The sequence below is a fragment of the Malaya genurostris genome, chromosome 3 (genome assembly GCF_030247185.1).
Source record: "Malaya genurostris strain Urasoe2022 chromosome 3, Malgen_1.1, whole genome shotgun sequence".
NCBI lineage: Eukaryota > Metazoa > Arthropoda > Insecta > Diptera > Culicidae > Malaya > Malaya genurostris.
In genome coordinates, this window is record NC_080572.1 from 198,599,501 (window position 1) to 198,671,589 (window position 72,089).

The 72,089-nt window shown below is 36.9% G+C and overlaps 3 protein-coding genes across 6 annotated transcripts; 1 reads left to right on the forward strand and 2 right to left on the reverse strand.

Annotated features, from left to right (window-relative positions):
- Positions 1-2,095: 2,095 nt before the first annotated feature.
- On the reverse strand, positions 2,096-37,147 carry LOC131435186 (uncharacterized). 4 transcript variants are annotated; one of them, XM_058602818.1, is made up of 7 exons: positions 36,346-37,147; positions 14,339-14,711; positions 14,088-14,281; positions 11,681-11,847; positions 11,548-11,610; positions 3,274-5,286; positions 2,096-3,207 (listed from the first exon to the last, which is right to left on the reverse strand). In XM_058602818.1, the coding sequence occupies exons 2-7, from the start codon at positions 14,668-14,670 to the stop codon at positions 2,791-2,793; spliced, it is 3,186 nt and encodes a 1,061-aa protein (XP_058458801.1). In that variant the 5' UTR covers positions 14,671-14,711; positions 36,346-37,147; the 3' UTR covers positions 2,096-2,790. The 4 variants fall into 4 exon arrangements, with proteins under 4 accessions (XP_058458801.1, XP_058458800.1, XP_058458799.1 ...); XM_058602817.1 differs by having other exon boundaries at positions 2,096-5,286; positions 14,088-14,278; XM_058602816.1 differs by having other exon boundaries at positions 2,096-5,286.
- Positions 37,148-44,372: 7,225 nt separating this feature from the next.
- On the reverse strand, positions 44,373-55,757 carry LOC131434093 (gamma-soluble NSF attachment protein-like). Its single transcript, XM_058600739.1, has 6 exons — positions 55,307-55,757; positions 55,105-55,172; positions 54,702-55,012; positions 54,364-54,639; positions 54,046-54,240; positions 44,373-53,984 (listed from the first exon to the last, which is right to left on the reverse strand). Exons 1-6 carry the CDS (start codon positions 55,357-55,359, stop codon positions 53,937-53,939), a joined length of 951 nt encoding a protein of 316 aa, XP_058456722.1. The 5' UTR covers positions 55,360-55,757; the 3' UTR covers positions 44,373-53,936.
- A 13,847-nt stretch (positions 55,758-69,604) lies between these two features.
- LOC131438371 (pleiotropic regulator 1) lies at positions 69,605-71,315 on the forward strand. The gene is made up of 3 exons (XM_058608370.1): positions 69,605-69,876; positions 69,932-70,068; positions 70,127-71,315. The coding sequence occupies exons 1-3, from the start codon at positions 69,764-69,766 to the stop codon at positions 71,248-71,250; spliced, it is 1,374 nt and encodes a 457-aa protein (XP_058464353.1). The 5' UTR covers positions 69,605-69,763; the 3' UTR covers positions 71,251-71,315.
- The last annotated feature ends 774 nt before the right edge of the window (positions 71,316-72,089 follow it).

The window sequence follows — 72,089 nt, forward strand, 5'->3', positions numbered from 1 at the left end:
GTGGTTTCAACAAGATGGCGCTACATGCCACACAGCTCGCGATTCTATGGCCATTTTGAGGGAAAACTTCGGAGAACAATTCATCTCAAGAAATGGACCGGTAAGTTGGCCACCAAGATCATGCGATTTGACGCCTTTAGACTATTTTTTGTGGGGCTACGTCAAGTCTAAAGTCTACAGAAATAAGCCAGTAACTATTCCAGCTTTGGAAGACAACATTTCCGAAGAAATTCGGGCTATTCCGGCCGAAATGCTCGAAAAAGTTGCCCAAAATTGGACTTTCCGAATGAACCACCTAAGACGTAGCCGCGGTCAACATTTAAATGAAATTATCTTCAAAAAGTAAATGTCATGTACCAATCTAACGTTTAAAATAAAGAACCGATGAGATTTTGCAAATTTTATGCGTTTTATTGTTTAAAAAAGTTCTCAAGCTCTTAAAAAATCACCCTTTATATTAACCAACTAAGTAACCATCATGTCCTTTGAATTTTTTGTGTGTGCCTAAAGAGCAGATTGGTGGCAACTGCTTTATAAACACATGAAAAGCCATTATAGGGCTTAGTGGTTTCTTGGGCTAGTCGCTTCTCAGCTATCGAATCAAATTATTTACAAACAAACAGCACTATAATTTAATAGAGTCGTTTTTTTGAGTGACTATGTTTGCTAATTAACTATGAACAGCGACGATTTTATTGAGTAAGTTTGCTTGTGAAGAATGTATAAATGAAATACACATTTCTGGCCAGTTTGGTCACGTCACGTTCACGTTTTTCGTCCTGAAGTCGGCGGTGGAATCGCTGAATCCACTAAGATATATGAAGCTCTTTTTCGAATGTATGTACTGAGTCTACTGAACTTCAGTGGTGATGATCCTATTACCAGAAATCAGGGGACACACTGTTATGATTCCAGCTGAACTATCAAAGGCGATTTCAATCTGCTTGGTTACGTTTGTCTTCTTGCCAATCAGTGATAGTATTGATACCAAATAGTGAGTATATATTTGAAAGAGAAGTGAGATAATTTACAAATGCTTTATACGTTATTCTCACTGAATTTAAGCAAAACTGATGGATACACTTCATATTTTTGCTACAAGTGTGATACTTCACACGTAAACAAACCCGAATATTCAGAAAGTTACTCGCACACAAATGCAAATGCGGTGCCAGGTTTGGTTAGGTTTTTCTTGTTGTCAGATTATCGATTTTTCTCTCCGCCAATCACTATTCAGTGGTTCAGATAACGGGTATCTCATTAATATATTGTAATGGATCTTGTATTCTGTTAACATACTAATGTAAACAGAATTTATGTTGTTGTTTATCGAAATTAGAAGAATCAGAAGTTTTGAGAGAGAATGGGTTTTTAATTCTTATTTAAGTAGTGTGGAATTCAAAATAAATGGCACAACAGGCAAGCACGGGGGGTTTCAAAAGATGGGAAAGGCGCAAAAATTTGAATGAAATGTGCGTCACTACAATATTGACACTGTAAAACAAATTCTGAGAACGAAGTGTCAAGTTATTTGCACTTTTCTATGATAAGTATTTTATTGTTCATGGAACTTAAACCCCAAACCAAAGACCCCCCCCCCCCCCCCCCGCGCACGGGCCTGGAATTTTTTTATTTGTTCAAAATTGCATCACTGATGTGTGACTGAGAGGACTGAAGGTCTTAGGCAGATTTGAGATGTACTTGTAGCATCATGCGAAAATCGAGAGCTCGATCGATCGATAAACTGACGAATCTCACAAAGAAATCTATCGTCATCTGTTATTATGGCGTCTTTTGTCATTTCTCAAGCAACACTATTGTTCCTATATATTCTGGTACGTTTGGCTTCTTGCCATTACAAAAAAACATGGTGCGGTATGCCATGAATAAAGCTCTGGTAGTGCTCGAAAACATGAACCCGCCAGAGCTGCATCTAATAGACACATGGATCATTGTCCAGCGAAAGCTGAAGATGACACGAAAGACAGTCATTCAATGCGATGCCTTTCAATGCAAACAAAAGGCTTGACAAATAGCGACAATTTACAAGGAATCCAGGGATCAAGTTCAAATCACTGTGATGGGCGGTCACGAGTTCAGTTATTTTGTGCAAAAGTGCAACACAATTTTTATTTTTCCATGATTGTCATTAGTAGATAGACATTGTCGTTAGTAGATCAGAGAGATTCATCTTCACTGGAATTAGCTTTCGTAATCGTAGTAATTAAGTCAACAAGTGTCAGTCGTTTAGTTACTTTAGTGTCAGTCGCGTACGGTAAATTAAAATTTATTGTTTTAGAATTTAAGGCGTCATGAACCATCTATAATCTAAATGGCATGGAACATAAATTGAACAAGTTGATGAAACTCTGATGAGAAGGGTACTGTATCTAGATCTATTGGTTTCCGTTAGCTAAGTTTGTTTCCGTCGGCGCTTTATTTGAGCTGTGGTTTGATGCGGACTCCACAGTTAAAGTCATTCGTAAATGAGAAATGCAGTCAAATTTCAGGACGGCTTCTGCCTAACATAGCACTAATTGTCTAATGTTTATTGAACACGATACATCCAATAATTATAGTTTTAAGGTTCGTTTCACCCGGATTGCCAAAATAACGGGGGATTTCGAATAACACAATTACAAGAAACGGGAAGAAATACTCCCTGTAACAGATCCGTAATCTTTCCCGAAATATATACGCGCAATCAACAGTCGCGAACACATTGAGCTACTACAGAATGTCCGATGCTGTGTGCTTTCAAACAGGTTCTACTCACACATACACTTCATCTCACAATCGACGCCGATCGCTAACATCTGAGTCATCGTTCTCATCATTGCTACTACTTTCGTCCCCGTTTTTTGATCGAATCCGTTGGTTGGCTTCCATATCTCGGAGACCGATAACCCCGCCAACGCTTCCACTCGTGCTGCACGCGGCGGCAGTTAACGCGCCACTGTGTCGTCCGTCCGGATATAAAAGGCCAGCTTCACTGCCGCTGAGATTCTGAATTATTGAACTTATATTGGTCCCCAGGCTTTGTCGTTTGATTGGGGTGATGTTGAGATTTTTAGGAGACTTTGATTTGTGCTGCGACGACTGCTGCTGCGGTATCTGTGGCATAGGATGCTGATGTTGATAGCTCAGGTGTTCCCGTGTCCCAGGCGGGAATTGGCTCGGGATGTAGGCGAACTGGGCGGACATGTCCTGCTGGGTCATGTAGGGTAGTGTTAACGGAGTGGCTTCATTGTATTTACTGGATTCCTTGATTACCTCATACTGTGAATCGGGTGCCAGGAAAATATCCTGCAAATTTTTTGTTGATCTTCGATGGGCTTCTTGGCTTTGCTCGTTCGATGAATACGGATAAGATGCAATGAAGTTTGAACTGTTTGGTTCCGAAGCAAAATCAGTTGCCGTGTTGTTCGAATTGGAACCACTACCGGTGGCGTTCAAATTGTTACTAGGTTCCTGCTGTGGATATGTTATCGTAGGAAAGTTTGTACTAGGAGTGGCGGGAGACAAATCGGTATAGTCTGTCTTCTCGCCTGATTCCACCGAACACATACTTTGACGGGAGATATCCTTGTGCATTAGAGACGGGCGTGGCATCACTGCTGGTTTTTCAAACTTTTCTGGAATTACCTGTGGGAATGGCAGCCGGCTACGCACTGATGGTTCTCGTTTTCCAAATCGTTGTGCGATGTAGTCATCTGCTTGTTCTTTGCTGAACTCCTCCTGCTCTGGTACTTGCTTGTTTTTCTCCTTCATATGTTTACGTCTTTGGTTAGTATCTTCGTAGTAATTATCATTTTTTACAGACATATTACAACAGCTACTCACGTCGGCAAAGTACACTTCCGATTCGGTCGGTTCCATGTTTTTGTTGTTCATTGCATCTGCTTCGAGGGCTTCCACCGTCTGAAATCCCGTGTTCTCGACACCCGTTTTCATTCTTCTGGGTTTTCCATGCAACACGTTAGGTTGACTGCTACAACTAGGTTCATTGTTTGGAAGTGAGGGTTCATTATATTCATTTTCCGATGTTTCGACCGAGTTGTGTTGCCCTTGCAGCGTGTCTGGATTGAATACATTTTGCACATTTACTCTAGCAGTCGGTTGATTTGGCCCAATACTTTTTGCACCAGCTTCCACGCGTTTTTTTGCTTTCCTTAGGGGAAGAGTGTTCGAAAAACGATCCCTGGGACCATCGCTATCCGAAGGAGTGTTCTCATAATTATCCTTGGGCGGTTTGAATGTTTGACGCTTTCCTGGATTCCGGAATACATTCTGTTGAGAATTATTACCGAACTGTTGGATGGAATGGTTCTCGGAAGTCACCGGATGCTGATGACATTCCAATATAGCTATATTGGTGGGTGGAACATTCTGCTCTATCATAGGCTGACACTGAGCTGGATGGATATACTGATAGCGACCTCTACGGGCAGGGCTGTTGGGATCACTGTAGGGAGGCGGTGGACCCCATATTCCGTATTGTTGCTCTATCACGTTATATCGCGGTTGATTGGATGCGATTGACGTCGGATCTTGTCCCGCCGTCCTGTTAGAAAATCCATATTGGGAATCTGGACTGTGTGGAGACATCCGTTGAGAGTCACTGCGTTGCCATGGCATTCTAGGCCAACTCCACCCGGGCATTCTCCTCCCGTTTTGGTTAAGTCTGCCGCCACCTGTATTTTCCTCTCCACCGGGATTAGGCGAATAAAAATTTCCTGCCTGTCCCGGAGTCCAAAATCTCTGATCGCCTTCCCAAGGATAGGCTGATGGCATCACGTTTCGATGAGCATGACACTGCTCACAGCATCGACAGTTTCCATTACGGGGTCCTCCTAGCATCGGACCGGATGGCAGCACTGTAGGCCCCTGCTGTCCCGAGTATAACGATCGACATCTTAATTCTAGTTGCTCCCAGTACATTTTCTTTCTTTCGTGACTCAGTAGTTGATACACGAGCATACAGCTAAACACTGCCACTAGTACACCGGCTACGGAGAGTCCAAATACTGCCCGTAGACAAGAGTACAGTGCTCCATGAACAACTCCACAGTCGGAGGTTGAGTCGAAAACGAATCGAACATTATCGTCGATTCCTTCCGCTTGCTTCTCAGCTGTCACCGAGTAACACGTGCAAGTGCGTGTCTTCTGAGTGTACTCGCACTCGCGTAATACTTGAAGACGGCTCATGTGCAGTACGGTTGTGGTAACAGTCACGAGGGCACAGGTTAGAGCCGATGCTAGTCCACAGGCTCCCGAAAGTTTGATCTGCAAAAAAGAGGAAAATTTCCCATTACTAATGTTATACTCATGAAAGAATTATGATGCACAGATGGAGAATTTACTTAAGGATAACATGATTTGGTTATAAATCAATCTCAGGTGATATAGAAATGCAACGATAATATTTTTTTTTCAATTATAAAGGTTTTAACCTTAAGTTAATTCGTCTATTTTTGCCAAAAAAGCTTCCTCACCCTATGTGCGGGGTTGGGGATCGAACCTAGGTGTCTTGCGTGAAAGGCCCATCAGTCTTACCCATCAGTCTATACCCGTCCCCTGTAACGATAGATTGTAATTTCCGAGATGGAATTACTAAGCAAAAAGATTTTATTCCTGCTGCAAAATAGTTCGCAGGAAGAGTACTCAGTAATTTCATAGAAATCCAAGCAAATATTTTCAAAGTTGATTTTACTTATGCAAAAACTAACGTAAAGTTTCTCAAAGGTAGTTAGAATAGCTGCGAAATTCACTATCATGCTCGTTTCGCCTCAATTTCTCTTAATTTTAAGCTTTACTTCGAAGACTGACTATATCACGTTGAAAAAATAGAGTGTGACTAAATTAAAGGTTTAGGTCTGGGTGATTTTTCAGACCACATTACTATAAAAAAATGATATCATGCCTCTAAAATAAACGTCTCGTTTCTGATTTGCTACCCACATTGTCTCAAGACGGACTGAGTAATGAATTCTTACTCGACTGCTCGTGTCTGAGTGCTCGATCAATCCGATTGACAGTGGCATTATAAATATCATTGCATTCTCGCTTACTTTATGAATTTGGTTGGTTGATTCCCAGTAAATTTCAACAGTCTATGCTGCAATTCTAGGAAGAACTTATTATCTACTAATCCTATATATCCGAAGAACTACACGGAAAGACCATTTTTGCGAAAAAAAATAGTTGATTTTCTGATTTTAGTTAGTTATTTTTTGAGACAACTAAAAAAATCTTACTTTTGCTAATTTAGATTTTTTAATTCTTATTCCCTTAGTAATAATAAAATAATTGTTGAAATGGCTATTTTTTTAGTTGAATTCACCAATTAAACGTGCTGTCATTTCTTAGCTAAGACAAACTTTATTTCCATTCAACGAATTTTTTAGTTGAATTAAAGAAATAAAACGTTGTTTTCAACCAACATAAATGTTTGAATTGGTTTCTGCAATTTGCAGCTACACCCAAACCTCCATTTACGTAACTTATATATGTATATATGTATTGATATACGTACGCATTTGTGTAAATATTTGTATTTCTTAATACATATAAATATTGGTGAAGTAAAAGCGATCATTTATATGTATAAATATATACACATATACGCACACGAGTGAGTGTGTAACCATACATACATACATATATAAGGTTCGTAAATGGAGGTTTGGGTGCATATGGTGCACTGTCGCCGAAAAAACGGTAACACCGTAATGAATTAGCCACTAGATGGCACACTACTATCGAAAAAATTTTTAGTCGCGGTTGTCTTTTCTATATTGGCAGGTATAAATACGATGTTGTGTTGAAGAAAAAGACACAAACGAAACATAAACTTCTTTTTGAAAACTTTTCTTCTAAATTGCTGTTTTCTTCATTCGACTTCGCGAAAGTTTTCAGTGAGAGAACTTTAAGCACTCGGAAAACAAAACCCAAATACAAGGTTGGAAGATACAAAATATCATTTGACATAAACAATTAGAGTGCAACATTCAAAACTCACTTCACTGTTCCGCGTAAAAACATTATTACGCACAGTCGCTTCAAATGCGCACAAATTCTGAATAAATACACTTTCCACTAAGAATTTTCGTCATTTTTACATATCGGTTTAGAAATTTGTATATGGATATATCGTAGCACATGCGAATAACATCAAAACAAGCAAGCAAGCAGTTCCAACAAGACTGTCCTTTTTAGCTTTTTAATGGATTGTTTTGCTTTGTCACTTCTCATGAGTTTTTGGCTAATAAACTTGTTAATAAAACCAATTTCATTTTTGTTTTCTTAGGGCCGTCCTTCAGCAATGATGGTGATAGAGAATAGAATTTTTTTCTGATTTTAAAAACATAATTAGTTGTCAATGAGAATTTCGTGTTGGATTGAAATATTGTTAGTTTGTTATTGTTAGTAACAGATTCTCTAAAAATAAGAGTTTTTTTCAGCAAAGTAAATTCTCAATTTTAACTAATTTCATAGTTATTTTGGAAATTTTATCGTTAAAATCAACTAATTCAAAAACAGTAATACGAATTAGGCGCAGAGCTAATTTCGGTCGTTCCGTGATAAAAATTTTTTTTTGTATATTCAGATAATCAAATTTTTTATTTCAAATTCAAATAGAAAGTAGAGAAGATGAAGAACGTATTCACAATTCAGTTCGTTTTACTCACTCAATTTCGACAGATTTCCGAAGTAATTCGGATTTTCTGCTGAATTCCACATAGAGTTCTGGGTGGAAATTTTCCGCCCACTTTGATTCGGAATTTATTCCGAGCTGATAATGTTAGTCGGAATGCACCTTCAGGAAAATAGTAAATAGGAAAATAGTAAAAGCGATCATTTATATGTATAAATATATACACATATACGCACACGAGTGAGTGTGTAACCATACATACATACATATATAAGGTTCGTAAATGGAGGTTTGGGTGCATATGGTGCACTGTCGCCGAAAAAACGGTAACACCGTAATGAATTAGCCACTAGATGGCACACTACTATCGAAAAAATTTTTAGTCGCGGTTGTCTTTTCTATATTGGCAGGTATAAATACGATGTTGTGTTGAAGAAAAAGACACAAACGAAACATAAACTTCTTTTTGAAAACTTTTCTTCTAAATTGCTGTTTTCTTCATTCGACTTCACGAAAGTTTTCAGTGAGAGAACTTTAAGCACTCGGAAAACAAAACCCAAATACAAGGTTGGAAGATACAAAATATCATTTGACATAAACAATTAGAGTGCAACATTCAAAACTCACTTCACTGTTCCGCGTAAAAACATTATTACGCACAGTCGCTTCAAATGCGCACAAATTCTGAATAAATACACTTTCCACTAAGAATTTTCGTCATTTTTACATATCGGTTTAGAAATTTGTATATGGATATATCGTAGCACATGCGAATAACATCAAAACAAGCAAGCAAGCAGTTCCAACAAGACTGTCCTTCTTAGCTTTTTAATGGATTGTTTTGCTTTGTCACTTCTCATGAGTTTTTGGCTAATAAACTTGTTAATAAAACCAATTTCATTTTTGTTTTCTTAGGGCCGTCCTTCAGCAATGATGGTGATAGAGAATAGAATTTTTTTTCTGATTTTAAAAACATAATTAGTTGTCAGTGAGAATTTCGTGTTGGATTGAAATATTGTTAGTTTGTTATTGTTAGTAACACATTCTCTAAAAATAAGAGTTTTTTTCAGCAAAGTAAATTCTCAATTTTAACTAATTTCATAGTTATTTTGGAAATTTTATTGTTAAAATCAACTAATTCAAAAACAGTAATACGAATTAGGCGCAGAGCTAATTTCGGTCGTTCCGTGATAAAAAATTTTTTTTGTATATTCAGATAATCAAATTTTTTATTTCAAATTCAAATAGAAAGTAGAGAAGATGAAGAACGTATTCACAATTCAGTTCGCTTTACTCACTCAATTTCGACAGATTTCCGAAGTAATTCGGATTTTCTGCTGAATTCCACATAGAGTTCTGGGTGGAAATTTTCCGCCCACTTTGATTCGGAATTTATTCCGAGCTGATAATGTTAGTCGGAATGCACCTTCAGGAAAATAGTAATACTTCACTTCACTCAAGCAGCAATTTTTTAAACGTTAAGCATTTTTAATTACATTGAGCGAGAATACCCTACTCGCAGATAAAACAGTGCAGAAATAGGGTAACAGAGGAATTTTGGCCCACTTTAGGATTTATTTTATTTTGGGCCACTTCGTAAAAATATCCACCAAATGTTGTAATATCTTTGAAAACCCCTTCCTCAATAGGTGATTTATTGTGATTAGCTTCAATTTGATGCAACATGGATTACTTAACTTCGGTTAAATCCATAAAGTTTGTTAGGTGGGTCAAAATATATGAAGTGGCCAGAATACCTCTGTTACCCTATCTATTCATTATATTTAACTGTCATTAATTACCACTTAAATTTAATTTTCAACATGAATCGTTTCTGATGAATTAGAGAAGATTTTTGCATTGTTTTCGTTTTCAGCTAACTGACAGCCCACGGAATCAGTGTCAGTATCAGTATAACCTGAATTGTTATGGAAAATTTAACAGATATACAGGGTAGCGCAAAGAAACCTGTTACATTTTGTTCTGGAACTAAACAAGGGAGGGAGAAACCGATCACGACATCGGAAAGTAGAAGAACGAAGATTTGTTTTCGTCTAGTAGTTTTCAGAAGAAAATAAATCTTCATGCTTCTACTTTCCGATGCCGTGCTCGGTTTCTCCCTCTCTTGTTTGATTCCAGTGTAATTTTTTAGCGCACCAGTCTCTATAAGACCAAAAAGTTACAGTTTGGTGTGGTGTTTGTGCGGATATTGTAATTTTTCGCTATTTTCCAAGACGATGATTCTCCATCATGAAAACTGTTAATGGCGATAGTTATCGAGCCATGATAAATGATTTTGTGATGCCCATTATTTGTGAAAATGGTTTATATGGCTACTGGTTTCAACAGTACGGTGCAACATGCCATACAGCTCGGCTACTAACAATCGATTTGTTACGACCATTGCTCCCCGGACGAGTCATATCGAAAAACGGTGATTTTGACTGGCCTCCGAGATCACCCGATTTGACGGCACCGGACTCTGATAAGTCAAGAGCCACATACGACGTGAAATCGCCGCCATATCGACCAATACATTGACCAAAACGAAGGAAAACGCCGAAAAAAGGGCACATATTGTACTCAAGGCCAAAGATGACCATTTCCGCAATATTATTTTCAAAAAATAGCTGTAAAATTCCATATCTCCTAGAACCATATAAATTATAATCGAAATGAAAATTTCAAAACATACATTTTTATCAATTGCGTTTAGTCAACAGTTTTAACTTTGATGAAAAATTAATATCTACCAAAAAAATTCTATCTGAATACCTTCCAACTTTTTAGCTCAAAATTGCATATGACCGGAATAAAAGTATGAATATGAATTGTATGTTGATATTTTACAACCTAAAATATCGATGGCGCGCACGTTTTCAATAAGTGCAATGATCAACTTCAACATAAATATCGAATAACATATAGACTATTATTATATTTTAGTTCTGATCATTGGATGCCAATCAATGGTCATGAATCTTGAATGAAAAAACATCAACAAATTGCAATTTGACGCAAACGTATATATTCTGTTTTATTGTGACTGAAATGCACTGAATCAAATGAAATGTTCATTACAGAGAACTTCTTTGGCAACCCTCAATAAGTCGCACAAGCACCCTCTTTTACGCTTTTCAGGTTACATAGCAGTTATAATGCACGTTTCTATGTCTTCAGCTTGTTCAATGAACTTGTTTCATACAAGTTACTGTTATTGAAGTGTAATAACGTGTGTTACTTGGGTCAGCTAACAGTTTTCACTGGATGTATTTACTAAAATTCCAGCTCGGCAAACTTCAGAAAAATTTCGTTGAAACACTGCAATAATAGTTTTGTTTGTATGGTTCATAACCATCCGTCTCACTTCTCTCCGGAATAGAAACGTCAGTTGTGATCTATCATGTACCTTATGATAAAAAAAGAACCGAAATTTTCATTTTAAAATTCCCGCGCTTGTTTAAAAATCAATTTAAAAATGAATAAAAGTTTACCGATTGGACAAGCGCGGGAATTTTAGAATGAAAATTTCGGTTCTTTTTTGATCATAAGGTACATGATAGACCACAACTGACGCTTCTATTCCGGAGAGAAGTGAGACGGATGGTTGAAATAATACAGTGTGAGCTTAAACCAGGGCGTGCACAGTATCGTGCACGTGTTTCACACTATTTAATCGGGTTGCCTTCTGAAATATGTTCCCATTTATATCAAAGTATCTAATTTGGCATAGTATCTCCACAATAAGAAAAAGGATTTCTCTGGCTATCCTTTTAACAAATTTTCATTCTTCTCGGTTTGTTTATCGTTTGATAGTATGGAAAACGAAATTGAATATAATAAATTTCTGCTTAGTTTTGTTCAAACGCTAATCATATTTGGTTACTTACCAGATAGCTATATCTGTTTCGCCGTCTCGCCAGGCTCATTATACATATACCAGTGACCATTAGCTGTAAAAACAAAACACATTGAATGATTAAAAGTGCATAAATTGTAAGGCGGAATAATAATGGATCATACCAGTGTGGCGGGAACGAAGGTTGGCACGGTTTCGAAGTATCCCACGGTACTAGTGTATGACCGTAGTAGAAAATAAATTCCCAAAAACAGAACACCTAACAGGCACGATATACCTCCACATATCAGACACCAAATTACGTATTTTCGTACTCCGGGCGTTGTCGTTGCTGAAAATAAAATGGAACCAAAATGTACCGATGAGAATTGATGTAAATATATTTCATTTTTTCAATATATTGACCAGCTGTCGTGGATGGGGGGCGCGGTGGATCCACTGGTGGAGGTGCCCAGGTGCAGCTGGGCACGCTGTACTGCACAACTTGCATGAAGGGATACCCGTGCATTTTAATCTTTAGTTTATGGTACTGTCTAATATTCGTAACGCCTAACCAGTAATTCCAGTACTCTTAACACCATATCGATTCACGCACATAACATCTTATTCGTATTTCACATTGATACTGTACACAACATCCGATAAGCGTTTGTATATTCTAATTCCTATGACTAGCTTGTACTATCTAATTACGGTTTTGTCATATTTTTATTGTCTTTCTACAGTAATAAATCCAGCGATAAGTTTGGGAGAAAATCATACGCGATTGAAGTCACGCAAAAAAATATTCGATTAACGAATGATAATCGTTCATCCACCGACGCTTATTATACAACCATGTCGAAAACATTCCTAAAACGCGCAACTATCGGCTGATGTAAATGCCTCTCACGTTAAATCAAGATTCACATTCGATACAACTGCTATGCACTGCCGGAAACTATTTCACTGTTGAAACCTTCAATTCCAATTCACAGATCACAGGAAAATTTCCCTCAGTTTTTCGCCATAAACAGCAACTTCCTACAAGGCATTTCGAGCAGGGTTATTTTGACAAGCAGAATCTTCTCGGGTGGTGGCAAACGGATACCACAGTGTGATGGCATTTCTCCACCCACTGAAGCTATTTTCTTAATTTTGTTTTTAGGCAGCCAGGACACTTGTGACTAGCTGGAAGTGCGCAAACGCGTACCAACTCACATTAAGCGCCAAGGGTCCCCCGTTATCCTGTACGGTGATAACAGGATTGCTCTCGCTTTGGATGCTGCATTCTGAAGTATTTGAAAGTAACGTTACAAAAACTATGGGATCGATTTTTTGAAAAGAAAAAGGCGGGTGGGTAATGTCAGAGACATAACTGGATGTCGTGAATACGAAAACAACTGACATGTTCCTTAACACTTCCGAATATCAATTAGTTGATCAATTGTATGAATTATGCAAGCATTCCACTTTTCCACATTTTTCGCAAAAGCAAAGAAGGCTTCACTTGATCTAGATTACTGTGAATTTCACACAGCGAAAAGTGCAAAAATCAAATCAAATCAAAGTGCAAAAATCAAAGTTCTAGATTTGCACTAAACTGAGGATATTTTCCTTCGATTTGCGAGCAAGAAATCCTAATAGTTCTTCAGAAAACTTTTAGAGCCATTAGAACGGCTGATTTCGTGTAATGTTCTCCACCGTTGCTTTTTCACCAATGCAAATGACTGACAGCTGTGACGTAATCGCTCGTGTCGGAAGCGAAACTAGCTTTGCAAACGGCACAAAATACATCTGCTCGCATTGGCGATAGAATCCAAACTGATTCAATTTTTGTTAGGAGCATTCTTTTACGTGATTTCGTTTGTAGCTTTTTCACTAATGGGCAGTCCTAACGGCTATAAAAATAGCCGCATACAGAATTTTAATGTCGATTATTTCATTCCGGATTTGCATAACTTATTGAAAGAAACTATCAATATGCTGTAGGGATTCGTTTCTAGCATTCAGAAGGAACCTCACTACGATATTCACCTCTTTTTGGAACATTTTTCTCGAACGATTTTTTGTACAGCAGCAGATATTTTGTTCTCTTCCTCAGAACGCGTTTTGATTGGCTGGTGTTGACATGGGTCAAATGAGACAGGTTTTTCAATAGTGTACTATTGAAATACTTCAATGGTTTTGCTATACACGTTTAAGTTGAAAAATTTCGATTCTATTGGTAGTTAGATTATATAAATCCTTCCACAGATCACTGAGCTATGAGCTTTCAAAATACGAGAAAGGCAAACGCGCCTTATGAATTATCCTCTTTGATACTCGTTTATACCAAACATTTCAGAAAAGTTTAATTTTGAACTATTTGAGATTATGTCACACAACTAAAAATTTTATCATAAAATTGTGATCATATTTCCGATGGCATGTAGCAAAAATATGTTTATTGGTTAGATACAACAAGAGATATTCACGATCAAAAACTTATCACTCTCTTAGAGGGTAAATTTTGAAAAGGCACCCCATAGTAAAGTAAGTCGTATTCACGACAAAATTTCGAAATAAACGCTAGCCCTTTTGTTTACTCACCACTTTCAACACGCTGAAACGTTCGAGTTCGTGGAGCAGGTCTCGGCGGAAGTGGAGGTCCCCGGTCATCTTCGGATATTTCCTCTTCTAGTTTGTTCGTGTGATCACTGTATACCTCGATGTGGTTTGTATACTTCCGTTCGGTTTCAAACCTTGCAGGGGAGTTCAGTCTCGAATTTGTTGCATTGGATCTGCTGGTTAAATATTATCCTTAGAACGGACGATTACTTTCAACTAGGAGCATTACTTACAGTGCTATTTTCTTAGTGTCTATATTAACATCTAATACACTGGGAGTATTTTCGTCACAAGATCCCGGAATGCTGGAACTCTGCATTGGATGATGTTTGGTGTTATCACAGGAACTGGAGCTGGACGGCATATAGCGGTGATGATGCTGCAGCACCGCTATGCTATTATCGCTGTTGTAATCGTCCACCTCTGCACTGGTTATGTTGTAGGCCGGATCATGACGCTGGTGATAATGATCGATGACCCGGTGATGCTGCTGGGGTGAATCGAAGTTCGACTGGACCGTCATTTCCTCAGTTTCCTCGGGTTGGGTTTTCGTTGGAAGCAACATCCATTCATTGAACCAATCGAACTACCCTCCCAATGGGATGTCTGTAATAGAATTGAAAAATGACAAGACATTATTATACGGACTCACACAGATACAGGAAATGACTTGGCAAGGGGACGAAACCAGGGCGAAGAATCAGAAAATTTCTTTTCTGCTCAGACCGTTCTGTTGAACTGCTATTTGAAAGAAAATAAGCGCCCAACAATTTCAAATCTCCAGCACGATCACGGTCTGTACCTGACTCTACAAAAGATAAAAAAAATTGAATGCTTCTTTGTTTGTTCAGAACTTGTGAAGTTACAAATTCCAGCTAAGCGCACCCGCTGTATAACCAGGTAGATTCAGGTACATTTTCGAAGATTCTACATCTGAAATTGATTACGTGAGAAGACGGCACCGTTTCAAATTACAAAGGAGTCGTAAAAATAGGATAATATATTGCAGTTTTTATTGGTTGTCTCTCGCATGGTTGGTATTTGTTGGTTTTGGGATGACACTTTTTCTGTTACCTGTGGCTATCGTAGACACGAGCACTTTAAGTGGAATCGGAGTAAAGTTTCAAAACTTCAAGTGGAAAAATGTTATACGTAATACATGTTGCTGAAATACTATTAGTAATTGTTCTACACATCAATTATGACATTAATCCGTAATAGATTAGAATGGATTCTCAAAAATGATTGTTGGATTTGTTTTGTATTTGTTTTTGATAGGGTTAAGTAATGTGCTCAGTAGGGTGGGACAAGGTTGTATGAGAAAAAGATGAAAAGGCTTATTTTCTAGTTCCACCAAACTTTTCGTTTTCCTTTTGGGTCCCATAAGCACCATGCAAAGTCTTAGCTCGATCGGAGAAACTATATTTTCGCGCCCGAGGTTTAAAGTTTGTATGGGATTTAGTATGGAGAAATTCACTTTTAACAAAAAAAAACGGCTGGAGATCAACCTATGAACTCTAAAAATCATTGCATGTGATATTTTCATAGAAAATTTAACGAGAAAGAAAACTTTAGAAGACCGCAAAACAATCCGATGTTTGTAGAAAAAGTTATTAAAGGAAACCCGGCACAATGTTCGAACAATGGCTGTTTCTTTAATATAACATATCTAGCACCACTGCTGCTAGTGAAATTAATAAGATGTGACTTCCTTTTAATGTGCTATAACGGTTGATCCGAGTTGTTTGATGTCTTCACGATAGTTACTCAGTAGAGTATAGAGATTATTTTTAAGTGACACACCATGCTACAAATCTTACTGTAAAGACACAAAAAGTCATGTAAATTGTGTTTTTGTTTGCATAAAATAGTACCATCTATATCTTCTAAACTATAAGAGATAGAGATTTTATATATTCGGCAAAGTTATTGGATTTGAGTTTATCTAAAATGTTGTAGAAGATTCCAAAAACCTATTTTTTTCAAATTAAAAAGTTAGACTTTTTCGTGTCTTTACAGTGAGTTTTGAAACATGGCTTGTAACTTTGAAATAATTTTTATACTCAGCTGAGAAACTTTTGTGAAGACATCAAACAACTCAAACAACCGTTATAGCATAACAAAAGAAAGCAAAGTCATATTACCACCACTAGCAGCAGTGGCGCTAGATATATTAAGGAATGAGTCATTGTTCGAACCTTGAGTCGGTTTTCCTTTAATAACTTTTTTTACAAATGTCGGATTGTTTTTCTGTCTTCTAAAGTTTTCCTCCTCGAAAAATTTTCTACGAAAATAACACCTGCACTGATTTTTAGAGTTCATAGGTTGATCTTCAGTCGATTTTTTGTTAAAAATGAATTTCTCCATACTAAATCCCCTACAAACTTTAAACCTCGGGCGCGAAAATATAGTTTCTCCAATCGAGCTAAGACTTTGCATGGTGCTTATGGGACCCAAAAGAAACACGAAAAGTTTGGTGGACCTGATATCAATATTTTGTCCCACCCTAGTGCTCAGTTATATTACTGAAAGCAAGTTAAAACATGGTTTGGAAAAATGTGTGGCATAATAAAATCTTGAAATAAATAAATAAAACTTTATATTTAATAAGATAAGACAACAAATCTAAAGATCTAAAGATTTCAGTTTGAGTTATAAGCGTTAGAGACCGCCCTTGTTGTAAAACTCTATTATTTGTCAGGACCAACTGATGTTGTTCGATGCATGTTACTTCAAGAATCCGAAGAAACCTTTAAGTCTTCTCCCATGAAAATTAATCATTGTCCGAAAATTCGTTACTTGAGGGAAGTATTTCTTTCAAAGATCGTAATTCCAATTTTCTACTCGGATATCACTTTGAACCCTCTTCCTAACGTGATGCACAGTGGGAAAAAACCAAGGAAACCCGTAAAGAAATCGGGAACCATGGAAAAAGGCAACAAACTAGAGTGTTTTTTTGTGTAAAAAAATCCAAGAAATTCAATGGAATGGTTTTTAATGGCCGCACGAATCGCCGTTCTGCTCGTTTTACCCCAAATGCCTAGCAGTTCTAGTGTTTTCTGTAGTATTTGTTCTGTAACTTGAAAAGAAATCGAGTGCGGTCTACTGAAATAGCTTGATTTTATGTAAAAATATCTGGAGAATCGAATGGAAGAGTGTACACTGGCCGTACGAAACGTTTTGGTAGCTATTTAACCCCTCTTCCTCCATTTCATGATATCTTATTGTGAATCGTCCTTAAATTTAGCTTATCTTATAGAATAAAGTCTGTAGAACCGAATGGAAGAACCTACGCTGGCCGCACGAAACGTTCTGGTGACTATTTTATCCCATTTCTCCATTTCATGATATCTTATTGTAAATCGTCCTTAAATTTAAATTTAAACTATTTTTCGAAAAAATAGTGTAAAAACAGAATTGGGTGGATGAAATTCTTTTCTTACAGTAATCACAGTTGTAAGCAGCTAGAATCGACCTGACTTGGTTCATTTTCAATTTTGCTGCCATATTTCTAGCATCATATTATGGAGAGAGGAGAGTTGGCATCACTGGGAGTACGATGCGGTGTCCTGGTGCTGCTCTCAAAAAAGTATAATTTCAGTGTGTTGTTTGATACGTATAGTTAAAAATTAGGTTGAAATAGTTATTTTGAGTGATAGTGTAGGTGTGGCAAGTGTGTGTTTAGTAGTGAGAGTGCTATTTATTGAATAATATTGATCCGCGAAACTAAAGATGCTCAAGCAGCGGAAACTGAGAATTTACCGCCCGTAAACTCAACGATGTTAACCTGTTAACCGATCGAAGCGCCGTCTGCATGTGATTGTCGGTGTTGTCGGATGTCTGTGGAATGTGTGAAAGTTTACAAGTCGTTCGTGTCATTCAGACTGAAGGTCTCGGGTTGGTCTGCAGCGGACCCATTCGCGAGTGTTTTTTTATTCTTTCAGTGGTCGTGTTTCATCTCGCGCTGCTGACAGCAACAAATGACAAAATATAAAGAAAAAATATGATTTTTTCGACATTGTTAGATCCTACCCGCTCCACCGTCCGAATGGTAAAATAATCTTCCAATAACCGAGCTTCTGTAAATACTGATTGTCGTGAAAACTCACTGTCAAACAGTTATTAAAATTTTCAGTAAGTGTCTTTTTATTTACCAAACGAAAAAATATCTTGAAGGGTTCGTCGGTCGAATGGAATGAGGTACAAGTGCACCAGTTTTTAAAACATTAGAACTACTCAAAGCTTTTTGTTTACTTATAGGCAGAAAATAATTTCATATCACTATGTCCACTTGCTGCCGATACATTTCGTTCGAGAGTTATTTGTAGTGGACTTGACGGGTTGTGCAATGCTCCAAAAGGCGCTCATAATTACGGGAAATGATGTTACATTTTTTCTAGACATTTTTTTATATTTTTTCATGGATACATAGTGCACCATAGTCACGACTGGTTCGAATTTTCTTCACCCGTTTCTAAGAAAAATATTCAAATCCAAAAAAACCTTATCGTAAGCTTAAAAATGTATGTTGTTTTATGAAATCCGAAAATCTATTCAAATTCAGAATTTTAACCAGAAGTAAACAAACACAAAAAAATACCGAACCATTCGTTAGATCCATCTGGTTTACAGTTTACAGTAGTTGTTTTAAAAATTCAGCAATAACCGAACGAGCGGCATTCAATTCAATTACCGAACAAACGTACAGCTGTTGAAAATTCGATAAAAAATTACCGAATTCTGCGAAATTTTCTAAGTGTGCTTGATTATGGTATGTGAATAATTTGATCGTCTAGCAACGGCAATGACAAAACGGCTAAATGTCTAAAAAAAAATCCGAAATTAAAAATAGTTGTTCTATAGAAATTTTAAAACGAACACAAATCGAATCGTCACTATTTCAACAAAAAAAATCGTTACGGAAAATCCACAGTTGGTTATTTTTACAATATTTTTCTCTGCGTGTACGAAGTTCCATCCAAATCGAAGAAAGTCGGTCCTGATTTTACCACCTTTTCGGCTATTAATATGTGGGATTTCTCATATGATTTTTCATGTCATTATAATTCCGAATATAAATTTTGTCACCTAATTACTTTTCCGCTGTTTGAGAGAAACACGTTTTTCACAGAAATACAACGGATTTATTTTGTTCGATTCCTTGAAATTTACAGGGTTTTTCATGCACGCACCCATCCTCCGCATGACAAGGGAATTGGGTTTTCATCTTTCTGTCGTTATCATAAATTTGAATTTTAAAATATCGAAACGTTTTTATACGAGATTTAAATATTGCAACAACACAAGCAATGATACGCGCATATGCGAACGAAGTCAAGCGATCCCTTCAGTGCCGTGCTGGTAGTGATCAGAAGTACAGTTATTTATCGTCGAGAACAACCGGTGGCGAAGGTGATCGTTGAACCAGGCCATATCAGCCATTGATGGTCACAATCCCATCAACATTCTGTCCGTTTTGATGGGAGACAAAAGTGACACACTTTCCTGTCCACATGTTCGACGAGATTCCTGGTATGCGATGTCTGGGTGTTTATCGAAAAAAAAATTTTACATTATGCTCGCTAGGGTTGATGCACCAGCAGCCATGTTTATAGCAATAGTAGCGCTACATAAGGTGTATTGTGCGATGAAATGCATGTAGAATTATTCTTTTCCATTAAATATGGATTTCTGTTTTACTCACAACACATCAATAGTATCTGCAAATTGCCCTATGAATGAAATGTGCTACATATAAATAATTGATAATAACGCAATTACTGCGGCAAATGTTTCTCAGCGGTTTTCAGAAAACTACATCCTCAATTTCCAACAATAGTTAACTCTCAATTATTCCTCAAAGTAAACGACAAGAGTTTTCTCTAGACGACGGCTGCATTGATTGTCCCGAAGAATTATTCACCATGTGTTAATTTTATCCCCGCCTCTCCAGCTAGCACTGCTCTCTAATATGTTCTCGTTGACGACAGAATGACGGCTATATCATAGTCATGGTCTACTGATCGAAGAAAGTTTAACGCCACGTTAAACGTAAAGCACAACCCTCTGTTACGTCGGAGCACGGTATGTAATAAATGTAACATGGTTCGAATATGGTAGACTCACACCCTGAGTGGAATCACTACTGAGCAATGCCAGACTGCAGGATTCAAAACATTTGTTGGTTCCTGTGATATTACGATCGCTGCGCAAAGCAAACTTGTTTTTGCGGTTAAACATAGCACACCTTTCGATGTGTTTTCTCTTTTAGGGAGAAGGTGGTGTGTAGGACGAGTAAGTATCGTTGATATTTGGAACAAGTAGTTGATTCTAGAAGGGTCACGGACGGGTACAAATTTTCTCCTTCCATCCAGGGAGGAGCATGTTTTGAAGAAATACATTCCATGTTGCAACACGCAATGTTTCCATATTGCACAGCTCGTTGAATTACCCTGTAGTGGTGTCCAGAGTTCTGATCAATTGCAATTATAGTGTTATTATTTCGTATGTTCCGAACGACAATTTAATATTAATATTATTAATTAATATTAACGACAATTTAATATCATTTCTACAAATGATTTAACACAATTCTGATACATTCCATGTTCCATTTTGCATAAACTTATGCCTCTGCATCAAATGCTGCGTATGTTAAAAACATATACCTACGTCATTCTTGTAAAATTCAGTTGCGTTACATGTGGATTCACGTCACCTGTAAAATTCCTACCTTTTTGCAGTTTTTTGACGCTGAATCTATGTAATTTTACGGCTATGTGTAATGTGTAACAATGCAATTTTCTGTTATTTGTTGTTTACATTTAAATCAATGTAAAAGCCGTCAATTTGAAATATCCTGCGGAATTTAGTAAAATAAATTACGAAAAGTACTTAAATTTTTCAAAATCCTGTGTAAATTTCTAATTTGCTATACGTTGGATACAATGAGCTCACTACTGCCAGTTAGTCGACTATTCGCCGCGATCTTTCAAAACGTTTAACTATACACAGATAAAAATATTTTGTGAATTTACATCTATTTTCATGCACATGTTTGGAGCAGGTAATTAAACATAAAATTTCTTTACAATTCTGTACGTTTCAATACAATTTAATCGCAAAATAAGCGTTAATTGAAAGATACAGTTATATTTATTGAAAATTCAATGCAATTCAATTTAGTTTTGCATCGATGAAGGTTTTCAATCAAAATTTCGATTCAACCCATGTCTATTCCATGTTACTATTGATTTACATCTCGTGTAAATTTCATTATTTCTTTCTGTGTACGTAGCAGAACGATAACAAAGTTCTCCTACCTGTTATATAAATATTCCAAATACAACAATTTGATTACTTCTCGCACGATTCCACTATGTGTAAAATACAACTCACAATTCACACGTGAATTCACTTTATCCATTTTACCCAAAAGCAAAAAAATTGCGTGAAGAGAATGTAGCATCCTAAATAGTGTCGATCGCGATGACATCTGCAAGTATTCGCTACACTGAATGAGCCAATTTTACACACAATTCATATGCGAGCCTGTATATCTGGTTTCTGTGGTTGAGTACTTAACAATATCTAATTCCGGAAGTCGGATTCGGATAAAAATTTAATACGGCACTATAAGACCTTTCATTCTATGTTTGTGAAAATCAGTTCAGCCATCTCTGAGAGAAGTGCGTGAGTTATATTTTGTGTTAATTATTTCCGGTTTAGCCGAAGGCAGTTGGCCTTCAACTAACATGATTTATACATTGAAATAGTTTTTAGCTCAATTTAAATTGAGTCAATTTTTCTACATCGTCGCTCTTATAAACGGCTTGAAAGTTTAAGCACTCAGCACCCTATAATTCAGAAACCGGAAGTAGAATCCTAAGAAAATTTTGAATACGTTCCTTGTACTGTATAATCTTTCATTTGAATCTAAGTTTGTGGAAACCGGCCGTCTCTGAGATCAAAGTAAGTTTTTAAAGTTGACCAAATTTACCGGTACTCCCGAAACCAGTATAACTAATGGCGTTTTCGTTTTTAATTTGCACTACACCGGTGTAGTGCTACACGGAGGCATGAATAAACGAACAAAACATGACGAAAACATAAACAGTAACCATTGACTACAATAAACACACCAAACTGTTGATGAGTGCTTTACCAGCAGTATCGATGCAGAAAAAGTGTAGCACTGGTGTAGTGCAATTGGCAAAAACGAACGGTTTCAGTGCAACCTTACCTACACCGGTGTAGTGCAATTTAAAAACGAAAACGACAAAATTGTGATTACTTGGTCATCTGTTAGCAATGTCTACAAATTAGAAAAAAATTAAATTAATTTAAATTGTCGTTTCTGAAAAAAACATTAAACTGATTTTTTTACAATAATCACCCTGTAATTCCGGAACTGGAAGTCGGAGCAAGAAGAAATTCAGGAACTTTCTATGGAGTCTTAAAATCTTTCATTTGAATCTAAGCTTGTGAATTTCGGTTCAGTCATCTGTGAGAAAAGTTATTCAGTTTTTTTCTCGAAGTAAGTTCAATTTTTAAATTTTTAGACTACTATTTCCGGAACAGGAAACTAAGACCCGTTATAACTGCTCGTGGCATGGTACTTTCTGAAAAAGTACACCTAAAATTTTGCTTCGTAAAACAAAGGTTTCTATTCCGCTGGAAAACTAGGGATGTAAATCTTTAGTTTGCAACAAAATTTGCGACACGAAATTCATATGGAAACGTGTTGGTGAAAGGAAACTGAAACCGAAATATTTTTCTGAAAAATTGAAGAGTTTTCAATTAGGATTTCCACTTTACGTTGACATTATTCAAACGCTCGCAAAGAGTCTTTCTCCTAAGTTACTGATTAGGCAGCATGTGATGCAGTTTTCTACAATTGTACGATTTACCTGAGCAAAGTGCAAAAATGACTGTTTTTCTCTACTTTTAGTGCTCTTTTTAAATAAAAACTAAACTCGCACATTCTAGAGTCGGAATACATGTTGTATTTTTTGTTACGTTTACTTTTCTACAAATTGTTTTTTCTCACGACACTAAACCACGATAATAGGAGTAATTAATAACGCATTACACATAGGATTCAAAAAGAAAGGGTATGTTACCAAACGATGTGATGTGATGTTGAATAAACCTATTTTAATTCAACTAGTGGTGTTAAGATGCCTTTCTCATATAACTCATGTTTTCATTGTAAAGGGTGATTTTTGCTGGTATCTTTTTGCCAACAATGTTTTTTACTGATCACGCGTGAATCGTATCTTGTGTCACTGTCAAACTTGTTCATGAGTCGTCGCTTGGTCTATAATTTAATCATGAATGTGCGCTGGCTAAGTTGAAGGAATATTCATTTTTTATCGAAAAATCGTGTTCAGCAACGAAGCTCATTTCTGGTTGAATGGATACGTCAACAAGCAAATTTGCCGTATCAAATTCTAATCATGAATCGTCGTTTGGTCTATACCTTATGATAAAAAAAGAACCGGAATTTTCATTTTGAAAATTCCCGCGCTTGTCCAATCGGTAAACTTTTATTCTCTCAACGTTGGCAACACTTTTATACACATTCTGTCAAATTTTGACGGATATCGTACGATTAATTTTTGTTTGGGGTCTGTACAAAGAAGTTAAAAAATTTTCGTGTGGCGATTATTATAATGGATGAAAATTTAGAACAACGTGCGTGCATCAAATTTTGTGTTGCAAATGGATGTAAGTGTTCCGAAACGTTGAAAATGTTAGAAAAGGCCTTTGGTGAATCGTGTCTAGGAAGAACACAGGCATACGAGTGGTATAAACGCTTCAAAGGTGGTCGTACAAGCTTATCATGATGAGATCCCTGGCCGCCCAACAACATCTGTTACTGAAGAAAACATTGAATTGGCGAAGCAAATCGTGTTGAAAAATCGTTCTGTACCGATTAGAGAGATTGCTGTGTTGTTGGGCATCTCTTATGGATCAGCCGAACACATTTTAACTGATGTTTTGGGTTTGAAACGCGTCGCTTCTCGGCTGGTGCCAAAAAAGCTGAATTTCATTCAAAAACAGCGTCGTGTTGATGTGGCCAAAAAGATGATTTCCAACGCAGATAGTGACCCCACATTCATCGAATGCATCATAACTGGTGATTAGGTGTGGATCTATGAATATGACGTCGAAACCGCACAACAATCGACCGAATGGCGCTTCGAAGGCGAGCCGTTGTTCTAAATTTTCATCCATTATAAAAATCGCCACACGAAAATTTTTCAACTTCTTTGTATAGACGCCAAACAAAAACTAATTCGTCCGTCCCACGACAAAAGGGCCTAACTGCAAAAGACAGTTTCTCTTTGTTTACTTTTTCTTTCACGTTTTACCGAACTCATTTTATATTTGACGCTTTACTCTTCGCAAAACTTCCAAGGTAAAACTACAATCTTTCGATTTATATTGGAAACTTTAGAGAATTTGCAATAATGGCTTCGTAATAACCGAAAGAGAAAGTAAACAAAGAGAGGCTCTCATTTGCAGTTAGGCCCTTTTGTCGTGGGACTATAGAATTGTACGATATGCGTCAAAATTTGACAGAATGTGTATAAAAGTGTTGCCAACGTTGAGAGAATAAAAGTTTACCGATTGGACAAGCGCGGGAATTTTAAAATGAAAATTCCGGTTCTTTTTTGATCATAAGGTAATTTAATTATGGCGCTGGCAAAGTTGGAGGAAAATCGAAAATTGTGTTCAGCAACGAAATTTTGAACATACTTCACCCTGTTGTTCCGGAACCGGAAATCAGACCTGAACAGAATTCAAAAGAAGTCTGTTTTTATAATATAATAGACCCTTTTATTTGAGTTATCGAGTTTTCACCACTTTTTCCGGTACTTCTGATATTTTTTTTATTTTTAAAATTTTTGGTTGTTGTTCAAAGTGAAAACTACGATTTTTCACGAAAAAATCCGCCATTTTGTAGCTGTTAAACCTCCCCACAGTAACAAACAACAAAAACGAAAACGTTGGGGTTTGGTTTTTTATATGTAGAAAGTGTGTGCAAAATATGAGAAAAATTGGTGCAGTAGTTTTTGAATGACGATGGACACGGACTTTCAAAACCTGCCTTCGAGGAAAACGCGTTTAAAGTTTATTGTCTATAAAATCAATGGAAACAATTTATTACTCAATGGAACACGTAGGCTCTAACAATCTCAAAAAGCCGTATTTTTTCTTTTATAATTTATTATGATGAAACATTTCAAGAATGTTTTGTAGAGTTTTGAAGTCAATCGAAGTAGAAATCTTGGGCCTGTGAGCCGAGCTCTTGCTTTTTCGCAGAATGAGATAGCCATAGATAAAGGACTATAACTTCCAGAGTTTCATTCCAATATGCATGAAAATTTCACAGAAAATTCTTGAAATGTTTTACTATAAGAAAATATAAAGGAAATAATTAATGATTTTTCAAAAGTGCTAGACCCTACCCGCCCCTTAAATAATATTCATAAATTTTATATGGGGCCCAAGACCTTTCAAAAAAATTTAAATTTGTGAAAGCCATCTCCGAGAAAGATGTTACATACAAACATACATTTTACGTACTCGACGAACTGATTCGAATGTTATGTGAAACTCGGCCCTAATTCAAAAGTCGATTTTCACATCGATTGCATATCCTCTCTATATGAGAAAGACAAAGATATATTGATTTTTGAACGTTATTATAACATTATTGAGAAGACATCAGCTCGTCATCGAAGGCAGCTATGGATTTATTTATTAGTTCAGTGCCAGAATGTTACCGGTGACCCGCAGTCGAAAGCATCTACCCTTGCGGGTGAAGTATCCTCCCGCAGAAATTGTAACACGGAAAGCCCACGATAGCAAAATAATAAAAAATATTAGCTATTTTTTCTGAATATTATTGGTTCAATTTTGTACAACATATCGGTTGTTGTTGTTTTAACCGTAATTTTTGAGCCATAACACAAAGTAATTCACTATTCACAGTGTAAATTGTAAATTACAAAATTATGTTGGTATTAATTCACTTACATGATATGACAATTATGGCACTTGCCATTTAAAATTTTCAACATAACACGCTTCTGCTGCAACGAAGAGAATTTTTGTTCTGTGACTTATTGATAGACTTTCTTCAATCGTGACTTACTACCATGAAACGTCTGGTTTACTATATATTGTTTGAAAACTAAAGTAATTTTTTAGGCAGCATAGGATGCATTTTTCTACAATTGTACGATTTACGCAATCTTTCCCTGGTACAAAAATGAATGTTTTTTTTCTAGTGCTTCTTTTAGAAAAGATCTAAACCCGCACATGATAGGGTCGGGCATACCTGATTGAAGCTGTTATATTTTTTTGTTTACGTTTCCTTTTCTTCAAAGCATGTTTTTTCTCACAACACTAAACCACGATAATAGAAGTAATTCATAACGCATCGTGTACGTTCCTAGGATGAAAAAAATGAAAGGGTATGCTACAAAACGAAGCGATATGATGTAGAATAAAAATTTTCATAAAATCGTTATATACAGTCGTGTTCATACTATTCTACTGATTTGAACCCACCAACTTCTTCGAATCCCATTTTCTAACCATTAAACTAGCAAAACATCCGGTATTTGCTGTTTTTCGACGACCTAAGGGTATTGTTTCGCCCACCTTCACACTCACGAAGAAAACATATGTGCGTACGAACCATCGGCAGTTGCTTTTATTTTCCATAGAAACTCTTCTACATCCCACATAGTTGCATGACATCTTAGAATGTTTTATGTTATTTTCATTCTTCCGGAGAGTCCGTGCATATGTGAGTGGAAGCGAAACGACTTCGTTCTTCTTTCAAGCGCGGTTTATCGAGCAACATTGCAACAGGCAATTATTATGAACTATGTTGTGAAGTGAGCTCATTTGTTTTTTCCGTGTGGCAAATTCGTATGGGACCACGAAAATAATCATGCAAAACCCATTGGAAACATGAGTTCATTGAGTATTTACATCGATCACCAATTTGTTTGGCTTTTGATATGGATAACATATTAAATTTTTTCACGTTTATCAATGTGATGGTAAGACGATCGCCGTATATGTATTCCGTTTGAATTCGATTACAAATGAAAATCAATTAAAACTGTGTTCATTATTATGATCTCTAATGATTTTTCAGGCGAAGTAGAAAGATCAAAGCAACAACCAAAACAAAATACACCACCAGAAGGGCAATCATGTTAATCTTTTGTTTTAATTGACCGTGTCCTCCAATCTAGAAGATAATTGAGAACTAGTACTCGTCAGCTGCACGCATCTACAATTCAGTGCAGACAGGCTATACATAAGCTCTAAATGTGAATGAATGGATAACTGGTTGTCTGCTTTCTTGGCCGGTCAATAGGCGCTTGTAGTCGTTTCCAATATGCCAAATGGCCTTTGCATACACCGAGAAAAGATTAGTAATTACTCGAACCATGCATAATAAGCTTGAGGTTGAAGCACCAAAACAGGTTGAACGAAGATACAAATCTAGTGATTGCGTCTCGGTTACCGGAAGACTTCAGGCCTATCGCACAATTTTACTTTCTGTCAATGCATAAATGCCTCATTAACTACAATACCTGAAGAATACTAACTCAAAATTTTAGTACGAAGAAATGATAGAACTCGCTCATAAATATTTACTATTACTCTGAGCGATATAACATAATTCGTACATCGTACGTTTTTTACCTTTAGCAATTTATGATAAACTGCTTTAAGAATATTTGACGTAAATAATACTAGTTTACTAATAACTTGATCCGTGAACCGGGTTCACAAAAATGTTCATAGCTGAGCTCTATACTCAAGAGCTGTGTTGTTTCGAGCGCAACGTTTTAAGGGGGCGGCAAACCAATCCTTGGGACCTTTTTTTTACTCGTTCCAGTCATCTTTACGGAGATGGGGTTTTCAGCATTTTTCTGCACACTAAACCAACGACCAATCGCGGCCAATCTTATTTTGCCCCGGGCGCCAAATTTTCTCGGTACGCCACTGCTTCATAATAAAAAGTAATGGAAAATAAAACACATTTGGCATGTGAATAATTTTGTTAAGTTAACGTGTTCAAAAATCTTCTAATTGAATGATATTCCCATGTTCAAATTTTTTAAGAGACTTCTCATGTTTAGTTCATTGCAATCTCAAAAAAGCCGAGTTTTCTCTTGACGGCCCTGTCTACAGGACAAATGATGAGTATTAAATTAAAATATAGGTCTACTATCTGGCTCTTCTTATAAACATGATGCATGAAAGTGATAATGTAAAGTGATGATGAATTACAATCTTCGTCATCAGTGTAGGGTAACTTACATCTAGCATCTTTACCGAGGGCGTCATTGTAGAATATCTAAGGCAATTCTGTGATTTTTTTTGTAGGGAAAATTGCAAACCTAATTGTTATTCAACGATTTGTGTTTTAGTCTTTGTTAAGACGTAGAGCCGTCTTGAGTTAGTTTGTAATGTTTTACGAATCAGAAGAACTGACTTACTAACAAATACACGCAGTGAATTGATTTTTGTCGAGCTTTGCTTAGTTATGTGACATGGTTGGTCTATCCCAAATAGCACCTGTCATAAAATATTAAATGAAACATATGCTGCCAAAACATCTATCAGAGTACATTTCTCTCCATCTCTTACACTTTTTTGGTTACAAAGCAGTTATAACGCACGTTATTATTGCTTCAACATGGTCCATGATTTTTTTCATATAAGCTACTGTCACTGAAGTGTAATAACGTGTGCTACTTTGAATATTTTTTATAAAGAGATAATTTGGTCTTAAGACAGAATTTATAATTTCTGTTTATAAGAGTGTATAACACTTTAACTTATTTGTTACACTTCATCTGGTAACCTCCAATTTGGTTTTTGAAAATAAGAATTATAAATGAAGCTCGGAGCTCTACAGGAAAATAATAAATTTTGTTTTCACCGCAATTAGAGAAATTATCCAATTTGCTAGATAATCACAGATAATAAACATTCATGTTTCTTTGTATAAAAGAATAACTGAAGTGAATAAACTAGATTATTTGTTTTATTGTTTTAATTACTCTAACAAGTTGATGAGTACTTGATTGCTTAAGACGCATTTAAAACTGCTCCAGTAAAAAAATGAACTCTCATTGATATGAGGTATAATTCTTACTACTTGCTTACTTTTTTTTCAAAAAGTTCAAAAATAATGGATGATTCTGCCAATTTTGTCGTGAATACGACTTACTTTACTATGGGATGCCTTTTCAAAATTTACCCTCTGAGAGAGTGATAAGTTTTTGATCGTGAATATCTCTTGTTGTATCTAACCAATAAACATAATTTTTGCTACATGCCATCGGAAATTTGATCACAAATTTATGATAAAATTTTCAGTTGTGTGACATAATCTCAAATAGTTCAAAATTAAACTGTTCTGAAATGTTTGGTATAAACGAGTATCAAAGAGGATAATTCATAAGACGCGTTTGCCTTTCTCGTATTTTGAAAGCTCATAGCTCAGTGATCTGTGGAAGGATTTATATAATCTAACTACCAATAGAATCGAAATTTTTCAAAAGCATTGAAATATTTCAATAGTACACTGTTGAAAACCCTATCTCATTTGACCCATGTCAACACCAGCCAATCAGAACGCGTTCTGAGGAAGAGAACAAAATATCTGCTGCTGTACAAAAAATCGTTCGAGAAAAATGTTCCGAAAAGTGGTGAATATCGTAGTGAGTTCCTCAATTTGGTCCTACTGAATGCTAGAAATGAATCCCTACAACATATTGGAAGTTTCTTTCAATAAATTATGCAAATCCGAAAAGAAATAATCGACATTAAAATTCTGTATGCGGCTATTTTTATAGCCGTTGGGACCGCCCATTAGTGAAAAAGCTACAAACGAAATCACGTAAAAAGAAAGCTCCTAACAAAAATTGAATCAGTTTGGATTCTATCGCCACTGCGAGCAGATGTGTTTTGTGTCGTTTGCAAAGCTAGTTTCGCTTTCGACAAGAGCGATTACGTCGCAGCTGCCAGTCATTTACATTGGTGAAAAAGCAACGGTGGAGAGCATTAAACAAAATCAGCCGTTCTAATGACTCTCAAAGTTTTCTAAAGAACTATTAGGATTTGTTGGTCGCAAATCGAAAGGAAATATCCTCAGTTCAGTGCAAATCTAGAACTGTTTGATTTGATTTTTGCACTTTTCGCTGTGTGAAATTCACAGTAATCTAGATCAAGTGAAGCCTTTTTTGTTTTTGCGAAAAATGTGGAAAAGGGGACTGCTTGCATAATTCATACAATTGATCAACTAATTGATATTCGGAAGTTTTAAGGAACATGTCAGTTGTTTTCGTATTCACGACATCCAGTTATGTCTCTGACATTACCCATCCGCCTTTTTTTTTATCGGGTTTCATAACAAAAATTACTTTAGCGTTTTTCATCTGTTAGGAAAGTAAGCTGAGGCCGCTCGTTAAGCATAAAGTCATTTGGCATAATACCGTTTGACAAAACGCCGTTTTGCATAATGGATATTTGGCATAATGGTCATTTGGCATAATGCTATTTAGCATATTAATAATTGGACTCGAAATATTTAAATCTAACGTGAAATTTCGTTTGTGTTCTCCCCCTGCAGAAATCACCTCTGTTAAGTTGCGGGTGTTTGTCCGGATTACCCAAAGCTAGGGGCTATCGCTCAGTTAAATCGGAACGAGCGGCTGCGAGGTCAGACAGTAGGTCATTAAAAACGATGAGGCGTAGCTGCATTAGACCTTTCAAAATCGTTGATCTGTTATGCCAAATGAATGTTATGCCAAATAACCATTATGCCAAACGGCGTTATACCAAACGGAATTATGCCTAACGAATTTAACAAGAATAATAAAAATTCTGTGGTTGCAAGAAGTTTTCATGTTTTCAAGTTGTCGAATGTTTCATTTTCTCTCGTCAAAATTCGTCTTCGTAGTATCATCTTGTAACAATGTTTGTGTTGAAATATGATCATATTTCCATGATCATTTTCAATGGGACACACATCGCTAAAATCAAAATTGTAGACACTCTTAAGGGGCTGTCCATAAAAGACGTCACGCTTTTTTGGCAATTTTTGACTCCCCCCCTCCCTTTGTCACAAATTGTCACAGCAGCAAAGACCCCCACCCCCCCCCCCCCCCTGTGTCACATGTCACGAAATCAAAATAAATAAAATTCACACAGATATATTATTCCTTTAGCTAAGGAATAATATTTCCTTAGTGTAGCATACAGGGCTGAGAAAATAGAGATCAAAACCTCATCAAATCGAAATCACTGCCGTAAAAGACCGCTTGTGATCTTTCCCAATAAAGATCACTTCTGATCTGATCTTTTCAAGATCAGTTGATCAGTGATCTTTAAATCACATCGATCAAAATCGGTACTGATCTTCCGTCACACAAAATCGGTAGTGATTTTGAGCTAAAATAATTTTTGATTCGTGTAGGTTCAATTATTGGATGATTCGATCAGCTTTGATCTTGGTGGAGGAAAATCATATATCTCGGTTGATTTTTCATTAGGGCGTATAAGCAAGTGACAGTTTCTCTTTAATCACTCTCTCTTTCGATTATTGTGATATGATTAAAAAGATTTTCTTTGATATCACTATTCTGTTTGAAAGTCGAAAGTTTCGGGTACCATTTCATGCAAAGAGTAGAGTGATAAACGTGAAAACCGCTTGGTAATTAGTAGAAGAGAAAGTAAACAAAGAGAAACTGTCACTTGCTTATACGCCCTTTTGAAAAATTAACCGAGATATGATCAAGATAAGACATGACATGATCTACGTCTGAAATCGTTGCTGAGCTGAGGGGTGTGAAAATTAGTAATAACAGCATATCTACAGGAATTCATAACTAAGGATAACGCGTTTCAATAACACTTTTCCAAAATCATGGAACATTGTCAATTTTGCTCTTTTAACACTCCTTATCAACAGAGTTGGGGAAAATATCGGTTTCGTTATGGTACGGTTTACGTAGTTTCAACATATACTCTCGATTTATGCATACAGGGTTCGATTTCGCAACCGTTGTTTCATTCGCAATAAAATGAATACTAGATTAAAAGAAATAAATGATAGATGAAAGTTTCATGAAAATAATAAGTTTGGTTGATGCTGATGATCAGTGCGGTAAAATTTCATTTTCAATCGAATAATATAAGATGAAAATGAAATTTATGGCCGCTGACCGTCAGCATATCCCTCCTTATTCATTTGACTTTTGCTGCCATTTTCAAGTGAAGCTCCCGGAATTCATCGTCAGTTGAATAATCGTTGATAGTCATTTGAAGTTTTGCTTGCTCAGTTTCAAGTGCCAAGTAGTATAAGTCCTTCATTGCCTTCGCTCTTGGTAGTAAGCAAGTTCGAACGAATAGAATTATAAATGGAGTAAAGTATTAAAAATGAAAACTGAAGGAGGAAACAATTAATTTATGTGTATTCTGTGATTGATATTTCAGCAATCTGGTTTGTCTTTCATCTATTATCTTGAACCAATTGGAATGTTTACATGAACCTCATTTGAAGGCCGCTCTCACACTATTGAAAGAGATATTTTGTTACTTCAAGAGATCAACTGACGGTGGTTAAACTGAGCCTCGATTGAAGAGAAACGATTGATGATTGAATGCTGCCCGTTCGGGCCGTCAGCAAACATTGTGTGTGTCAGAGAGTGAAGTTTACTGCATTCGAGAGATCGTCAATGTGTTCCACATTCAGTTTCAATTAAATTGAATGAAGTTTTACAGCACTGCTGATGATGATGTTTACGATGATAAAACTCAATAAAACGCTTTTTGACAATAATTTAATTTATGGAAGTAACAGGAGCACAGGGTTTGATTTCCTGCATCATTCATTTCCGAATTTACAAGAAGAAGCTTTTACGTCAACAAATACACGTTTTCCCATAGAATGTAAACGTTTATTGTGGAGATTTTTTCAGGAAATAGGGTAAAGCAGTAATATAAAATGGAATTTCAAAATTGCGCTCATTGAAAATATTGGACGTCACATTCCAACAAACCTTCCCCTTCCCCCTGACACAAAAGGTCACGTTTTGTGAAACACCCCCTCTCTCTTGCGGCGTGACGTCTTTTTTGGACAGCCCCCAAACTATGAGCTAGCTTTTGAGCTGCAATTGGTTTCTGTGGTTTCTCAATAACCTTAAGAAGTTTCCAGAATATAGTGTAAAATATAGTTTAATTTGCTCAACTTCTTTACCAAAGCAGAGAATCAATCTCCAGATAATTAATAAAACGTGCCACCTGAATAAATTTGTTCCGATTCCTGTAGGGTGAATCTATAAATTCTTCAAACGAATTGGAAGTTGAAGACTGTCGCCGATTATAGTAGAATTGCATATAATTTAACCTTTTAGAACTGTTAGATTCCCCACGGGACATCGGCTTAAAAAATGTTCAATGGTTCAATTCCGACATCTCTATTTTTTCAAAAAATGGAAATTACGGTTTTAAATACATGTTTGGAGAGAAATATAGTAGTTATCGAATTATTTCATATTTATAGTTTAAACTTTATTTGTACTTCACGTAACGGTTTTTTTCGATCGCAGTAGAATACAGTTTGAAAATTGCCACCCATCTTGAACTTGCTTCAAAAAGGGAAGAACTTGAAGGATCATTTCTAATAGTTGAAGACAAACACTAGAAAAGGTCCTAAATGCAAATGACAGTTTCTCTTTGTTTACTCTCTCTCGATTATTACGACTCTATCGGCAATCCCTCTCTCTAGTACTTCACATAGAATAATGACTGAAACGAACAACTTTTGATCTGCTCTTATGAATTTGTTGAACAATACAGGAATATACCGTAATAACTGAAAGAGAAAGTAAACAAAGAGAAACTGTCATTTGCACTTGGGACCTTTTCTAATGTTTATCGAGAGTTATTCTTTACATTACACTTTCAGATGCGTTGGCTTGAGCGATGTCGATGACAGAAGCGAATGACATTTGACGAGTACTAGATGCATTAGGATTTTTACCGTCACATGAAAACATTTGGCAGTTCAGTATTAGTTTGTAAATAGACTTTTTTTGTTTGTCTGTTGACAAACGGATAAGACTGTTCACGGTCCATATCGCCTAAATGGAGTTTCAAAACATTTGTTAACGAAGTTTAAGCTTGCTTGTAAACAGTATCGCTGAACTGTCAAGGATAAATTCTTGTTCATTCTTGTGACGTCACGATGAAAATCTAATTACTACTTGTAACATCAGATGAAAAAGTCGTTTATTTTTTGTTACCGAATATAATCAGTAATACGAAAAACACCGAAGGATCCGTGATTTTTTTAAAAACGTCTATCGACTTAACGAATTCTGTAAACTTCATTACCGAACTAGTACTATTAATGGAAACATACATTGTTTTCAATATTTCACCGGCGCCATCAGATAAACAATTTTTTATTTTTATTCAAAGTGTTGTACTGAGAATAGATGCACTTGGCACCACTGGAACAAATTTTTTACATGGACTTCATAATTAAGCGTTATGGTTTACTGATAAGCATTTACAAAAACAATAAAGGTTTTTTTAATTCGTCTAAAAAAATTGTTAACAGTCATGTAATATATGTACAAAAATATAGATATATTTTACAGAACGATTCGGTATATTTGACGCTCATTTTAACCGGAATATTCGGTAACATTTGACAGCTTCACTTTTTTCGAACTACAGATTTAACTATATTATTTACAGAGCACTTCGGTACATTTGACGTTTAATATGACACTTACTTTTACTGAAATGTTCGGTAATCATGACAGATTAGCTGTTTTTGGATTACAAATTAACTCGGTAAACACATTTGTACCGAAATTATTACTGAACGTTCAGCTGTTGAAATTTCGGTAAAAAAAGTACCGAGTTCTGTAATATATTTTAAGTGTGTAGAATCGATCATAGAAAAATTTGAACGATTTCTACAAATCAAGCCACACTAATTAACAAAGGAAAACTCTATGGATTGAATTTCCATCTGCCCAGTATAGGTCAAACGAAATGAAATCGATCTATTTTCTAAATGGATGGTGATTGGGGATAAGAAATGAGTCACATACAACAACATTGTGTGTAAATGATCGTGGTCCAAGAGCGGTGAAGCAACTCAAATAGTGGCCAAATCAGGACTAATTCGACTAAGCATTTTGTGACGCTGGAAAAACGCAAGAAATCTACTTGCATAACGAATTCGAGTCAGTCAAACACCGTAAATAATTCTGATCCGTGTTAAGTTCTAATGGAATCAGTGCCGAAGCACGTCAGGTGGAACGTTGATATTATCAAGTACCAACCATACTCAGACTCGAATTTGCGCTTTCTCGTGTTATACGCTTCAATGCTAGCGCTATACAGTTCCAACATCTGGTAGAATATTGTAAAATCCATGCTGATGAGGATCAAAAGCCTCAAATGAAAACATTAGTTCGCTAAGCAGCGTGCAGCAGTGTAAATTAGCAAGGCTAGTTGGCAAAAATAACTTGAAGTTTACTCTTGCATTTATTGCAAACGCATAAAACATGGCAGTAATGATCAACCAATCTGAATAAACATATACATATTGGAAAATATGGAACTCGTTAAATTATATCTAACGATAAGCGATCATAGTCCCGGGTTGGCGGTTAAAGGCATAGGACGGTGGTCTTACAAGCCAGTTGTCGTATGTTCGAGCCCCGACCTGGAAGGGTTCTTAGTGTCAGTAGAATCCATAGCACTAGCCATGCAATGATTCTGTACACTAAGAATCGGCTGCGAAGTCTGTTGAAACAGAAAGGCCAAATTCCACAGAAGGAATGTAATGCCACGGCTTTGCTTTGATAAGCGAGAAAATAGTTTTTACTCGGGTGGATTTATGGATTTAGTGCTTTGATGATGGATCATAGATTTTTCTATTATGATTTCGGTTCAAATTATTATGCCACCTCATCTTCGGCTTAAAGCTGAATTGAGTCAACTTCGATTCTTGCTTGTCCAACCTTTCGTTCGTTTTTTCAACCCAATATACCTGGACCTGCCTGCATCCCGTAATACCCATTCGAAAAGAAGACCCTTTGGTGATGAAGACTGGTTGTAGTTTGCTTCACTTCCATCGATTTTCACTTCTCTTCATTCCACTTACTTTTATCCTCTCCTTTGAATAAGGGTCCCTGGTGGGATGTCCAATCACTTCCACCGACGATGCTGGACACCATCCGGCCACATGGAGGTCTCTGTAAATGCAGTGATGCAGCCGTTGTTTCTTTTTTGTGATAATTTCAAAAAAGGCAGCTTCAACTTATGTACATTTTGCATACAATTTTCATATATAATTCATGATATTTCAATTTTGCTGTAAACGTTGGTCGTTTTATTTTCACAACAAATAGATTTCATGTTCCCGCCTATTCGCAGCGACTTTGCACTCAAGACGAGACGACCCTTCCACCGTTATTATTTGAACTAAGAAACATTCTTAATACGCACACTTTTAGCACTCGTCTCTTTTCACTTTAATTCTCGCTCGACTAATTAAGCATATCTTCTTAGAACTTGCGCCGTTAACAATCAAAATTTAATATAGCTTCATTTAAGATTTCGCCAGCAGACTTTGCTCTCATTTGTTTCGTATCGCTAGGGCATACCAGTTGATCAACCTCTGGGAACTTCCGGGACTCGGTAGACTTATTAGAAACACTTCACTCACGGATATAATGAAGTAATGGATATACACCTTAAAACACGACGAAAACTATAGCCAACCGCCACGACTGGTAGGACCGCCTTAACTAGTTTTTCATTCGTTCTGTGATCATTGTTAGGTGTAAACTTTGATCGCTCAAACATAAAAACCATACTACATTAACTAATTTCTGACACCACGAAATATTCCAAATCGAGATGCTACAAACAGCACACGGACCTTCTATTCAACTCCATTACCAGCAACGAATGGATCAGAACTGAAAACTGGTTTGCCCAGCTAAGTACTAACTGCCACAGTCGGAATTCCTTTCTCTAGTGTAGCGACCAAAGAGAGAACACTGCGCAGGAAATCGACACAAAAAGGGAATACATAATTTTTCCTATGCGAGGAGACTTCTTCGTTTGGAGTTAAAACTTCTTTCCTGAGCTATTGATAAAAATAAAAAAAACTCGTTAACTGTTCACATTGTGTGTTTGTTCTGTTTTTGTATTTATAAAGTTCATTGTACTGATTGCGTTCATTGCATTCATCGTGCCCATTGTGCTAATTGTGTTTATGGAGCTCATTGTGTGTACTGTGTTTATGAATTCAAGTGTAATAATATTAGTTATTATTTTAATGTTTACTGTTTATCTTTTGTTATAGTTTATTTTTTAATTTAAGGGAATTCCTCACTTTATTTAGCTTTATTTATTTTGATGATATCCAGCTAGCGATTAAAAATAAACTCTTCTATTCTGTGATTGAGCGGAAAATAGATGAGGAGCGAGAAGACTAGTGTTTAAAGAACTCAGAAGATGTTTGGATGTATGGTACTGGTCGTGAGACGGCCAAGATCTAGACCATGTTCCATGTACGTTCTATCATGCCTAGTTGTGTTTTAGAGCTGTGTCTATCGCAAGGCCTAGGGTGGCGAAATGGTAGCGCGTATGCACGGAATGCATAAGAACGCAGGTTCGAGTTCTGTCTCTGAGTGTATTTCTTTTACAAAAAATCATCTTTTCTGTAAGTTTTTCATTCATTTGGCTTATTGAATATATGTTTCCACTCAGTCATTGCAAAAACTGCATTATTATTGTTAACATGTCGAATAATATCATAGGGTAAGATTTTAATTTGAACCACACCGGCCGTCTTTCCATCTGTGTTTCATAACATTAAAAAAAGCATTGCATGGCTAGTACTACGATCCTACTGACACTAAGAACCTTCCAGCAAGGATATATGACAACTGGCACCCTATGCATTCAACCGCCAACCCTAGCCAACCGGGTACATCCAGAATAGTTCAATTACCCAGAATTAAAGAAGATTGTGAGTTCGAGTTATTTTTCGCTAGTTTTCATTATGGTGCACTGAAACGCAATGCACACATCTGAATATAATTCTGTCAAACGGTTCTAAATAGACGCCCGAGTACAACTGAACATGCTCAGTGTCTTCTGTTTCTTCGTGTGTTTTACATGCAGGGTAATTTAATTGAACGACTGAATGCGAAAGTCGGATAAGTGCAACTTAGTTTGGAAAATCCGTATCGTGCGTCAAAAATAGATAGGTAGAAATAGACTCGTGATCATTGTATGTGTTTCTGTTGAATTTGTTTCCGTCGATACGGTACTGTGAGTGAATACCGTGGTGGCTAAGTACAGCGAAGCATGCTTAGTTTCGTCCAATAAATTGGACTTTCTCTTTATGTGTTTTCATATGCGGAGTAGTTTAATTGGTAAAACAATTTCCCCGGTTAGGAGTCAGCTATGGGTTCGAGTCCCGTCTCTGCGGCAATATTTTCGCGGTTTTCATTACATCATTATGTTCATATGTCAGTTTTTCAATCTGTTTCACCGTCAGATACTGATAATATCAAAACTAGCTTAAGACGGCTCTACGTCTCAACAAAGACTAAAACAAATCGTTGAAAAACCCGTTTAAGTATTTTTGAATGCAAAAATCGGATAAAAACATTGAGAGCAAAAACCGGACATGGATTTTGCAGTGCAAGAATCGTTTAAAAATATCTTTTCCGGTTTTTGCTCTCAATGTTTTTATCCGATCTTTGCATTCAAAAATACTTAAACGGGTTTTCCAAACTAAGTTGGACTTATCCGATTTTTGCTTTCAGCCGTTCAATTGGCAAAACGAATTTCTCGGTTAGGAGAAAGCTAGAGGCTCGAGTGCTGTATCTACGGTAACTTTTTCGTACTTTTCTTTTCATAGTTGTATTTATATGTTTCTTTTTCCAGTCTGTTTTCCTCCTAAGTTACTAATCAAATTTAAAACAAGTAAATTTAGTCAATTTCAAAGAAAATCAACAACTAATACGTTGCCAAGCCAAACTACTTGCCCTGTTGAAAAGAATTATAATTAATTTCGCAATATCAGATGGGCAATAGCACATAAACCATTCGCACCCTCTCATTCTGCTACTAAAGTAGAAGGCGATCGCAACCAGTCGACGCCGTTCTATTGATCAAATAGACAAACGGGAAAGCATAGGAACTTATGAGCACTAAGGTTACAATATGGGAATGTATAATGGGAAGAAAGGTTACTATTTGACCTTCTCTATAGAAAGATAATAGAATATACTTTCGAACGGATTCTCGGAGATCCATAGTGCTGTACACCAGTCGACTTTGCTTGATGAGATCGGAAAATGTCTGTGTGTATGTATGTGTGTGCACCTTTCAATGTTTTTTATCGCTGAATTTTTTCAAGCTACTATAGGGCCGTTGATCGAGTGCTGTAACCGACAAAACGCTCTTTATTTCTTACCGCTCACTTTTTTCCGAGAGATAGCTGAACCGATTTTTATAAACTTAAGCTCACTGAATACTTTTATTAGATTTTTGATCACATTCAATGACCAAGCTGTAGTCACTGCTGGTATCGGATATAATGGTATAAGCGAAATAATCAACAAAACGCGCTTTTTCTCTGCGATCAATTTTTCGTAGATGGCTGATTTCAACAAGATTAGACTCGTTTGAGTCTACTATTAGTTCATTAAATAGATTTGAAGTTCATATGGCTGTGATTTCTAGTCCCGGTTATATAATGGTATAAGTGACGTAAACGACCAATCTCATTATCGCTCAATAGTAATAATCGTTCTCGGATATGGTTGAGCTGATTTCAATAATTTTAGGCTCGTTCGAGACTAAAATTGGGTTGTGGGCCGATTTCGAAGATACTGTGGCTGACACTTCAAGTTTCGGAGATATAATCGTACAAGTGACTTAATCGTGAAGTTATGTTTTCTATCCGCATCTAATTCCAGATCATCACATATGATCACGTTCAAATAATTATTGTTGATACACTTGGTTTGAGAAATGTTGCCGAATATGTGACATAAAGGGTGAAGCACACTTTTGTGCGCTACCCGAATCAATCTCAATAAATTGGTGTCAAAAATTAGCTCAAATAAGTAACCAAAATTATCCTAATAAAAAAGGCAAAAAATGTTTTAATCAGACAGTGTCGTTTGTAGGAGAGAGGCATTATCACACCATTAGGATTAGGGAGAGGTTTTTTTTACTTTATATTAACGTGATTTAACTATAATATTTGTTTTCATTCTAGTAGAACCATGATTTGATTTATTTGGCTGAGTAAAATTAATAGTGAAATGTTACAGAAACAGCGGTAATTTAGAATATTTAGTTAATTTAGAAAACAGTTTTTATAGCTGCCGTTACACGAGACAATATTATTGTCAATACAAGGAGTATTGACAATACTTTTGATCGTGTAATGGAAACTTCATTGGATTGACGAAAATATTGTCAAAAAATCAAAACTGCTCATCAATCCGACAATACTTTTTCTCCAGAGAGGAAACTGTCAAATATGTACAATGGACTCTTCTCTCAATGTTTCAATGTTCAGTTGCAATATTTGAAGCTTCAAACGCTTAATTATTTCGAAAAATGCGGACTCAAGTTACCAAGTCAATTGGATTGACGGTATTGACAATACTTTGGATTGACAATAATATTGTCACGTGTAAGGGCTGCTTATTATTTTTTCATCTGCATCAGGATTTTATTGAATTAAACCTCCATTTTCAGCACTGTGTCATGACCAACTTCAACAAACTATCAAGGGAGAGTGAGCAAAGAGTGATCTCGTGGTTTGCCTGCATTTGTCTCCTTTTTTCTTCACCGGTCGGTACGATCCCAAACGGTGTTCAAGTTTTCCGACCAGCGATCTTACGTACTGCTGAGAGTACAATTTGTGGACTGTCCAAGCGGAGAGGAAAGGTGAATTGGCACATACAAGCATAATATGTTTCATGCGCAAAGGTCTCCGAGTGTACTTATACCTTTACCTACCGTACTGATCTGCAGGACATTATTCTGTTTATGATCCATGCGTGTGTATTCGTCATCAGCCGACTACCATCATCATACCAATGAGATCTTTTCGAAAATAATGCAACTTAATAATCACCTCTAAGCTACTTATGTCTGTGACAACTACGACTACTTACTTACCAAAAAATTTATAAGGTGATTAGTCGTTTTGGTCAGAAACCGCTGGCTGTCCGAAATATTTTGAACAAACTGTCATAAAAACCATGCAACACTTTTGCTAAGCGAATACAGCCTCGATTGAAATATTTAAATGGGAGGTAGTCATCTCAAGGTTCAGCACGCTAGTAATACAAAATTATACAGAAAAAAATAAATGCAAGTTTTCACGTACAACGTGGAAAAGAATGATTGATGTGGTTGAATATTGAGTATGGTATTCAACTATTTTAACGATTAAATTACCATAACGGACAAGTTGTAATTTAATGATGATAACAACATAATTGCGATCGTCAATACAAAGATAACAGTGAACGATGTTATGTCGCTGTCGCAGTATTGTGGTGACTCTTTTGATAGAGCCGAGAAGAGTAGTACGCTATTTACCAACGTATCTTAATTAGAATCTTATGCAGATTTTTGAATGAATTCTGTTCTAATTAAAAACTGGCCGTCAAAAGGCAAGACAACTAAGTGCTCACAAGTTCCTATTTCATCCCTGCCCGTGTGTCTACGATGACATTTTGTCAATAGACGTCGATTGGGGGCTATCGCTTTCTGCGTTAGTATGTTAGCAGAGTGAAAAATTTTCGGAGTGGTTTGTATGTTATAGGTAATTTGGAATTATAAAATTATTATAAATCCGTTAAATAGATCAAGTAATTCGGCTTTCCACTTGATCTATTTAACGGATTCGTAAAAATTTCATAATTCCAAATGTGGTATAGCATACAAACCATACTCAATACCTTTTATGCAGTATTCATAGAACGATGCAATCAAAAACTGTCTTATTTGCCATAGAAACGTATGCGGAACAATACCCCAGGCAGGATGATGTTCAACAATGGGGAAAACTTTCGAAAAAATTGGGCAATATGCATCTGTGGCGACGGTTATCAGGACATCGAGCATATCGTGTATCGCGAAGCCAGGTCAAAGTTGAAGGAAACCCTTAGGGCCCGAGGCAGACCGCCTGAGGTTCCAGTCCGTGATATGTTGGCGAGTCGGGATGGTTCTTATATGTTAGCTGAAATTTTCCGTCTTCAGGATTGACAGTTGATAAGAACATTAATTGAAGTACACTGCCACTTTGAAAGTGTGCAGCATTGCTTTATATCTGGGTTGTTACGAAAAATTTTAAAGTCAAAACGCGCGTAATCCGCGCAAAGTTGAAAACAAAAGCGCGCGATATTCGAGCGAAGCCATATACCACTATTTTTATACAGATAATACTTTCCGCAGAACTTGAAAATCCACTTAAATATAGTTTAAAAATTTGCATAAGTGTCATATAAACACACTAAATAAGTCCGCATACAACACGTCACTTTGAGCAACGACATAAAACCGATTTCATGTTTATTCTCCATCTTTTACGATGTCCTTAGTCAATTTATACTCTCTGATGCACGGAAAATGTTAAAGTAAAAATAAAATTGCCCTCAATTGTGATTTTGAAAGAAGTTAAACAGATTTCAGCGAAGTCAATTTTTTTGCTTCAAAATCTTCTTGCTCGGCAAACTGTTTCTTCTCGGTAAGTAGAATTTTAAGGTAGACCACATCAAAATGATCTGATTTACTCTTTTTAATTTCAGTTTCAATTATTTAACGCCTTCTGAATAGCTTTTGTTTACTGAGACAGCGCCTTTACTTTGTGACGGATTTTACTTTGAATATCTTTCTTTTCTTTTTTTATTCTTTTATTTGGAGCTAGTTTCGGTCAAACTTGCTCTCCGGCAGGCATAAAACTTCATTATCTTTTGCATCAACAGATTACAGTCATCCAAATGATACATTTACTCAAATCTAGTGCTTCTATAGTAACTAAATCTAATGAGACAACTCGGTAAGTTCAGAAAATATCTCCACGGAAGGCGTTGAAGAACGAACCGGACAAATTTGCTTCAAATTGGTGTAAAAATAATTGGATCTACCCGAAACTCGTCATGAAAAAAATCCATGCCGACTACAAATAATATAATTACAGTATTTTGATCAGAAATACGAATATATTTATTCAGTTATTGAAATTTGATAGCAAAAATAGCATAGAATTGGAATTTCTGAATCTGTTCCAACAAAACTAGAAAGATTTATACAATGTGTTTTGATAGTGAAAACATTTACTAGAATGAATACCAGTTCTTAAATATCGTATTGAAATAAATGCTTTCATCACGTTCATAATACTCGTTCAGGGGGGATAGATTATTTCGTTAAGATCTATCACATTTCTTCACTGATCACGAATGTTGGAGAGGGAGGATTTGGAGATGTGTAAAAAAGGGAAGTGGTAATCAGACAAAGCTTACCACGGCGTTCAAGTTCTAGATATTTTAACATATATTTCAAGAAGCGGTTGTACAAATATACGGATCTCTTGAATTTAACATTACCAAATTTTCAAAAAATGAAAACAAATTATTACAAGATCAGGATATTCATCATTCATCAATGGATACTTATATGACATTGAAAAATCTGTTGAAAAAACACTTTTATTTTCATCCACCGAATAGTCTTATTCGGATCATGTCTGCCCTCTAATAGTAAAGAAAGAAAAGACGAGAGAGACATACAAAGGATCGCCGAAAAGTTCAAAAGAATCAGCCGAAGCGCTCAACACACCGACGCAGTGCTCAAAAGTGCGTACACAAGGAAAAAGGAACGAACAAGAAACAACAGATAGAACGCAGGATTATTGAAAAAATAGTTAATGAATGGAAATGAGCTGTAACGGCTGGGAAGTGCACCACCGTCGGTACGTGATTCATAAGATCCCACCCACAGTGATAAGTACCTGTTAATGTATGGATAAATGAGCTATTTAAGATTTGATATAATCCAATCCAAGCGATGAACAAAAAATAATTGAATCGATCATTAATCAAGGAATGTTCTTTCTGAATAAAACTAACCAGTCTGTACATGTCATTAAATTTATTATCAGTACAATTGAATGTATCAACAGGGTTATACGTTGTTAGTTTGCACGCTTTCTGTGCATTAGCATTTCTAATAACAATTCGACGCAACTAAGTTCGCTGTTATGTTTCTTATAGTTGCCTCAAGCTTTCTGATATACACACTATTTTATGTAACACCATTCAGAGCAGATAGGTAGCATTTTTAATTAATTTCTTTCGAAAAGCGAGCTGATTCGTATTTTTATTAGTAAGTATTTCTATTTCTTTTATAATCATCTTGTTTGCTTCTGATTCTTCCTTTTGATGTGTTTGAAATGTGAGAAAATTTTATAGTAAATATGAAATCTATGACATCTCATTCGAGTTGTGTTCTACATACTCTTTGCTAGTGCTGGTACGTATTTTCTCTAACAGCATGCGGTTTCTGTTTTTTTTTTGTCACAGTGAAATTTGTATCTTATCTTTAAAAATAAATGTCGATTGTTTGACGGGCCATATGGTACAGTACATTTGTCGTAACTGAATAAAGTTGTACATGCAGAGTTTCCGACCACATATCCGTCCGAGTTCATTTATTAATTCTAACCCTTTTGAACCCATAAGCTAGAGCGTGACTTGGGGTCTGCTATCTGTAGGATGAAAATAATGGCAAAGGAATCGATTTTTTTACTCAAACTTAAACAAAAAACATTTCTAAGTCAGTTGGGAGAAGACACCATTTTTGGAACAGAATAAAAAAAATGTCAGTTGTAGCGAATGGATTCATTGTAAGACTTATTTGGCAAATACATAATTGTTGTAATAAATACCGCTAACGCCACATCATTGTATGTGTGTGAACGTGCTTACATAGGCTTTGCATTGTTTTGAAAATGGAGTCCGAAATAACAACAAGTGCGTGAAAAAATTTCGCGCAAAAGTGTAGAAATGACACATCGGCCCTTATTACAATTCTCACTTCCACTTTAATTTTTCTCACATATCACTTCACTTGAATTTACCTACACAGTAAAAAATACTGGTAACAATCGCAATGTGATTATCAGTAGATGTGAAAAAAATTTAGACGTGCTGAACATCAAATGCAAATATTTCCGTTTTCAAGAAACATTGCAGATAAATCACACATTATCACATCGAAACAACGTATTGAGTACATCAAATCACATTAACTGAATACTGTATATTGATATGACATTTTGCATCTTTTTGTGTAATATTACCGAAGATAAACTCAAGATGGAAGAGTCTATGATCATATACCATTTAAATATGACCCCTCGATGAAATCGGTTCGCCGTCAGTTGCAATTTTATATTATTATTAGAAACAAAACAACAAGCGTCGAATCGCTACATGCGTCGTAACTATGACAATTTATGTAGAATTAATCTTAAGTTGCAATATCGAAGAAATCGCGATATTTTGCTGCATATCGAGTGGATCTTGAAACAGGTAAGCAAGAATCAATTAAAATTGTTACTAAGAATCTATTTAATTACGTATATTGTATATTCTGATCTTACGAGGCATTAAAGTGAATAGAAGTAACAAAATATTGTGTACGGTATGTTTACTTCCTTGCAAACTTGTATTGTTGCTATGGAATTTTTCCGTCGTTTTCCAATGTTTATCGACGCTTATAACCGAAGGGTCAACAATATTGCATTATTACTAAGTTCACTGGTTCACGGTTACTGATCCAACATTTTTCGATGGTCTGTATGGGACATTGTAATCTTGAGTTTATCTTTGATATTACAACCTTTAGAACGAAACCGAGATTGTTGTGATATTATACCGTAATCACTGCACATCAGTAGGAAGTAGTGATGTGCAGCAATTTTGATGTAATATCACAAATGTGTTGGTGTCGTTCTAAAGGTTGATGTATAATTTCCTATCAGAATCGTCTAAATATTCAGTCAAGCTGGTGTAATCTACTCAATACGTTGTTTCGATGTAATAACATTTCTCGCAACAAGAAAACTATTGCATTTGATATTCAATACGTCTACATTTTTTCACGTCGACTGATAATCTCTTTGAGATTGTTACAATTGTTTTATTGCTGTGAACAGTAATGTAATCATTGTGGTAATGTAGTAAATTATTTTTCCTAGAGTGCCTATAACCAGAGTGACGACAGCTGTTCGTTTAGAATGAACTAAACGAGCAAACGAGCTGTCAAAGACGATGTAAAGCTAACGAAACTGCCAACAGTTCGGATTAAATCTTTTTAATTGTTGCTAATATTACGGATTAAATGTCGTGACATGATATTCGCAATAACATCAAGTTTATCCAAGTAGTCACTTTTTCTCTGAGGTGATTTCCGCAATAGGGATACGTTTACTACATTTGAACGTGTAGTTATACTGGTAAAACCTGTTATAACCCTTTCACGACCGACCATAAGATGTGCAGGACGAAATAAGTCAGTACAAGACAATTTTTTAGCTATGGTGGGTGGAAAGTAAGAGAATATCACCAGAAAAACATAGCTGGGTGCATAAGTTTCCTGTAATTTCATGGGAAATGTTTTTCCTTATGATTCTTAGAAATAAATAAAAGAAGAGTTGAGTTTATTATATCGTAATTTAATTTATTGCTATACGTCGTTTTGCACAAACTTTTTTAGTGCAATAAAGATTGATAGTTCTTTTTACTTATTTGTTCAGAAACACATTTGTCGCCTTAGAAATAAGTTTTTCAACATTCAGTAAAAAAAACATCGATTTAATAATAATTGAAGAATCGATAACGATTTTAATAGAAGGGAAACAGATTTTCCTTGAGCGTTAAGGTGTTCTTCCACCTAGAGAAAATCGATTCAATGCTATATGAGAAAATGAAGTGAGCTACATTTTAAAGATTTTGACCACTATTTCCGGAACCGAAAACTAGAAACTGCTATAGTGAAATCCGGTACATTCAACCAAGGACTAATATACAATACAAATTAGAACAGCTTTGAGTCCAACTTAGCAGATTTTTACGGTTTAAGCATCGTCATTTTCTATGACGGTTTGATATTTTGAAAACTTGTTCCCTTAATTGTATTGAAAATCTGATAAATGTTTTTTATTGTAATAGACTAGTAGAATTTATTAGAAAAATTGAGGAATTCGCTATTCATCATATGGTTGAAAAACATTCTCCTGAAATCGATATTTTCACTCTAAGCATCCTGTATCTCCGGAACCGGAAGTTGAATCTGAATAAGACATCTTAAGTCCTTTCAGTTAAATCTGAGATGGTGTAAACAGGTTAAGTCATATTCGAGAAAAGTGAGTAACATTATTTACATATTTTTGGTGCATATCGTCCTGTGATTCCCGAACCGGATGTCGGATACAGATGATATTGAAGAACCGCGTATAGGGACCTTACATTTGAATCTTAGTTAGTAAAAATCGGTTCAGATATCACCGATAAAATTGAGTGACTTTATTTTGATCGCCCTGCAATTCCGAAACCGGAAGTCGCATCAAAATTTATTTCGGGTACTTTGTATGAAGTTTGGCACATCTATTTATAGATGTGGTTTGACGAGCTTCATAATCACACGTTCGATGAATCAACAAGTTTACGTCAACGAGTGCCTTCAAAAACTGCTACTGCCATTCATCTAGAACAGAAGTTCCCAAAGTGGTCGATATAGACCCCTTGGGGTCGATATCCTTTTTGCGGGGGTCGACGTAAACGAAAACTGACTATGGGGGTCGACGAGGTCTAGAAATCGACCACCTATTGTTTGATATAACTTGTTATTTGAAATATTTTCGCTAAAAAGTTGTGTTTATTTGACCATCCGCAGAAATTGCTAAGAATTTTACATCAATATTCAAAAAGCAAGAAATTGAATTTTCAAAGGAATTTGTTGATGGGGTCTGAGGCCTAAGGTAATTTTATTAAAGGGGTTCATGGCCCAAAATAGTTTGGGAACCCCTGATCTAGAAGCACATGAATTTTGTGTTGGTTTGGTTTCTTGTCATCATGTAGAGCTGCTCAGAAGTGGTATGTAACGTCAATATTGTACCAAAGAACTGCAATCATTTGTTTTTTGTTATATCTTGCCCTAACAAATAGGGCGACGAAATAAGGAATACGATTGAAAGCTCGACACATTGAATTGCAAATCGTTTGACTTCCCAGGGTGCATTCTAATACTACATGAACAGCTTCAAACTCGCATCCTCGATGTCGTAACACTGCAGGAACTGGACGGAAAGTGTAGAAAACAGAACTTTGAGTGCCAGAGTAGTGGAATGTCAAGTATTAGAAGTGCTAAACAAGATGCGCCAACGCGTGATTGAGTGACAATCAGGGATGCCAAGTTAACAGATTAATCTGTGTTCCACAGATTTTCAACTTTTTGCACAGATTTTAAAAATGGCACAGATTTTCATAGATTTCAGTAAGTACAGAGCGGTTGAGTAAAAAGGTACAGAGCGGTGTTGGTAATGAGACCTTTTGTTTTTTTTTTGCTCTCCAAAATGATTCCTATCTGCTATTATGGTATGGGAAACGTGCACAGATGTTCACAGACAGGTTTTTGACTTAATCACAGATTTTTGGAAAAATGACCTGGCATCTCTGGTGGCAATCAAATCAGTGACAAAATGTGCGTACTGAAGATCATCAATGTACGCTTCCCGCACAAAGCGAGACCCGATGAGGAAATGGAAGCATCTCAGGTAGACCTGAAGGCTTGATTTTGTATCGGGAGATAATTCTCTGACGTCATCGATGTCCGCACTTACTGCAGTGCAAACATTGATTCGAATCACCCTCTAGTTTCAGTTAGTATGCGTTTCAGACTCCAGCTACATAGCGCACGCACTAAAGATGGGCAAAACAGTTCATTTCGGAAAACCGTTCAAAACTTGATAGCTCTACATAAATTTTGAACGTTTCTGCGAAAACGAGAGTAAATAATTATATTTCGTTGGTAACAAATTCTTCAAATTAGTTCGTGATCGCACTTCATCCAACACAGTTGAAAATCGCTTACGGTCGAAACGACAGAAACAAAGACAATGTGTAGTGTAGTGAACAACAGAGTTTACAAAATGGGCAAATATGATCTACAAAAGCCTGAAACTTGGGCTTCAAGACCCAGTTCAATTTGTATTTATTTCAAGCGCTGTAAAGTTAGACCAGCAGTAAACGAAATGTAAATCTTGCTAAAAGAACGAATGCATCTAGACGTTAATGATGTGAGATTCAATTCAACAAGGCTTGGAACACTGTGTACATTATGTTTAAACGTGTACGAGATGCAATTGCATTCGCTTCGGTTAACAACGAGGTGCACAGTGTCGAGTATAACAACGTTAAATACAAAATCCTAGTGTACGTGGTGAACGGTGCCATAGAAGTGTGTGCATGACCTTCCTAACGTTCGTAAAAATATGACACAGTACAAAAAAAAACTTTCCATCGCTAGGAAAGTATGGCGGATTTTTTTCTCCGGTATCCGGAATATTGCGCAGGTGTTACGTATGTCAATTCCATCTTATGAAATTTGTGGCGGAAGGCATCCTTGTAAATCGCTGGTTACCTATGAGAATCAGCTGATAATATGCCGGTTTTGGAAACAACCTGCACACTACCGTTAATACTGCAATGAAGCTGCGAGAAGGACATCTTGAACCAGAGACAAAAACAACTGATCAGCAACGGTTAATAGTTAAACTTCAGAAGATATCGTGTGAACCAGAAACCGACTTTTTTAAAAACCAGTCTCGACAGATACCCGATATGATCGGCACTTTGAATAGTTTTAATGTATAAACACCACACGAGAACAAACAAGGATCGATGCAGAAAAGCCTGCTCAAGCTTAGAGATGTCAGATTTTAAAAAATACTAGATTAACGAATATAAATTTCAAACTAATTGATTTAAATTAAGTCGATTATCAGGGTTATTAATCTATTACTCGATTATTATAATCGGACTTCTGAATATCCGATTATTTTTATAATCGCATTATAATTATTCGGAAGCCTCCCTGAAACGGCAGTCATTAATCAATGGCATTGAAAAGTAACTGGATTCCAAACTCAATTTCAACGATTATATTGAATATACTATCTTCTAAGCTTCTAAGATGCTAGAGCCCATGTTCCGCATTTCAAAAAAACTTCAGATTGAAATCGTTATGTTGTGCTTTAGTCCACTCAACCCTTGGATATGTTTTCGTTATTTGGGCTCCTTATTATGGAACCAATAAGCGATGAAGTGAAGCTGTTCTGTGAATATTCGTTCGTTTTACTTTGCGCTATCTGCCATGGAAAGGTGCACCTAACCTTTCAAGCTACAAAAACCGTTTGCTATCAGTCCGAGATACTTCATAGCCGTTTTCGATTGCGTATTTATTCTATCCCGAATTGATTGCGCCAATCTCCTTCAACAGCTAATCTTTGACATAACACATGGATCAATAAGTCCCGAGACTAAAGCAGAGATGGCACTCGTAGTGAACCATGAACCACGTCTTTCTAGTGCACTAACCTTTGCTTGAAACGGGTCAAAATTTTAAGTCGATCCGACCAGAGACAGCTGAGTTAGCGAGGTTGGAGTCGTTTTGTAGTTTGTTTAAAAAATGGAAAAAAGTGAGTTTCGTGTTTTGATAAAACATTGTTTTTTAATGGGTAAAACACCGTGACCTGTGGAAGCCGTTGCACCGGAAAATGTGAGTGAAGTGACAAAAATTATAATGAAAGATCGTACAGTAAAGCTCCGTGAGATTGCTGAGATGGCACAGATGGAAGTGTATTTACTATCCTTCATGAAAAATTGAACATGAAAAAGGTTTTTTCCAAGTGGGTGCCGCGATTGCTTTCGATGGAACAAAATGCACCCTGCCACAAGTCGATGAAAACAATGGCGAAATTGAACGAATTGGGCTTTGATCTGCTTCCCCACCCCCCATACTCGCTAGATTTAGCCCCCAGTGACTACTGGCTCTTTGCTGATCTTAAAAAGATGCTACAGGGAAAAAGATTTGGCTCAAATGAGGAGGTCATCGCTGAAACTGAAGCTTATTTTGAAGCGAAAGATGATTTTTTTATAAACATGGTATTGAAAAATTGGAAAAACGTTGGAACCATTGTATCACCCTAAAAGGTGATTATGTTGATGAATGAAAAAAAAATTTTGCAAAAAAAATGTTGTTTCCATTGTTAGTCTCGGGACTTATTGATCCATGTGTTATATCGACTTAACTTGCGGTCGAACTCTATCTTCGGAATCCCCCGTACTAGAATAAATTATGAAACCATTTTCCAGTGTGTGTCGATTATTCAACAGTTTTTCAAACGTATTCGATTTCCATTTGTCCCGCAATGCTATTAAACACATACTTCTTAGATTTTTACCTGTTAGTTTTGCGTTGTCTGGTGTTAGTTAGCATCATAGTTTAGATTACGATAAGTTTAAGATGTTTTTATGTATCATTTGAATGAATGTAATATTTTGGTACAAAAGATTAGAAGGTTTTATGCCTGTTGGAGAAGCAGAATTCAAATTTCAGCTTCACTGGGCTTTTCCAATACTTCCGAGTGAATAAATCGAATACTATTTTCAAATTATTCGGTTTAATTTTCAGTTGGCTATCGGACCAGAACAAACATGGTTGTGAAGTGAAAGAACAGCTATACCGCGTGAAGGACACCCGGAAGTTCTATGGAGAATAAGAATCGCCCACGTTGTGGTCGCATGAGACAGGAATCAATCTGGATCAGCCGCTCAATCGGATGAAAGAGGTGGTTTGTTATATCTATTAAAAGGTTGACCATTTCAAATCCGCTCAAATTGCTCTAATTGTTGATCCGCTAATTCAAATTTTGTGTTGGTATAGTTTAATGTGTATTGTTTATTCGAAAAAAGGCTGGAAATTGCGAATTTCACGATGTATGGTATCATAAAACGATCCTAAGACCGTTTGAAGCGAAAATCCGAAAGAAGCTGTTGGGTCATCGAGAACGATCACAATCGCGTGGTTGGAGTCATCAAACGAAATCCGAACGTCTCAAGTTGCATTTGGGCAAGACTTTTGTACAGAAAACCAAAACTCGAAGTTCTCCAAAAAGTTCATAATTTGGCAAGCGATTTGTACTGGTGATAATCGGATAAAAACTCGAGATTGTGTGTGCGGATTTTAAACTGTAAACCCTCTATAAATTTTCTCACCTCAAAAATAAACGAGAAGCACTCGGTTTTACGTGTGTGATTTCTGAATGGCTTAAATAGACGCAGTTGTTCTACCAATACAAAAAAAACTATATTGTTCTTAAACCATTTATTTGCACCATAGCATTTATAATTTCTTATATTGAATCATTCGATTGTGTTAAAGTTCGAATATCATATTTTGTCAATAAATGCATAAGCAAATAGATTAACAAGAATAATATTTATATTTGATCGGTGCGCGACAGCTTTGTTCCTAGCTGTCGCGCACCGATCAGATGTGAATATCATTCTTGTTTGAAACACTTAAAACTAACTGAGATTAGTGTCTTAACACAAGCAATTTTTACGCAATTGAGTTGTGTTCGGATCTAACAGTAGTGACATGAGTAAACCCAATATTAGGATCAGGTTCAAAACTGACTTCAAACGAACGGTTCGGCAGCAGTTATGGTCGAAACTGTGTTAGATTTGGCATAAAAAAGGACACGACATAACACAGTTACATTTTCACTTGAACATAAATCAACCCTGTATTGATTTGACAGTAGTTGTGGCCGGAACTGGGTTAATTTCGGCGTTTACCGTAAACGACTGTAAACTAGATACACTTTCTGATATTATTTTTCCTTTCAAACTTTCAAGATATTCTTTCAATCAAATCTCACTGTACCATCAAGTTAAATTTGATTTGTCATAGTCACAAAACTTACAGTATTACGGGAAATAGGACTAATTTAGTGCTGGAAATTAATAGAAGAACAGGAATATATTGCAAACAGTTACTCGCTCTAGTTCGAACATTTACATTTCAAATAAATTGCATAAGCGATTTTGTATGTACAAGAGCAGCTACTGTATTCATAGTAAGCACAAAACTTTTATCACGCTAAATACGTCTGAGAGCCTTCTTTAAATGTTTCTTCATTGTTTCGTATTCATTCAAGGACGTAATACTGTTGATTCAAAATTGTAACATAAAGAAAATAGTGTTTTCTTATGATGTACATGATTTTATAATTTTTTATAATTTAAATACACTTCTTCGAGAGTAAGAGACTACTAATGGCAATTTTTTCTGATAGAGAAAAGCAAATTTTTTTAGGAAATACTATATAACTACTAGTCTCCGTCCGACTACCTTGAACGAAATCGTCATTACAGCGCTGCTGCTGACCGAAGATGAAAACTTACTCTTACTTAGGGAGCTTTTGCATAAAGCTAGACCAATTTTAAAATATATTTATATGTTCTATTTATATTAAATATACTTACTAATAACAACAATAAACGTCACAATATTAGTTTTGCCCATCTCACACAACTTGTTTCGCACAATCAGTTTTTCAGTATACATACACTAACACAGACCACCTTCCGCCACATCGTCGAGACCAGTTCCTGAACCCTGCAAAGGCAATCAAAGATTTTCAGTTCACTTTTCAATGAAACACAATCGTCGGACTTACCTCGGCAGCACCACCACTGTTGGGAGAAACGTAGGAAGCGGCAGCATTCTCGATAACACTTGCTTTTGGTGCAATGGCCATTCCTTTCGGTAGAGGCAGATCTCGTGCCAGACGAGCATACTCAACATCCATGTGTCGAATGAACGGAGAAGATAAAGCACGAGCTGCCAACTCGGGGTCTTCGTCGTCATACGCCTTTTGGATAAAAAAGTATTTCGTATTTAGCTACAGCAGCTCCAAATGATTATAATTCTTCCCATAAGACATGCCGAACGAAAAAATTTCCATCTAAATCGGAGCGTTCAGAGCGCAACCTACCTGCAGTAAGGACTCCAATGTTTGCACTTCGGCAGCGTCGCAACAGTTTCCCCATTCCTTGAAGGCCTTCTCAGCTGCCACGTAATCACCGCGAGCTAATTGCACTAGTACCAAAACGACCGCCAGCCTACCGATGGCCGCATCCGATCCAACCTGCTGATGAAGACCAATTTCTCGACGAATGGCGTCTGCTGCCTGATCGTACATTCCCAATTTGACCATGATGCGAGCGACTTTACTGGCATACTCAGCACCTTGCCTTGATGAATCTTCAATCTGGAGTTAAAATTAAAACATGAGCATACAAACTAATCGCACTAGATTCTGTTATCGCTTACCGTCACCACATCAACTGCTTGCTTGTACAGCTGGAGTGCATCCTCTGGGTGGGTGGCTTCAAGAATCTTGGCAGCTTTGTCTAGTGTTGCGGCTCCGGATTCCGGAGAACCATGCTGTTGATAAAGATTGCAAGCTTTCTCGGCGTACTTACGAACCTCTGTCAGGTTGTTCATGTCTTTGCAGATGAGAATCACTTGATCTAAGCATTTGGCTGCATGGAATATGGCTCGATTTTGACGATGACAATCAGACGACTTCAGAAGGCATTCCTTGCACATATCAAGTGACTTTGCATTCCGATAACATGTTGCTGAAATAGTTCATGCATGTAATCTAGCTACTAAGAGACAGCTGAATACTGAATAGATAAATACAATATAGGTAAAAAAAATCAAAACTTACCTGCTTTATTATACTCATCAGCAGCTAAGTCAAAGTCCGGTCTCCACTTCAGAAGAGATGTTTTTAAGCTATCATCAGAAAATGAAAACACGTATTGAAAAATTAGCAAAAATAATGAACAACCAGCAGTGAAGCAGAAAAAAACATCATCGATTTTATGCTACACAAAAGATTCCAGACGATACGCAGTGATGAATCGTACCATTTCTCTGCTTGGCGAATGTGTTCCTGCGCTTCTTCAATTTTGTTGGACATTATACTTATTGATTATGCTTGCTATAGACAATAATTAAAGTTTGAACCAGAAATTTCACTATATCGATGACTGCACAATATCTAGTACATCTGTATTTTATCAATGAAAATTGCACGAACTTTAGCAGCCCTTACACGTGACAATATTATTGTCAATCCAAAGTATTGTCAATACCGTCAATCCAATTGACTTGGTAACTGGAGTCCGCATTTTTCGAGAAAATCAAGCGTTTGGAGCTTAAAATATTGCAAATGAATATTAAAATATAGAGATAAGAGATTATTGCACATATTTAACAGTTTCTCTCTGGAGAGAAAGTATTGTTGGATTGATGAGCAGTTTTGATTTTTTTGACAATATTTTCGTCAATCCAATGAAGTTTCCATTACACGATCAAAAGTATTGACAATACTCCTTGTATTGACAATAATATTGTCTCGTGTAAGGGCAGCTTTTCAACTCGATTGATAAGTTTTTTTTTTCTCTGCCCAGTCGAGGGGGGCACCAATTCTGTTTGTACACTGCCGGCCCCCTGTCACGACGCCATCTTGATGAGATCAAAATCGGAACTTCAAAATCAGCTGATTGCAACGTAAACAAACAAACAGTAATACATTTGTTTTACGCGTTTACCTTGTTTAGTGCACGAAAATTAGTGAATTTTGAGTCGACTCTCTCACAATAACTTGTCGGTTTACCTAAAATACAGCAGACAGTGTTTTGGGACATCAAGTGGAGATAATCTTCACAATTTGAGAGTCGCGATGAGTATCAAAACATCGCAGTGTTTGGGGCTCGAAACGCAAGGGGCTCAACGTAATCGGTATACTTTCAAATGGCTGGTGCTCACATACCGATGTACACTGCTACCTGAAATTGCGTTTACATTTTACAATATGCAGTGTTGTACAAAGGGCCGATGATTAAAAATTCATGGAATTAATATTGGGTTCTTCAGCCCTTTCTTATACAATTGCTAGTTGACCATTACAAAGAAAATCGTTGGTAGGTTTAGGAATATTCAGTTGTTTTTTTTCTGAGACCATAAAAAAAAACAAAATATAACTGCGTAACTTTGGAAATCCGCGTGAAAATCCATAAAATCAAAGATACTTTTTTATGCCAGATGTCTTACACGCTCTTTGAACATAACTCATGGTTTGAGTTGCGTTCACTCAAATTCATAAACTGGAACAATATGTCAAAATTTGAGTATGGATTTGAGTAAAATTTACTTAGGCCATGAGTTCTCTCGCAGTAATTTTGTGGTTAATTATGCTAAGTGAGAGATCCTTTATAAGGATATCAAAATCGTTCAATTTTGACTCCAATACGGTGAAATTGAACGGTTTTCAATTACTTTTTTGCCCTTCCTATTTAAAAGAAAGAAGAATGATTTTAATTAGGGAATCCTTTTATATAAACATGCTTGAAAAAGAATTTATTTATTTTTTGAGTGCAAAAAACTCAAATTTTGAGTTAAATTCACTTATATTGTGAATAAAATATTTATTCCTTATTTTGAGTAAAATATACTCAAATTTTGACAGCTTCGTCCCTTACTCAAAAATGAGTAGATAGGTGGTAACTCAAGTTCAGAGTACGTGCACTTTTAAATGAATTTGGGTGGTGTGTCACTCAATTTTGAGTTATGTTCAATGAGAGTGTAGAAACGCACGAAACATCCAGATCTGGTATAATAAAAAAAAAAAAAATTATCGTCTTCGGGGCTTTGGAAAATTTTGGTTGATGCCGAATCAAAGATAAACTCAAGATAACAATGTCCCATACGATTCATTAAAAAATGTTGGGTCAGTAATCGTGAACCAGTTGGTTCGGTACTAATGTAATGTTTTGATCCTCCGTTAATAAGTGTCGACTAGTTCCGACAAAATTTCATGGAAACAATACAAGTTACAAAGGAAGCAAACATATGTTTACATCCAACACATAATGATTTCTTGCCACAACTGACTTTAATGATTCATGGGATGAGTCAATAACAAACTAAATAAGTTCTAGGCAATGGTTCTAAGTATTTTTTACTTCCTTATTGTTAGAATCACTGGATATAGGGCAAATTGCTCAATACCGTTCATACTGTAACCACAAACGAATTTCCAGACATGACAGTCACGATCTTTTTTTGGCACACATCTACGGTCCTCCGTGAAACTGGCACCAATGGTGATAAATTGGTTGCACTACTGAGTTCCCATCATCGCACTCATAATGCAAATGTCAAATCGTGAGAACCCTTTCGATACGTCAGCTCATTTGTACACGCAGAGAAATGGAGCATGTTTAAAAAAACAAAACAGTTAGCAGAATTTTTAATATGATTTATGTTCATGTCAAGCTAGAATATGATTGTTTTGACCCAATTTCTCCCTTAAATATAAAAAATGTTCACTGCTTGATTTGAATCTAAACTTTGGTTTAACCAAACGAAAAATTTATTTGCTCCCAATGAATTTCGTTGTTGAAATAAATTAACTATTTATTACATGTCAACCAAATTTGAATTGACGTTATCGAAATATCCTCATTGACTCAATCCTGCTGTATCTTTATTTCAAGAAAAAATAGGTTTAATTTATCTATGATCTTATTTGTGTACTGATATAACTAAGTTTATTGTTCAAATGAACCGTGATAGTTTTATTTCCAATAGACAAGAGCATTTTTCCCGCGAAAATATTCCAGGGCATTTTTTATCTCCCGCGGATAAAGTTTTTTACAAGTTTTATAAAAAAACGTTTATCTGCTTCTTTAATTAACTAAGGGATTTTCAATAATTCAAGCGTATGTATCGATAATTGGAAAGATTTTGAAAATTGCATAGCATTACATAACACATTTTCTTTGCAAAAAATATTTCATGCAGGATCTCTATTTTGACTGATGAATCGTTGGATGCTATAAATATTGAAAAATCAGGGCTTGATAGTGGGGTATGTAAATAATTCGATAGTCTAGCGACAAAACGGCTCACAGTCTTGAAAAAATGCTAAATTTAAAAAAATTGTATATTAGGAAATTGAAAACAAATAAAGGTAGTATCAAAAATTACTTCGTTAAATTAGTATGAAAGACATTATTTTATTCCTGAAATCAAACAAAAATGTATGGTTTCAACAATCAAAAGCGTTAGTTGAAATAACTAATTTCAAGGAAAATTATTTCAACTAAAAGGTTTTGTGAATTTAAAGCGTTACAATTATTGACTTTAACTAGAGTTCGTTTCATTTAAAACTATATTTTAAGTTGAATTTACTGTGAAATTGTTTGTCAAAAGGTTGACAGGAACGCGCAAGTAAAATATTTGTTTTTTTTTATCAAACTGTTTATTGAAACAAACTAATCCACCGAGAAATATAAACGATCATGTTTTGTAGTTTCAATTAGCAATATTTACAATATCAAACCAGATTTTCTTTTATCACTATTTCAATAAAAATATTCGTTGGGGGGAACCCAAATTTGGTTATTTTTACAATTTTTTTCTCTGCGTGTATATATTGAGATTTCATGGCACACTTTGGTCGAAATGATAACAATGCAATTAATCTCGCGCTCCATCAAGCGGTGAGTGCGGTCATTAAAGAAGGTACCGGGAACGGACCAGATTTTTTTTAAATATTTGTAAGCACATACATGTCTTTATTATTTATCTTTGCTGTAACTTAGTATTTTTACAAGCATAAACAATCAATGTCATAGTTACGACGCATCTAGCGATCAGACGCTTGTTGGTTTGCTTCAAAAGACTGAAACTGACAGTGAACCGAGCTCATCGAGGGGTCCTATTCAAATGATACATAAGAAATAGCAGACTACTCCATCTTGAGTTTATCTTTGACCGAATGTTTTAGAAATGCATGACTCGTCATGATCTGGTGTAATCACAAACGAATTTCCAGACATCACCGTCACGATCTTTTTTTGAGCACATTCACGGTCTTCCATGAAACTAGCAACTATGATGATAAACTGGTTGCACTTCTGAGTTCCCATCATCATATTTATAATGAAAATGTCAAACCGTGAGAACCCTTTCGATTCGTTTTCGTTAGCTCACTTGTATATATTGAGATTTTATGTCACACTTAATATTCTGTTTGTTTTGAAGTAATCGGCTAACATCATGATCTCTCGTGTATTAAAATTAATCGCGAGAGGACAGGTTACAACAGATATTCATTATAGCAGTTAAATGGAAGTTACATTTGTACATTTCGCATTGGAAGGTAAGGTACACACGATTACTTTCTAATGCAATAAAGAATCTCGGAAAGCTCGAAATTCCAAGTGCTAACAGAGTAGATTTCCGACGTTCCGTTATGTACTACGAAAAAGTCAGAGTGTGAAAGAATCAAAATCTATGGTTAACGAATATATGAAAGAAATGAACAAACATTGTTGTGAAAGATTTATTGAAAAATTCATCCTCGACTCGACAAATATTTTGACTCTTTATTTTCACCAGCTTGCATTGAACAAGCTGCTTATTAGCAAGTTTCAAAAGAAGAATGGAATGATACGCAATACTAAGACTATACTTTTTGTAGAACTTTATTTTTCTCTGTATGCTTTGGAATTTAAATAATGATACGAATGGAGATTTTCGCCGACAATTTTCAATAAAGCACAGTTTTCCCATTTTAACCAACAACTCGATAAACAGAACCGAAATTAGTGACAATGTTTACATTTGATTTTGTTCTACTAATGGCACACTTTAGCTGAATTGATAACAATGCAATTAATCTCGCGCTCCACCAAGCGGTGAGTGCGGTCATTTTAGAAAGTACCGGGAACGAAAAAGATTTTTTTTAATTTTTGTAGGCACATAACTACATGTCTTTATTATTTATCTTTGGTGTAATCTAAAAACATGTTGTTTTTTGAAAAAAAAAATCGAAAGCTTTCTAAGTGTCAGGAGTTGATAAAAAAATTTCGGGATAATACCAGAGCTCGACGTTTCATAACTTTGAAAATTCGCGTTAAAAACCGCGTAACTTCTAAAATCCGCGTGAAAAGCAGCTTAAAAAATATAAGAACCACGTGATAAAAGACCTCAGTTTATGTATTTTTCATTCAGTTTAAATTAAATAAAATACGTTATGTTCTTATATCATATTCTTGATAGTTTCTCTATTTCACAGTTAGAAAAAATGACAACCCGTCACGGTAATTCACGACGTGTATGACGATCACAGGCGCGTTCTTCTATTGTATATTGTAATAACAGTTGTAACACTATGTCCTGTATTGTCAAACATGGTTACAACTCAATTTTACATGTTTTAACTAACAAATAAATAAATTTGCATTGTTATATTTTATTAACAGATTACCAAGTTTTGAGCAAATGTTCTTTGAGAGGTATGCTGACGTATGAAAACGATTATAATATGATCTAATTTAATTTTTTCAAAATTAACAACAGTACTTTTAGCACAGACTAACAGACATGACAGTATGAGTAAATTCTTATAAAAATTATTTTTCGTGATGCACTAGTTCCACCTATATTGTACTGCGCGAACTATTTACAATCTGTACACCCCTTGTGTTATGTAAATTTTTTTTACTGGTTGGTTTCCCCTCGTTTGTCAACACCGATCAGCTGCTCGCAGGGATGCCTGATTTCATCAAAATATTTGAAAATGAATCGTCACAATAAGTTATTGGATTACGTTGATAATATATTTAACTTTTTCGCGATGTTGGAAGGTAACCATTTATTCGACTCAAAGTTGTTCATCTAGACTATTTTTTATTGTGTTGGTAGTTTTCACCCGAAATTAAGTGGCGGCAGACCAGAAGCAAGTAAATATTGTAACAAAACGGGTTCGATTTTGTATTGCGTTGGAGGATGAGAGGTAGGCACAATTACGTATATAGCAGAGCTAATAAAAGTAATTTTCATTGACTGAAAAATAAACGAAAATGACAAGAAATTATTGTCACTCTCAGTTTCGCTTGCAAACCATGAGAACGAAATCCATGTCCAGTCAATGACATAAACGGGACAGTAGTTTCAAAATTGTGTTTTTTCTTTCATTTGCCCTTCCAGTCATTTGCAGTTTTCAGTGAAAATCCTATAGTATTCAGTGTCGGTATTCAACCAAAGCTGTGAGAATTGAAAACGACAGAAAAAGGTTTCACAATAAGTTTTAACTGTTGGGGCTCGAATTTGTAGTAGTTTTGGTTTCCAAAGAAGTTCTGGGATGTAATTACTTCGATTTGCCATATTTTAGTCACTTTTTATAGCCAAGCGTCACATATTTTCAATACACCGATGCAAGAATGAAAATTTCAATTCTGCTGTTGCTACCTGAAAACGTTAGTTTGGTTTCGTCTTGTCATAGAGGGAAGAGTGACGTTGGCAATTATGCTCTCTCATTTTTTCGATAAGAAACTAAAATGCTTCGTCTCTCTTCGTTTGTTCTGGTGTCGGTCATTTGCGAATGAGACAGTAAAACATTGAAAATGAGACTGCTGAATTGGTTTCTTTCATTGAGAATGTGTGACAATTTTAAGCTCTTGTATATAGTTTAGGCAATATGTATTAAATCTGTATCCTGCATGAAATTCGCATGGACGTATACAAATCAATACCACAGACTAACAGACATGACAGTATGAGTAAATTCTTATAAAAATTATTTATCGTGATGCACTAGTTCCACCTATATTGTACTGCGCGAACTATTTACAATCTGTACACCCCTTGTGTTATGTAAAATTTTTTTTACTAGTTGGTTTCCCCTCGTTTGTCAACACCGATCAGCTGCTCGCAGGGATGCCTGATTTCATCAAAATATTTGAAAATGAATCGTCACAATAAATTATTGGATTACGTTGATAATATATTTAACTTGTTCGCGATGTTGGAAGGTAACCATTTATTCGACTCAAAGTTGTTCATCTAGACTATTTTTTATTGTGTTGGTAGTTTTCACCCGAAATTAAGTGGCGGCAGACCAGAAGCAAGTAAATATTGTAACAAAACGGGTTCGATTTTGTATTGCGTTGGAGGGTGAGAAGTAGGCACAATTATGTATATAGTTATGTATTAAATCTGTATCCTGCATGAAATTCGCATGGACGTATCCAAATCAATACATTACAGGTAATTCTGTATGAATGGCAACTCTGTTGGTATATGAAAGAAATAAACACAGTCTAGATGACAGACAGGATGTTTTTGATAGGGTAACGTGGCGCCATCATGACACATGTGAGTACTGTCCCTAATAAAGGAATATTCGAAATGACCGTTAAAATGATTGAAGAATCTAATTTGAGTGTCCTGTCTGTTAGTCTGTGTCAATACATTACAGGTAATTCTGTATGAATGGCAACTCTGTTGGTAAATGAAAAAAATAAACACAGTCTAGATGACAGACAGGATGTTTTTGATAGGGTAACGTGGCGCCATCATGACACATGTGAGTACTGTCCCAAATAAAGGAATATTCGAAATGACCGTTAAAATGATTTAATAATCTAATTTGAGTGTCCTGTCTGTAAGTCTGTGCTTTTAGCTTCGGGAAGCTTATCGCACATTAAATTGATGATGTATGTATGTTTGTCCTTCATAGAATTCCAAATGCTCCTGCAATTACCACACAGAAAATATTTCAGGAATTAGTAATATATTAATATATGGTCGCATTAGGTGAACTTATAATTTTGGTAACTGTGCCGTTGAATCAATAAATCAACTCCTACAAAATATATGAGAAACATCAAGTATAAGTTGATTAATTAATCATTTTTCTCACCATAAATTTGTCCAACAATGCGTTGCGTTCGAACATGAACATGGAATTACCTTGTCCGTCGCAACAATGATATTGTTATATGAGTTGTCATACCAGCTGTGGAACGAGTCAAAACCAGGATTTGTCACCGCGAAATAAAAAACCGAACACAAACGAGTTAGATTTATATTATAACTTTAATACGTCCGTTTGACCTGGTAGTTCAGTTAAGAATAAAAAAAACATGAGACGTCAACCACTCGCGCGCTTTTGATGACGGTAGTTGGCAGCGCTGTCTGCTGTCAGTTGAGAGATGTTGACGAGGGGCGCACTGATATTTTCTACACTCCTCCTCAGTGTGATCCCTCGTGATCCGGAACGAATTGCATCCCCATCATTTTAGCAAACCGTCGAACCTTCTGAGCTCCCAAAGGCTTCGTTAGTAGATCAGCTGCCATTGAATCCGTTGGACAATATTTGAGTAGCAGCTTTCCGTCTTGACAAAGATTCTTCACGTATTGCTCCTTCGTTTCAATGTGCTTAGATCGTCTCGTCGCTCGCTCTGATCTGACAAATGCGATGCAACTCTGATTGTCCTCGTGAATTACGGTTGGATTCATCTGCTCCTCGCCCATATCCTTCAGCAACGCTCTTATCCATGTTAGTTCTTGACAACACTCGCTAAGGGAAACATACTCTGCCTCCATGGAAGAAAGTGTTACCGAGGACTGCTTCCTGCTTATCCAGGCAATAGCCGCTCCACCGAACAGAAACACGTAGCCAGAAGTAGACTTCCGATTTGACACGTCCCCTGCCCAGTCAGCATCCGTAAAACCGATGAGTTCTCCTAATTCTCCAGTGAACGACAACTTCCAGTGTTTGGTTCCAAGTAGATAACGTACCACCCTCTTCGCCGCTGTCCAATCAGCTTCAGTTGGACTGCTGACTCGTCGACCCAAAATCGATGTACTCACTGAAATATCAGGCCTTGCGTATACTGATACGTAGAGCAATGCCCCAACCAAGCTCCTGTATTGTGACGAATCTTCGAACTTTTCCTTACACTCTATCTTCAAGAATCCTTCGTCCATTGGAGTTTTCGCATGTTTAGCATCTGACAATCCGAACCTTTTGGCCAATTTTTCGATGTATCCGCCTAAGTTCAAACTGTATCTGTCATCCTGACGCTGAATCTCCAAACCCAAGAAGTATTGCAGTTCTCCAAGATTTGTGATTTCCAAATGCTTTTTCAGCTCCTCAAAGATGCGCTTAGTAATCGCTTCGTCAGCACATCCCAAAACAATGTCGTCGACATAAACCAGTAAATATACCACTTCATCGCCGGATGACTTCATGTACAAGCATGTGTCTACCGAGCTCTGCCGAAATCCAAGTTGAACCAATATATCATGTAGCCGTTGATTCCAACATCTAGCGCTTTGCTTCAGACCATATATGCTACGCTTCAGCTTGCAGACCAAATTCTCCTTCCCTGGTATTTGAAATCCTGGAGGCTGACGCATATACAGCTCCTCTTGGAGCTCGCCGTGTAGATATGCTGTCTTCACGTCAAGATGCACCAACGATATCTTCCTCTGACTTGCAATAGCCAGCAGCGTCCGGAACGTAGTTTGGCTGGTCACAGGTGCGAAGACTTCATCGTAGTCCACTTCAAATTGTTGCGAAAACCCCTGTGCAACTAAGCGAGCCTTGTACTTTATCAGCTCTCCTGTTGCATCACGCTTCACTTTATACACCCATTTACTTCCAATAGCTTTTCGTCCGACTGGAAGCTCCGTCAATTCCCACGTTCCGTTTGCATCGTGGCTAGACATCTCCTCCTGCATCGCTTTCTCCCAATCAGCAGCTTTCTTGGATTTTCTTGCCTCATGAACGCTCCGTGGTTCCTCCGTCACTGAGCGAACTACATTAGCCTCATCATCCAGTCTCTTCGCCGGTATACCTTTGTTGACCCTCGTAGAACGACGCAACTCAGGAGGTGCTCCTTCAAACGACGACTCGCCAGCTGAATCCTCGAAGAAATCATTTTCCGAGGCACTATTATAGCTGGTGTCCACTTCTCCAGGCCGCATGTTTTCATCTATCTCCTCCTCAGACGTTAATTCTTCTGTGTCATTACCATCGGTATCTTCTCGCTGATTCGCTGGGTTATTCCTGAGCGAGATGTCCACTTCTATAACTTTCGGCTGTGTTGCTTCCCGCACAGACTCCTGGGCATCCATTTCCAGCTCGAGAAACTTGGCATCTCGACTAATAGTTATTTGATCATCGGCTGTGTTCAAGAAACGATAGGCTTTCCTATTTTCCGCATAGCCCACAAACTTCAGTTTGATTGCCTTTTCGTCCAATTTCTTCCTCTTCTCATCAGGAACATGCACCCAAGCATTCGATCCAAATACTCGCATGTGAGAATAATTGGGCTTCTTCCCATACCACAACTCAAAAGGAGTGCAATCCAAAGTGGAAGATGGGAGACGATTGTAAATATAACAAGCGGTCATCACTGCTTCACCCCAGTACCTCTTACTGATTTTTGCTTCCAACAACAAGCACCGCGTCATCTCCATCAGAGAACGATTCATTCTTTCCGCCTTACCATTTTGCTGCGGACTGTACGGAGCCGTTTGTTGCAGTGTGATTCCATTCACACTCAGGAACTGCTTCAACTTGTGGCTAGAGTATTCACCACCGCCATCAGTTCGTAGGATTTTGGGCTTTCTACCGAACATATTATTCACCAAGCTCACGTAGCTACATATCTTTTCGTATGCTTCAGATTTATGCTTCAGCAAATAAACAATCGTAAACTTGCTGAAGTCGTCAATCATCGTCATGACGTATTCGTTACCGCTAGGAGTTGAATCTTCCATTGGCCCGCAAAGATCAGAATGCACAAGATCTAGAATAGCATCTGACTTGGATTCCGAAATTGGGAACGGCGCTCTAGACATCTTCCCCTCACAGCATACTTCACATACCGATCGAACACCACAGTCGCTCATCTTCAGATTGGTTCCCATTTCCTCGCTGATGATCCTTTTTACTGCATCTTGATGACGATGGCCCAAACGTCGATGCCAAAGATGCTGACACATACCAGAATGGCTAACCGATGAGACTAGACACTGTTGACTTGGCTGCTTCAAATAATACAAGCCGTCCTTCCGCTCTCCGACAACAACTGCTTTACCGCCTCGCAGTATTTGGCATCCACCAGATTCAAATCTGACTTCGAATCCTTCATCAGTGATGCGGCCAACCGACAGCAAATTGCCGGACAAACCAGGCACGAACAACACGTTTTTAATGTCAACGTTTTTGTACTCATCGTTTCCGCCAACTGCTGGTAGCTTACCAGTACCGATACCTTTTGCAGGGATTTTGCTGCCATTGGCCATACAAACGACTTCGTTCGACGTAGAGAGCACAGCCAAATTCTCCGCTTTTCCAGTCATATGCTTTGTGCAACCGGAATCCAGCAACCATTTATTATCTCCCGGTTCGCCCGCACCGATAGCACAATCGTTGGACTCCACCGAGAAACACACTGAATCTTCTTCTTTTTCTTCTTCCTGCTGTGACACTGATACCTTCGCTTTCTGCTGCGATTTGTTTTTGACACTTGCATTGTCACGGTTCGATTGTTTGCCTGCCTTCAACACTGGACAGTCCCGCCGAAAATGTCCTTCTTGTTTGCAACAATGGCACAGCATTTTCTTTTTCTCACCACCATCGAAACGATTGGACACTCTCATCGCTCTGTCTACCGTTTTATTTTCACTGCGGCGCCGCCATTCGTCCAGAAGTTTTCCTTTCACAAATTCCAGTTTCAACTCTTCCACTGGACGACTCTCCAAAGCCGACAACAGAGCATTGTAGTTCTCCGGAAGACTCGACAAAATAATGGCAACAATCAGGTGATTTTCTAGTTTTTCACCGATCGAATTCAATCTGTGCACTAATTCAGTCACTTGCATCAGATGAGCCGCCATATCACCACCAGGCGCCAGTCGCAGTGAAAACAATTTTCGCAACACATGAATTTTGTTCGTGAGAGAATCACGCTCATGATAGCTCTTCAATGCTATCCACATTTCGTTCGCTGATGTAGCACCCATGACGTGGCACAATTGGTCATTTTCCAAGGCTAAACAAATCACAGCACGGGCCTTTCCGTCTAGGAGTTTCCACGCCTCAGTGACCTCTTCCGGCTTCGGTGCCATCACAACATCGTGCAGCCCTTCTTTAACCAGCAGCAGTTCGATCCTGAACTTCCAGCTTGGCCAGTTAAAGTTGCTGAGCCGTTCCAGCACGACTTTTGCATCCGCCATTTTGCCACTGAACGACGCGAGAAAATTTTCCGCACTAAAACTTTTCTTTCCGGTTCCCGAACGATTTTTAACCGTACGCGCTCCGCGATCCTGGGCCCATAACCTGTGGAACGAGTCAAAACCAGGATTTGTCACCGCGAAAGAAAAAACCGAACACAAACGAGTTAGATTTATAAAGGGTGATTTTTTAAGAGCTTGAGAACTTTTTTAAACAATAAAACGCATAAAATTTGCAAAATCTCATCGGTTCTTTATTTTAAACGTTAGATTGGTACATGACATTTACTTTTTGAAGATAATTTCATTTAAATGTTGACCGCGGCTGCGTCTTAGGTGGTCCATTCGGAAAGTCCAATTTTGGGCAACTTTTTCGAGCATTTCGGCGGAATAGCCCGAATTTCTTCGGAAATGTTGTCTTCCAAAGCTGGAATAGTTACTGGCTTATTTCTGTAGACTTTAGACTTGACGTAGCCCCACAAAAAATAGTCTAAAGGCGTCAAATCGCATGATCTTGGTGGCCAACTTACCGGTCCATTTCTTGAGATGAATTGTTCTCCGAAGTTTTCCCTCAAAATGGCCATAGAATCGCGAGCTGTGTGGCATGTAGCGCCATCTTGTTGAAACCACATGTCAACCAAGTTCAGTTCTTCCATTTTTGGCAACAAAAAGTTTGTTAGCATCGAACGATAGCGATCGCCATTCACTGTAACGTTGCGTCCAACAGCATCTTTGAAAAAATACGGTCCAATGATTCCACCAGCGTACAAACCACACCAAACAGTGCATTTTTCGGGATGCATGGGCAGTTCTTGAACGGCTTCTGGTTGCTCTTCACTCCAAATGCGGCAATTTTGCTTATTTACGTAGCCATTCAACCAGAAATGAGCCTCATCGCTGAACAAAATTTGTCGATAAAAAAGCGGATTTTCCGAATGGACCTAAGACGCAGCCGCGGTCAACATTTAAATGAAATTATCTTCAAAAAGTAAATGTCATGTACCAATCTAACGTTTAAAATAAAGAACCGATGAGATTTTGCAAATTTTATGCGTTTTATTGTTTAAAAAAGTTCTCAAGCTCTTAAAAAATCACCCTTTATTATAACTTTAATACGTCCGTTTGACCTGGTAGTTCAGTTAAGAATAAAAAAAACATGAGACGTCAACCACTCGCGCGCTTTTGATGACGGTAGTTGGCAGCGCTGTCTGCTGTCAGTTGAGAGATGTTGACGAGGGTCGCACTGATATTTTCTACACCAGCAAGCATGGAAACCAAGCAGTATGCTAACAAACTATTCATGAGAATTCTAGATGAATGAATAATAATAACAACGTAACTGGAAAAGCGAAGCTGACTTCTCATAGTTTTGGTATATGTAGAAAATCAGTCATATGGAGTATTGCAAAGTTGAATAAATATTTTATCACCAATAACGAAATGAATTATTGTCATTCCCCTCGGTTGAAACAGGAGAGTAAGAATCAATTAGAATTTTTACTAAGAATCTATTTGATTTGTTATATTTTTATCTTACGAGGCATTAAAGTGAATGGAAATAACAAAATATTGTGTGCGGTCCCGTAAAAAAATGAACCATTGATTGTACAGCGTAAACAATTGATTCACAATTAGATATATGGGTTACAATACATTTTATTGTATCTTGACAAGATTTTTTCATTTCCAAAGATTCAATATATTGTTTCTACGATTCTACAATTGAATTTATTGTACACGTGCTGTTTCAAACAATATGCAAACTGTACATTTTATTGTTTTCCAAGAAAACATATATGAGAAAACTTCATGATTTGAATTGTTACGATACTTAACAACCTATATATTCTATTGTAAATATCATTTTCACAATTAGTTGAATAGTGTATAACAATACATTAAAATATTTTTCAACGGTCGAAGCATAGTTGTGGCAGGTTTTTTAACAGCAAATCGTATTGTTTTTTTACAATATTTTTATTCGGGGTATTTTTACAACCTTCCAAACTTGTGATGTTGCTATGGAACTTTCCCTTAACGATTACTTCATATTAAGTGATATGGTTTCAGCGTGTATGTAATTGATTTGGAACCTTTGCTATTACGTCGTGGAACTTGTCATATCTGGCACTATCAAATGTTTATAACCAAAACAACGCGAAATTCGAAATTTACTTTTCAGTTTTTGCTGCTCGCATTATCCAAAGTTTGTAAACCTATTTAATGGTTGTATTCTATTGTTGTTCCGAAAAAGTTTACAAGTGAAAAAATTGCATTTAATGGAGGAAGTACAACGCCATTCTGTGCACACTTTGGTGTTTCGCTCTTTAAAACGAACCCATGATTTCTTCGTCGCTAACCAAGCTTTGATGCCGGAGATCGATGAAAAATTGTAAACAGGTAAAGGTAATCAATATATCCAACGACTAATTTCTTGTGTATTCTAGGGAGAAAATGAAGTTTTCAATCAAAGCGCGCGATTCGTATGGATTAGTCTTTGATCGAGCAGCTAAATCTAAAAATACCATCGTCAAACGAGTTGAAAGTGGAAAACTAGAGTTGTCCAATCCGACGCAAGATAATGGTATGTCTTTTAAGTTGTTCAATGGTAGGCAGTCATTAATGTTCTTATCAATTCACAGTGTTAGCAATAACCGCCGATGGTGAAAACGATCACATCTCCAGTCAAACATCGCTAATGCCTATCGCAAATCCCACTTCCCAGAATACTAGCTCTAACGCTATTCAAATTCTTCCGAAGAAAGCTCCAACGATACCCAAGCCTAAATGGCATGCGCCTTGGAAATTGTATCGAGTAATTTCTGGTCATTTGGGATGGGTACGATGTGTGGCTGTGGAACCGGGCAATGAATGGTTTGCAACCGGCGCTGCCGACAGAGTTATTAAAGTTTGGGATTTGGCTAGTGGGAAGTTAAAACTCTCACTAACCGGTCACGTTAGTACGGTCAGAGGATTATGCGTTAGTCCCCGACACCCGTATCTATTTAGCTGTGGTGAAGATAGACAAGTGAAATGTTGGGATTTGGAATACAATAAGGTTATCCGCCATTACCATGGTCATCTATCTGCGGTGTACACTATGGCATTGCACCCGACAATTGATGTTTTGGTAACCGCTGGTAGAGATTCGACAGCTCGTGTTTGGGATATGAGAACAAAAGTTAATGTCCATACATTAACAGGACACACTAATACAGTAGCTAGTGTAGTTTGCCAAGCGGCAAATCCACAGATAATAACCGGAAGTCACGATTCAACCGTACGTTTGTGGGATTTAGCTGCGGGCAAAAGCATGTGCACCTTAACTAATCACAAAAAGAGTGTTCGAAGCATAGTCCTACATCCTTCACTCTACATGTTTGCCTCTGCTTCGCCAGACAACATCAAACAATGGCGCTGTCCGGAAGGCAACTTCATCCAAAATCTGAATGGTCACAATGCCATCGTAAACTGCATGGCCGTTAATCCTGAAGGTGTACTGGTGTCTGGTGGTGACAACGGAACAATGTTCTTCTGGGATTGGCGAACCGGATATAATTTCCAACGATTCCAAGCTGCCGTCCAACCAGGTTCAATGGACAGCGAGGCCGGTATATTCTCAATGACGTTCGACATGTCCGGCTCACGGTTGATTACTACCGAGGCTGACAAAACAATAAAAATCTACAAGGAGGATGACGAGGCATCAGAAGAATCTCATCCGGTGAACTGGCGACCAGAAATCATCAAGCGAAGAAAATTCTAAGTGAGAGCCTTGTGAAAATCTTTTCCCTGTCATTTTGATAATAAAGACCACAATTTGAATCTACAGTTTTCAGTATTCATTGATTTTTGAACTCAAATATTACATCACCTGGAATAACCATTCCACTATTTTCGCATAGTGTAGCCATAAGAGTTTTCCGAAATCTAGTTTCGTTTTCTAAAACTCGGTAACGAGTTATTTCTACAGCGGCCCTTACACGAGTCATTAAAAATGTCATTAATAAAAAATAATATCATTTTAATGAACGTGTAATGGTGCAGTAATGACGAAATTTCTAACAAATTTGAAATACATCATTACTTAGTCATCATTTAAAATGACATTTTTAATGCTCGTGTAAGGCCGCTTATGGCGCCAACACTTTTCAAATCATCACAAATTTCACAGGGTTGTCACCTGACATTCTAAAGTCAAACTCAGCACACCGCTGTCATCCTTAGATGGTTGTACGATAGAAAAAGTTCTCTGCTTTGATAGTTTAGGTTTCATGAGTGTAATCGACAATATACTTAGCTTCCAAAATAGTATCCCTCATAAGCATGACTCGAACCAATATACATGCGATACAATTTGCTTGGGAATAGCACGTAGTTTCACAACGTGTAAACTGTATTGATACCTGCATGCTGATCAATACCGACGCTGGCCACATCAGAATGCAGATCTACTTGGTTAAGGTAGGATTGTTAGTTCGATACATGTTGCCACTAGTAACCGAAAATATTATCGTGTGTGTATTGCTCTGGGTAGCCGGCTACCGAAAATACGTTGCAATTATATCGTGTTTTGTATTAATATGTGCTTCCTACTAAAATACG

What these genes read in the sequence shown, in the direction of transcription:
- LOC131438371 (XM_058608370.1), top strand. Translation starts at nt 69,764, where the DNA reads ATGGAGGAAGTACAACGCCATTCTGTGCACACTTTGGTGTTTCGCTCT. An exon ending in CCGGAGATCGATGAAAAATT is followed by an intron (nt 69,877 to 69,931) that starts GTAAACAGGTAA and finishes TGTGTATTCTAG; the next exon opens with GGAGAAAATGAAGTTTTCAA. An exon ending in CAATCCGACGCAAGATAATG is followed by an intron (nt 70,069 to 70,126) that starts GTATGTCTTTTA and finishes ATCAATTCACAG; the next exon opens with TGTTAGCAATAACCGCCGAT.
- LOC131435186 (XM_058602816.1), bottom strand. Translation starts at nt 14,670, where the DNA reads ATGTTGCTTCCAACGAAAACCCAACCCGAGGAAACTGAGGAAATGACG. An exon ending in GTTTCAGCGTGTTGAAAGTG is followed by an intron (nt 11,848 to 14,087) that starts GTGAGTAAACAA and finishes TTTTATTTTCAG; the next exon opens with CAACGACAACGCCCGGAGTA. An exon ending in GAAACAGATATAGCTATCTG is followed by an intron (nt 5,287 to 11,547) that starts GTAAGTAACCAA and finishes TCTTTTTTGCAG; the next exon opens with ATCAAACTTTCGGGAGCCTG.
- LOC131434093 (XM_058600739.1), bottom strand. Translation starts at nt 55,359, where the DNA reads ATGTCCAACAAAATTGAAGAAGCGCAGGAACACATTCGCCAAGCAGAG. An exon ending in TGATGAGTATAATAAAGCAG is followed by an intron (nt 55,013 to 55,104) that starts GTAAGTTTTGAT and finishes GAACTATTTCAG; the next exon opens with CAACATGTTATCGGAATGCA. An exon ending in ACAGTGGTGGTGCTGCCGAG is followed by an intron (nt 53,985 to 54,045) that starts GTAAGTCCGACG and finishes TTGCCTTTGCAG; the next exon opens with GGTTCAGGAACTGGTCTCGA.